The 72089-nt window shown below is 33.1% G+C and overlaps 1 protein-coding gene across 1 annotated transcript; it reads right to left on the bottom strand.

The window, feature by feature from the left end:
- Positions 1-31070: 31070 nt before the first annotated feature.
- Positions 31071-68249, bottom strand: LOC123662134. The gene is made up of 5 exons (XM_045597019.1): positions 67977-68249; positions 41311-41486; positions 38318-38511; positions 32512-32716; positions 31071-31275 (listed from the first exon to the last, which is right to left on the bottom strand). Exons 1-5 carry the CDS (start codon positions 68247-68249, stop codon positions 31071-31073), a joined length of 1053 nt encoding a protein of 350 aa, XP_045452975.1.
- Between the last annotated feature and the right edge of the window lie 3840 nt (positions 68250-72089).

The raw sequence follows: 72089 nt of genomic DNA, 5'->3' as shown, positions 1-72089 counted from the left end.
TGAAAATCTTTGACAGGAGACGACACCATGCTATTTTTAATATGCACGATTTATTCCCGACACGGTCAGTCGGAGACGCGGGTTCGAATCCCGCTGGAGCGGTCAATTTTTGATATGATATTCAAAAATGTATAAAATACATTGCTATTGTACACGCTAATTTTGCGACTGTTCTATAATTTTCCTGTGGCAGGACTACTGGAAGAGATTCCATCATGGAATAAGTAGTGCCTTTGTACCAGCATTGTTCATAAGAGCTATTTCCTATTGTTATCCTAGTGTACATAAATTGTTAAATAAATAAATTAACAAATACATTTTCCTAACGGTTATACGTATATGATATAATACAATACATGTCAATTGTTCCTATTACTACAACTGAGATATATCGCTGTATTGTGTATTGTAATTGTATTACTCGTAACCTAATGGTATTTCAGTATAATTTAGATTTAAAATTGTAAAGGAAACGTTAAAATCTATTTATTATAAAGTTTAACAATCATATACAAATAAATCTTTATTTTTAAGCATAAATCGTTTAATAATTTAAGTGAAATGTAATGAATTCTTCGTTAACTAAGTATAGTTTAAAATGCTGTGAGAATAAAAATATGTCATATCATTAAGCACAACTCAACAAAACAAGATTTTTATAAACAATTTTATAGATTCTGTAAATATTTGTAGAGTGTAGCCACAAGTTTGCGTTGATTCTGGTTTTGCAGGCGTCTATAAGATACGGTAATCGCTTAAAGGTAAGCCATACGCTTGTTTGCCGACCTAGTTATATAAAAGAAAAACCTTCGAAACAATATACTCCGTAAGCACAATCTCTAACAACTGATGTTTCAACATTTCACTGACAACTATCGTCATCGCTATTAGCTGAAGGTCGTCCACTGCTAGGAATTAGCTCTAATCACGAATTTCCAATGAGTTTCCGATTTTTGCGATATTACGTATGCAGAAAGCTGCGACTGTCGCAAATATGTATTACATTTTTTTATTACATTGTCAAAATACACATTTTATAAACAACTGTAACACTTTCTTGTAGATTTTACTTTAGAAACATTTTTCTTACTCCAGGAAGGAAACATTAACCTCGCGAAGTCAGAGTTATAGTGTCGTTAGATTTCCTTCCAGTTTGAGTCAATACAGGATTTGTCGGATACCTTAATAATTCCGTAACTCCTTTTGTCAAACATTGTATTGTAAAAATAATTAAGACACATAAATTTGCTCGTATTTGTATTAATATCAATTGCTTCAGCCTTTAATATCACACTGCTGCGGTCGTTTTAATATCAATAAAATGATGAATTTTTCCCAATATGATATAACCATGATTTTATATGAAATAATACAACCAAACAATATAATATTATAAATATAAGATATATACAAATAATATACAAATATGCAAATATACAAATGAATAAAATTAAAGTGTCTGTTTGTAATATTAAAAAACCGCTTTTTGCTAAATGCATGTATATATATACACGGTATATGTATATACCAAAATAACATTTTTTACAATTTTTGTCTGTCTGTCTGTTTGTTCCGCCTAATCTCTAAAACGACTGGACCGATTTCGATGGAACTTTCACTGGCAGATAGCTGATGTAATAAGGACTAACTTAGGCTACTTTTTATTTTAGAATTTTATTTATTTTATACCTCAGCATACTGAAAAGTAACTTTTTTGTTAAATTCCACGCGGACTTAGTCGCGGGCACATCTGGTTTAATATAAAATCGTTAACATAATTTAAAAATAGAAAAGTAGCTTAAATTTTATGAGTTAGTGTCGAAATAGAAAATATTATAGAGAATATTGACACAAACACATATCACACGTTATTGAATCAGTCTGGTTTATATTTCAGAGTCTCGTAATGTCACAATACCTTATGTGCTGCACTTGAAAAATAGTTAAATATTCTAGTTACAGTCGACGCATTCAATACTAAAAAAATTAAAACGTAATACACAGTAATACGCAACGAAAATTTTTCAAGCATCGAAATAAAAATATTTAATATCTGACTGAAACGAACACATAATTTTCGTTAGAATATAAACATAAGTATTACGCCCATACTTGAGACGGAAAAATCCTGCGATCCTGAAACGGAAAGCATGAACACTATCAACTGCGCCGACTGACCAGACAGTACTTTTGTTTAGTTGCTTTTTCCCAAAAGACAAAAACTTATATTCTAAACCTAGCCCAACTAGACGGTTATATGTGTATAGTACATATAAAATTTATATTACATCTACTGTTCCGCTTGCGATTTCGCCCGCATGGATTACAAATAGATCGCGTAGCATTCACCTGGTGAAAATAATTTTAAAATTGGCTCAGTTGGTTTGAGTTTTTCCATTACAAATATTCAAAAATACAAATCTTTCCCTTCATAAGATTATAGTATTGAAAATTTTATGTAAATAATAAGTAACAAATACATCAACATTAACCCGAGAGCACTCCTATAGCGGGATTATTGGAAGCGCATCGGACTCGAGCGCCACTCTTGACAGTAACGCGGAAACAAACTGGCGTGCTGCCGCGAGCCATGTGGATAACGTTCATTTTAATACTGTCTCTGCTGTTAAATATATCGAAATGTTAAACTTATACATCGGCAAGTTTCTATGCGCTTGGATTTAACTAAACAGAAGTTTATCTCTTAGACCGATTAGTGTTTCTTCAAACGTTTGAATGAAGTAACTCTTACTACTTAACTCTTACTCGTCATTAAATTGCAAACCTGGGGACTTGACTATCGATCTCATGATTCTTATAAATGAGAAAAGTACAATTATAATTATGATTAGGGAGACAAAATATTTGGATTACATTCAAGGATGTCTCGTATCTTAAAGTCGAGACTTCGTCTAAATCTAATTATAATGTATGTCTCGAGATTTTCTGGTCGATATTCAAACAAGTTTGATAAAAATGAATATTAATAATTCTACCTTTAAAAAGCTCTACTCGTTAGGAGCGTTAAAAAGCATTAGTAGGTATAAGTTAGTGTTAGCTCTAGTTATGTGTAATTATTATTTCGTAAATTATCTCTTCAATTTTAATATATACATACAATATATATATATTAACTGAGGTAGGGCACAGCAGGAAATTTCCTGCTCAAAATGTGGAGCAGCTCGACTGGGGTAGTACCTCGACCTTACAGAAGATCACAGCTAAATAATACTGTTTTCAAGCATTGTTGTGTTCCTGTTGGTGAGTAAAGTAAGACTAAGGTACTAGAGCCCCTGGGGGAATTGGGGATAGGGTCGGCACCGCGCTTGCGATGCTTCTGGTACTGCAGACGTCTATAAGCTACGGTAATCACTCACCATCAGGTGAGCCGTACGCTTGTTTGCCGACCTAGTTATATAGAAAAAAATGTCCAAGTTGATTATGCTTGTGTTGATAATTGATCATAATCTGAAAATAGCTATATATAAATAATCTTATTCAAAGTAAACATTATTATTTTGCTTAACAATATTATCATAAATATTATTTACATTGCGGTTTAACAATTATTTTAATCCTAAGACTAAGGATCGTTATCTCGTAATCCTGAAATCCCGGGATCAAAACAATGACCCGGGATTACTATCCTTGATATGATTAATGTATCAATGATGTTTATCGGTCACCAAAATCCCATAACTACTGTTGTTGTCTTTCTATCTATATATGCTACTAGCTGTGCCCGCGACACCTTCCGCATGGAATTTAATAAAAAAGTTATTGTTCAGTTTGCAGAGTTATAAAATAAATAAACTTCGAAAATAAAAGTAGCCTAAGTTAATCCTTATTACATGAACTATCTGCCTGTGAAAGTCCCGTCAAAATCGGCCTAGCCGTTTAAAGGTTAGCCGGAACAAACAGACAGGCAGGCAGACAGACATACAGACAAAAATTTTAAAAAATGTTATTTTGGTATATATACCGTGTATACATCCATATGCATTTAGTAAAAAGCGGTTATTTTAATATTACAAACAGACATTCCAATTTTATTTATTTGTATAGATGTCATGAATTACAACATACATTACGTTCACTGTAACAACTGACACTTGAAATTTTCAAAGAATATAAAAGCTAGAAGAAGTTAATTCATAAAATGAATTGTATACGAATTACATCGCTTATTTTACAGATATTATATCAGTACACTACTATTGCTTTAAAAAATAAAAATAAACGAGACATTTAAAGAGTTTTTCCCAAAAAAACACTTCTATCGTTTTCATCATTCAAAAATACTTTGTTTTAAATCAATAATCACAATCATACATTTTTAATAAGGCCTTTTTAAGACACTATCAAATAAAAATAAAAGATAAAATTTTTAAAATTGAAAAAAAAAAGTGTGTTTTAGACCACTCGACTGAAGTAAAACTTCTTCACAATAGGCCTGCACTGCGTCTTAGATATACGAAACGTAACTGGCTATGAGAGAAAGAGAGAAAGAAAATGTGTGCTCGCACCTCTCTCTCTCTTGTTCCGTTCGGCTCGCCCGATCACACGATTATTAATGTCCAATATTCCAAGTCAATCGTGTGTAAAGAATTTTTACTTCAACAACTAAATTAGCCGAACAAAATTAAAATACATTTGAATATATTCTTAATACACATATAATACCTATAATTTTTTATATAAATCCGAAAAGGCTGTGTTCCTGAATGTTTCTCATGGAACAAGGCTTACCATACATAATACAATATTAAGCTACCGGCTTCGATTGCGTTGTTGTCTCGGTTTAATCCGATAAAAATTGAATTTTTATTAAAATGGATGAGGAGATTTATCGTGGAACTCTTCAAAGGCTTCATGATTAAGGTTTCATAATTAAACATGTAGAACCTTATAATTTTTAAATTATTAATTCACCTGCACTTTTTTGTATACCTCCTAATTACCTTATAACTTTTTACAGGTTGTACTGATTTCGATAATTCATTTTGTAATCAAATAGCGTCACTAGTCACATAGTTCCATTTAAATTTGAGCAAGGTATTATCTCTAGTTTTTGAGTTGTACCTAATAATGTGTATTAAATTACTGTCGCTCTAAATTTAAATTGTTTTTTTTTTTGTCTGTAAACTAAACAAATGCAATCATCAATGTATACTATAATTACTAATAATATTACTAATAATACTTTTTTCCCGATAATTCTTATAGTTGGCATTGAAATTTTCCGCTTTAAGCGTAATTTAGGCTCTAAGCGTAATTAAGGTTCCAGAATCTTATCTGTATTATGTTTAGGTTTAAAGCTATCTATTAATTTCACAGAAAATGCATTACCACGTAGTTTAATACCTTATATATTTTACATATAACATTTTTCATAAATTTTAAAAAATTTATATACTTAAGTTTCTCAAATATACGTTCATATATTTGTATATTCAAGCTGTCCAAGGGTTAAATAGTAAGCGTCTTGTACTTGGCAAGAGACAGAGTACCTTCGTTAGCCAGTTGAAGTTTCGAACGCCGTTTGTCATCTTTTTACGTCAAACTTTGATGGGGTGTAATAATGCAGTCGCTTTAGGTAAATGTTAGTTTTTCGTTACGTTGTCATGTAGAGTAAAACTTGGGTGTGGGTTTTTAAACTTTCCATTATATTATACTTTAGCTGTTTTCTAGATTAATCGCTGAGTATCTTTATAAAAATTTAGCCACCCCCTCTCTTCCCGTGGGTGTCGTAAGAGGCGATAAGGGATAACAAGGTTCCACAACCACCTTGGAACTTAAGAAGCCGACCGGTGGCGGGATATCCATCCAACTGCTGGCTTTGAAATACACAGGCCGAAGACGGGCAGCAGCGTCTTCGGTGCGACAAAGCCAGTACTGCGGTCACCAACCCGCCTGCCCAGCGTGGTGACTATGGGCAAAACACATGAGTTCACGTTATTTTTGGCGTAAACTTGTGGAGGCCTATGTCCAGCAGTGGACTGTTTAGGCTGTAATGATATCTTTATAAAATTTGTTATTGCTCCTAACTAGGTTTAATTATATTTTTGAAGTTATACTTCGTTTGACGCGTTAGGGAATAATGATGAGAGTTAAATTTTTTAAATGCGCGCGCACACCTTCACAAAAAACCGTCACCCTTAAATTAGCTAGCCAATGAAGTATAAATTCTTACGTGCGTACATAAGTACACACACATACACTTATGAACAGCGTGCACATACGAATTATGATTCTGTGCATTAAGATAAGTTTTATTGGGAGGGAACGGTTATATTAACCTATAATTATGTGGAACAATATAATGTGTCCTGTAGCAAGAGTGGTCTAGATGTTTGTGTTTGTTTTGTGTATGTTTCACATCGCACAATACAAGATACAAGCATTTATCCCCAATAATTCCTATATTGATTATAATAATTTGTCGTATTACGTAATTTACTTATTGATATAAATTCAAGTCTGTTTTTCTTGTTTGAGGACATTAATTCATTATTATTATTTATTGACGTTATTTAAGTTTGTATTATATAATAATATATAAATATCTACAAAATACACAGCATTCATCATCATTTAAAATGTACACACTTGACAGACACCTAGAGAGCACATCAGCAAAAGATGATGAATGCTGCAACCTATTGGTTTTCGATGCTACGCCCGCAGTCAATAAAGTACACCCCGGTAACTCTGGCTACATTACTCGTCACAGGAAATAACATTAGTTGAAGCCAGTATTATTGTGTTCTGCAAGGTTGAGTTACTTTCCCTGTGAAACTATTTATTTATTTATTTGCACTTTCGCACACCAATACAAGGCTTTAACAATATGACAAATGATATATAAAAAATAGAAGTTGCAACAAGCAGCCTTATCGCTTATACAGCGATCTCTTCCAGGCAACCTTTGCGCAGAGGACTAACATAGGAAGTGTGTGAACAACTCCAGATTTTGAGCATGAATTTCCTGTCGCGACCTACTTCAAAATGTATTTTATGTTGATAATTTCATTATTTCTTCGTACACCTCTATTAAGAAAAAATATATATAACTTAAAAATTTCCTTATGATTTTATAAATGCATATTTTTTTAAACACTCAGCAGTCAAACCATTTTCAAGGAAATTGAACATCGCACTAAGATGCGACCCGCGCGACACTCGAGATCGTATAACCGTCATATAGGCTTAAATGTAGTAATACAATGGAGAAATTTTCTGCCATATTCCAAATATGAAGAAAAACTGATAAGCTTTACAGCTTCTATGAGGTATTAGCCATTTTTAACCGACTTCTAAAAAAAAAGTTGTTGTCAATTCGAATTTTTGACTGGGTGGAACAATTTCGATGATTTTGTGTTAATCGAAAGGCAGTGCGTGTTATGTGGTCCCATTTAAATTTATTATTATAGCGCATAACTGATTACTAGGTGTACCGATTTTGATGATTCTTTTTTTTTATTGAAAGCTGATGCTTGTCCTATGGTCTCACTTTATTTTTTGCGTCTACCTACCATACCTGCTTTATTACTTGTCGATGTAAGTGAATTAGTTTTTTTTTTTTGTTTGTTGGCAAACAAAATTATTCATTCTACGTTTCACAAAATTTGCTTCTCTCTATATCTATAATTTGGATATAACCTCTAACTATGAGACATGCAAGCTTCCTCTATAAGTTTACAAACTCAATAACCGTCTGATATTGCCGTGTCACCTGCAGTATTACAGTGAACCTGTCTTCAGATTAATAAATTAGTATCTACTAAGTATTAGGTTTACTGTTGCATGGTAAAACAAATAAAAATTACATAAATAATAAATAAACGAACATCTACATTCAAAGGCTACCTCTCAATGAGGGGTAGGTTTTAGAATTCTGAAAGGAAACCCGGAAAACGAATAAAACCAGCTCCTAATATCCAAACTTCGATAAGCATATACCATTTATACTATTTAATAAAGAATTAACTAGCACCCACACTCAACGATTCTATTTTTAAAATTAAAATTTTAACTTTAGAACATGACCCAGGAATGAGAAACGGTAAAAATTTGAATCTTATTTCTATTTGTTTCATGAATCGTTACATACTCGTAAGTCTGTTTTAGTGTTCGATAAAGACCTGTACACACTTGTGAGGGAAATCGAATACATATATATTATAAGTCTCTCTCTCTCTCTTCAGTCTATCGTAGTCCGCTGCTGGACACAGACCTCCACAAGTTCGCGCCACAAATTGCGTGAACTCATGTGTTTTGCCCATAGTCACCACGCTGGGCAGGTGGGTTGTTGACCGTAGGGCTGGTTTTGTCACACCGAAGACGCTGCTGCCTATCTCCGACCAGTGTATTTAAAAGTCAGCAGTTGGGGTGTTATCCCGCCATCGATCGGCTTTTTAAGTTCTAAGGTAGTAGTAGAACTGTGTCATCCCTTAGTCGCCTCTTACGATACCCACGGGAAGAGTGGGGGTGGCTATATTCTTCACTGCCGTAACCACACAGCTAATTTATTATAAGTGCTTAACTGAAATAGAAATCTTAACAAAACTTAACTTATAAATATCAGCAATTTTATTTCTACTATACTACATTTTATGTAATATTTAAAGTTGGTCCAATACTCGCTTTGATCCAATCCTCATTATTTGACCCAACGTTGGGTCACTAACCAAATACTATTTCCAACTCAATACCTCCATGGTACGGTATAAACAATATTCTATTTATACCCCACGTAAGCTGACCGTTAATAATATTACCTCGGGATGCCTGCAAATGTACGCGTTGACTTCGAAACGTTATTTCTTTATAGTGAAATTCTAATCTTCTTTCATTTTCGTCATTTGATATTCATTAAAAATATGCCGTGGTGTAGAAAACTATGGCTATAATTACCGACATTTAAAAAAATGGAAATACGCAATATCTTAAGAAAGTACAATAATGCAAGGTTTTTCAATAATGTTTTGGTATCCTCATTTGATCAAATTTCCTTTGAAAATTCAATATTTTATAATATTATCAAAATCCTGTTTTGATATTATTATATCGTCTTGAAAGACCAATTTTTTTTAATTTTTGATTAAAACAGTTTAGGCGTCCCTTAAACTTACAAGTATGGGTTGTTCAACCTGTACAAGAGCCATTCTCGAACATTTTGTTCTTAAACACGACCATACTGAAATTAAGTAAATTTTTTGCTTTCGCTTTTTAACTGAGAAAAAGTTTCACGCAGTCCAATTGAAAATGTGGCTCAGGTAAGTCTAATTATATTGGAAGTTTGTGCGACTTTTTTCAGTCTCCAGCGGCTTTTGAATATAGAATTTCACTTAAAAGCGGTTTGTAGTAAGCTTGGAATGTTTTTTATTGTTTTTATCACCCATTAGTTTTGCGTACCTGCTTATTATTATAAAATGAAAAATTTTTTTTAATAAAAATAAAAATTCAAGTCACCCCTACAAGTCGGAAACTGTAACAAGTAGATACAAGAAAGTCTTCAGACAACAGAAAATAAACTTAAAAGTAAATAATTAGCTAGTTTAATCAAATATACATAACCCAAAGTATCTCTACCCTTTGTGTAAATTGTCTGAATTATATATGACTTGTATTTTTTTTGGAAAAACACATATAGAAGACCTTATTTGAAATAAACTTATCGGTTCGAGGTTGAAAGCTAAATAGTAAAAATGAAAGTACTATATGAAGAGAGGGGGAGGGATAGTTACAGTTATACCTCTTTTGGCGCTTTAGGGAAAACTGATAAGAGTATTTTTTTACGATGCGCGCGCACACCGTCACAAGAAACCGACACCCTGAAGTTAGCTAGCCAACGAAGAAGAAGTTGTAACGAAAAGTTAGCTAGCCATTGAAATATAACATATACATGCATACATAAGTACATACACACACTTTTTTATTCTTATAAAATTTCATATTAAATGTATTATTATACACAAAGACTTAATGTCATATAGATATAAAGGAGCTCGGTCATTGAACGCCTGAGCAGCGCTGATAGTCGGCACTAGCTGTAATATAATTTGAGACGCCGACGTTACAGCACGTTGTAAAACTAATAACTTCAGCTTTTCTGACACGAAACCTACAAGGCTATAACATAAAATATACATAAAGAAAAGTTCTCTAACAATACGTGTCCTTTGCTAAGCATGTTAAAATGTTTTGTGTTAAGATATAAATGTTATAAAGAAATAAGTTTAATGAAGTACTTAAGATTGTTAAGTATCACGATTCAGCCTGTAATATCCCACTGCATAGGGCTCTTGAAGCTGCTTAACTGCAGGTTGGCCGATATATACTCTCCTATAAATAACGATCGGATATACGGATCGGGATACGGACCGACAGTGCTCTCCGTACGGCGGAAGGACTCACAAGGACAGACATCCAAAGAGTAAAGAAATATTTATAAAAATACAAATATCCATCCCGAGCGGGAATCAAAGCCGCAAACCGCCTTTTAGACGCGTACATGGCACACGCACCACAACATCAGACCGGTTGTTAGCTGATTAAAATAATATTTGATCATATTTGAATTTAGTTTTGATTTGTATTTCGCTCCTTCATCAATCAACGATATATTCAAAATCAATCTTTTTTATAGCCTATATGCCTTTATTTACGGAGACCTGATCTTACATGTCCCCAGAAATGACAAATTGGAAGGTCATCATTGTCATTAAACATGTTTTACCTCTTAAGATAGTAAATGTAAATAATAATTAAAAAAAAAAACAAAAAACCCGCCTGCGTGAAGAACAACTAATAGAAAATCAACTGAAAAAGCTGGAACAAGATAAAAATTCAATATGCACACAAAGTCAGCGAAATAAATAGAAACAATATCAAACATTTTGTGCTGTACATTTAAAATATATTAATACGGTAGTCTTTCGAAACTTTATGCAACGTCGTACATAACATGCAGTCGGAGACATGCACAAAGAGAGAATGATTTGACTTATCCTTCAATTTCGTGCTGTGTGGCTACGGCACTAAAGAATTTAGCCACCCCCTCTCTTCCCGTGGGTGTCGTAAGAGGCGACTAAGGGATAACAAGGTTCCACAACCACCTTGGAACTTAAGAAGCCGACCGGTGGCGGGATATCCATCCAACTGCTGGCTTTGAAATACACAGGCCGAAGACGGGCAGCAGCGTCTTCGGTGCGACAAAGCCAGTACTGCGGTCACCAACCCGCCCGCCCAGCGTGGTGACTATGGGCAAAACACATGAGTTCTCGTTATTTTTAGCGTAAACTTGTGGAGGCCTATGTCCAGCAGTGGACTGTATAGGCTGTAATGATTGATGATGATTGACCTTTTTAAAATCCTTGTATTGTGCCCTTCAATTTGATACCCATATTGTAGTATTCGAGAAAAAAAATTTTTTTTCATTAACTACAATGGCTTCGCGCAGCCGCCATGTTTAATTTTTTTTAATGTCACCTATCTAAGAACACTTGGGCAGCTAAGACGAACCTAACGATACCTCAATTATGTAAATCCGTTCAGTGGTTCTGTAAATATGAGGTAGTAAAGAATATTACATACAAATATACATACATACAAGATACGCGCGAAAAACATAACCCTTCCTTGGCAGTCGGGTAAAAAATACCTCCTTAACATGCGTTACTAAAGTGTATGATTCAATAGCCAAAATAAATAAGTATCAAATCAGATTCATTTAAATGTACGTCAAAAATTTCCAATAAAATAAAGATCTTAAATATAAAAAACGTATAACATATATTTTCACTCACTAAATTTTTATTCACCTATGGGTGGATTTTTACAAAAATACCATGTTCGAGCACTTCATTCATTTCTAATCAAGTGTTTAAAGTTATTATAATTATTGAGACAACTTATTTTGCTATTGCTATTGCTTCAGCCTGTAATATGCCACTGCCGGGCGTAAGCTTCCCCACGTAGAAGAAGGATCAGAGCTTAATCCACCACGCTGCTCCAATGCGGGTTGGGCGGATATTTTCCCTACTATGAGTATCGATCCCTATGCTATACATGATAACAACCGGGACCGACAGGTTAACATGTATGCATGCATTTCAAGGCACGGTGGAGAGGTCTCCCCACCGTGCCTCGGACCGCAAGGACAACAACCAGGCCGGAAAATAAATATTTCTATATCATTTTTATATAACACAAATATCAACTCCGGGCGGGAATCGAACCCACGACCATCGGTGCTAAGGTGCCGCCGACATGGCACACGCACAATTACACCAGAACGGTCCAGAAAGTAATAAATACTTTTTATCATAACATAGATGTACAAAATATTTATACCTATAATAAACAATCGTAGCTTCCTAGCGTCATGTAAATGATAAATGACTTGGCACGGGTGAATCCCCTGAGACACTGCCTTCACTGTTGGGTACTCCTCTTCTGACTAACCAAATGACATACTGAGGATATTAGATCAAGAAACCTCGGCCATAATATTTGTCACTTCGCCTTCCAGAATCCTATTAGCTTGTCATAAATGTTAGATAATGAATAACTGACCCGAAAGGCGTTGATCTATTTTGCCAACTATCAAATGCGCTCAAATGCGCGAAAGTTGAACTAATCGTTTATTTTCTTTAATATTCCAATTTCCTTTTTTCTTATTTTGTGTTGATTAATTTTTATATTAGGGTTGCTTTGTGTGTCCGGTTGTTATGTACAAGTTTAAAAAAATTTAAACGAATTTGTCCAACCGTTGTAGAGTTTTGAGCTTGGCGCGATTATTTGTAGTCATACAAATATTATTTTTATTTTTGATTATTTTTTCTAATAACTCTTCTTATTGTTTGTCGTATATAAAGAAATAGTCCCGGGTTCTATAATAAATACGTAGTAATGACCGTGCCTCTTATAAGGACATTTTCTTCAAACCATATTGGAGTAGATTGGTAGATTGAGGTTCAACCCTTCTACATAGAGATATTAATAAACCCTTGTTTGATATTGAAATTGTGGAAATCAAATATTTGAATTTTGAACATAGATTTATTGTTTGTTGGCGTTAAAATAATTTTAACAAAAAAAAAACCGACTTCAAACAGGAAACTAAAAAGTGAAAAATAAATTTACTTAGTACAAAATAATTCGTATTTTGATTTAGTTAATCAGAAATGATTAAATAAATGTTTTATAATTTTGAAGTCGGTGCCAAGTAAAACAATAACTACTCTTAGTATCTACTCGTAAGTTGTATTCAGTTTTCTTTCATAATTTGTTTCATTGACTATTAGGTTGAATACTGTTATTATTCTGTTATTGTTTTGACATATCTAATAAAAAAAATTGTACTTGTTTGTTGTGTGTGTGTTGTTTGTATTTGTTATTGTAGCCAGGTTGTTGTAGTATTTACTTGGCACCAACTTCAAAATTATAAAATATTTATTTAATCATTTCTGATTAACTAAATCAAAATACGAATTACTTTGTACTAAGTAAATTAATTTTTCACTTTTTATTTTCCTGTTTGAAGTCGGTTTTTTTTTGTTAAAAATTATTTTATTTTACAATTTTTAGTGATGGGTAAACCTAACAAGGATGCTTTTTCTCTTGTATCGGGGGTCCGGAAACATACACAATACACAAGCACAAACACCCAGACAATGACAAACATCTATATGGCCAATACAAATGTCTGTCGTGCGCGGAGATTGAACCCACTAACGCCAGCGCAACAGCCGGTGCTGTGACCGCTGCACTAACGCGTCGACATACTATGAGTAAAGTTCGCTATCAGGTGTACATAATAACAACCGGGACTGACAGCCTAGCGTGTTCTCTGAGGCTAGGTTGGAAGAACCACAAGGATTAACAACTAGACCGAAAATAAATATTTGTATAAACATAAATATCCACTCCGAGCGGGAATAGATCCCGCGACCGTCGGTGTTTAGGCACCGCCGACACGGCACATGCACCATTATATCAAAGCGGCCGTCAAACAGCAAAAGGTAACTGCTGTAAATTGTTGAGAAATTCCCTCGAGTGTTTATGGGCTCCATCATCAAACCTGGTCCTGCGACACAGATGATCACACAGCAGGTAATTGCTATAAATCGTTGAAAAGTTCCTTCGACTATCTTTCGTCTCCATCATCAGACTGTAATGGCACTTGTAACTCATATAGGTGCAAAGTTCTCATCAATAGAAACGAATTAAGTTCAAACAGCAGGTAATTGCTATAAGTCGTTGAAGAGTTCCCTCGACTATCTTTCGTCTCCATCATCAGACTGAAATGGCACTTATAACATATGCAAAGTTCTCATCAATAGAAACGAATTAAGTTCAAACAGCTGGTAATTGCTATAAATCGTTAAAGAGTTCCCTCGACTATCTTTTGTTTCCATCATCAGACTGTAATGGCACTTATGACTCATACAGGTGCAAATTTCTCATCAATAGAAACGAATTAAGTTCAAAAAGAAGGTAATTGCTATAAATTGTTTAAGAGTTCCCTCGACTATCTTTCTTCTCCATCATCAGATCGACTCCAGACCTTTATTAAATAGTAGTGCTTTATAGTACTTAATGAAAACATGATTAAATTTACTAGTCACCCTTACGACTTTTAAAAGTTTCCCTCGATTCCTCTGGGATCCCATCATCAGATCCTGGTTTCCTTATAATGGTACCAAACTATGGATATCTCCTTTCCAACAAAAAAAGAATTATCAAAATCGGTTGATAAACGAAGAAGTTATCTCCGAACATACATAAAAAATATATATATATATACGGTCGAATTGAGTAACCTCCTCTTTTTTTGAAGTCGGTTAAAAAAAGAGATATTGTTAAGAATAACTTGTGGGTAGGTAGAAAGGAAAAGTATAAGTAGACAAACAGATAATAATGGTGCCGTTATTAAAATACTGCGTGCTTCAACAACCTTATTTCATTCATCTTGAAGTTCATTTCTCTTGAAGACATGTTTCCAATATTATAAGATATAATGTTAATTTTTGTTTCAAATAACTAAAAAAATAACTGTAGTACAAGTATCCAAATTGTTCAACAAGTACGATTGCTTAACAAGTAGGTCCGTCCGAACCGTTCACTTTACCGACCAACCGGACGTCCTCCTCAAAGCACGAAACAATTCCCTCTTGTCTAAACATGATTGAACATGTATACAGACGCTACACGAACTATACAACATGTTCAAGGTTACATTCATAAATCAAAGTTGTAGATGTACAGAAACTGAACATACGACCATTATAAACTGTTGGAATATATATTATATAAAACTATTTATAACATATTTAAGCCGTGTTTACTTTTTATCCAACATACTTATGTCTATTTGAAAAATCACAGAGTCGAATAATATGTCATAGGAATGTGTTCTTATTACAAAATATATATAAAACCTTCATAAACACATAGAGAGAGTATAATAGAATTAAAATCAAATGTATTAAATGTTGAAACCTAAGCGAAGTCTGACTTAGACATGTGGTAGTCCACCAGCTTAATTTACCTTTCAACTAACTGTCTAGTCTTTTTACAACAGAACATTCGACATCTGATACAAGCAGCAAAATACAACTGTTGTACCAGCAGTCTTGGATTCATGGGGTTCGAACCCAGTCAAAAGTTATTCTTGGGTTTGATCCCCACTCATGACAAACGTTTGTATAGGCCCTATGGATGTTACTCGTCATCTCGGAGTTAGTAATTATGTTGTGTTTTCAGACCCTTAGAACTAACTCCTGCTGGGCTAAATCGTTGAGTATGAGGCGTTTATTAAATTTTTAACCGACTTCCAAAAAAGGAGGAGGTTCTCAATTCGACTGTTTTTTTTTTGTATGTATGGACCGATTTCGACTATTCATTTTTAATCGAAAGGTGGTGTGTGTCAGTTGGTACAATTTAAATTTATTTGAGATCTAACAACTACTTTTCGAGTTATATCTAATAATGCGTTTTTACTTGACGCTTCTTTCGTCGACCTACGTTGTATTATACCGCATAACTTTCTACTGGATGTACCGGTTTTGATAATTCTTTTTTGTTGGAAAGGGGATATCCCTAGTTTAGTACCGTGATAAGGAAACCAGGATCTGATGATGGAATCCCAGAGAAATCTAGTGAAACTCTTGAAAATCCGCAATAACTTTTTACTGGGTGTACCGATTTTAATAATTTTTAATTTAATCGAAAGCTGATGTTTGTCATGTGGTCACATATAAATTTTATTGAAATCTGATAACTACTTTTCCGAGTAATCTTTGATAACGCGTAGTTACTTGACTACTTTTTCGTCGATCTACGTTGTATTATTCGTCGATGTAATTGAAGTCGGTTTTTTTTCGTTTGCGAGCAAACACAATTATGTAACATGTATATAAGCTACAATTATTGTTACCCTTTTTAAATGGCAGAACAAAAGAAAATTAGTCGTTTACTTATGTAATCTAGCTGTTTCACGAAATGTCTGAAATCATTCAGACTACTCGCTTTAAACAACATACAGTTTAGTAACATGAGTAAGCTTTTAATCAAGTGAGTTATTTGTGGGAAACATAATTAATTTATTATATAAATAGTTATTGTTTTGCTATTTTTAATATTAGAGGTAACATAGTGGTCGAAATTCGGCCATAATTAATTTAAATTATAACTTTGAACATTATTAAATTAATTTTGGTTTTAATGAATTAATTATGGTTATGTTTGACTTTCAGTATAGACAAACAATATTCATCTATAATCTATTCTCAATTTGACATCTGACCTTAACAATAAACAAAAGAGTATATATAGGTGTGTGTGGTCAAATACATGGTATTGTGTGCAATGTATTTTTTTTATTCATTAAATTATATTTTATGTATAATTAAAAAAAATATTAGCATTCTGCACTTTTTCTCTATATAAACTATAAGTGTGCGAAATTTCATACTTCTCCATCTGCATATCATAAGTAATATATAATTTAATTTTATAAAATAAGAATTCGAAAATCACTTGCCTACTTGTAAACAAACATTTTGATTATGTTTTTGACAAGTGTAGTGTTTGTTCGCAACCTCCCGTAACCCGGTGATTCCTAGCATCCCCCGCCCCACTATCACCGAGGCTGCTGCCGTACTATACACGATTTACTAAAAATACCGTGCTAAGCTCGGTCAACCAGATACTAATAATATACATAAGATAAAAACCTAATTATCTAGAAAGTATATAGAACCTATACTAAGAAGATACTCTAGCAAGTTAATATAATAAAATATGGAAGGCAACACAGCGTCGTGATGCACGTGACAAATAGCTTGACTCGAACACATCTCCAGAGATATTGCCTTATCATTCTTTGTACGTAAAAGTACGGTGCGAGTAGTTATTTTTCATATTCTCTGAATCCATAGCAGCGTATTATATGTATTAAACCGTTTTGTTCTCAGCTCTGTGTATTGTTATTCTTTGTCATCTTGGAATGTAAAAGCATGATCTCGAAATGTAAGAGACAGTGGAGTTGTACTGAAAGAAATATTACAATATCAACCGTAATATAAAAGCTATGAAATATGACATAAAAATACAAAATAAAGAGAAATGTGGTAAGCATCAAGTTGCAAAACAGTGCTTAATTAAAAAATCAAATCAAATTAAAAATAACTTTATCAAAATACACACAAAATGGACTTTCGAATCGTTACTCTAAATATAAATTATAATTTACGATTTGTAACGTAAATTCTACAGAGAGCATCAGCAAAAAGCATCGCAGTCTCTTTAAAAAATTAGATCATAAATAGTATAAAACAAAGTCGCTTGTCGCTGTCTGTATGCGATTTCAAAATATTCGATCTTAAAAACTACGCAACGAATTTTTATGCGGTTTTCTTTAGTAAATAGAGTGATTCCAGAGGAAGGTTTATATATATAATACATGCATAATATAGTAGAGAAACACTGATAATTATTGCAACCGTGAGAAACCGGGGCGGGTTGCTAGTTTTAATACAAAATTCGAATTATCTTGTATGAAAAACAACGTCACTAAATTCACACACCTTTCTCATCAATATAATCCTGCACCGAATATAAAAAGCTTAAAATAATAATTTCTTTTTTAAACAAAATTAAAATTAATTGATTAAAATAACAAAATAAGAAGCATAACCTCAAGTAACAGATATAATACAGTAAAAAAACGGTAAAAGCTAGAACATATGATTAGAAAGAAAATGATTAACAATTGAATTGTTTGAGTTCCCCTTATGTCCCCTATATCTTTGCGAGTGTTCGTCAAAATAAATAAAAATTAGAGTGACTCTAATGTAGGTAGAGAGTAAATTTTAACGGAAGCGCTCTAAGTTACTAGAGTAATAAACTTCTGCTTTATAATAGTGAAATTTTTAAATTTAAACTTTATGCAATGAAACATAAATAGAAATATACATTACTAGCATCGCGCTGTGGTTTCACATGCTTAATTTAAGGAAAAAAATACCCTATAACCTACCTCGATAAATGGGGTATATTTTGGTATCAATCGAGCAACAATCAATGGGAGTAAAGTGACAAGTGAACAAATTCGAGTGTTTTCTGAAACTTAGTAAAAAACAAAGTATTTGATTCTTTAAGAGAGTTCTGGTACCGGTAAATTTCCGATTGTTGACGGCTTATAAGCTGAAACTCGTGAATTTTGGTTAGTTTTGTTGTATGTTTTATGTTATAACTTAACTTATTAAGTGCTAATTTTATAATTATATTTTGAAAATAGTTATATTGACGACGACGAAAGAGGCCTATGCCCAGCAGTGGGATATTACGGGCTGTAGCGATGATTGTTAAATGAAAAGATAAAAGTGTACGTGTTGAACACCTTTCCAAGTTTACCTGGGGCATATAAAGATAAATGTAATATAAGCCATAAGTTAACATTCTAAACTTATAATTTTTGGTAGTAGTTTATTGAAACAAAATTAAAATACTCTTCGCTTTTAAAATCCATACCGTCGCAGGTGAAGCCGCGATATAAGCTAGTAATAAAATATAAAATAACAAACCACTATAAATAAAATTAATTTATTATAATATTACATGTTTTACAATATATATACATATATATGTGTGTGTGTGTGTTTTACATAAAATTAATTTTATTATATATTATATAGTAAAAAAAGCGCTCGTTGCGAAAAAATATTAAATATTTTCCATTCGGTGATATTTACGATGTCACGTCGCAAAAAAATATATTTGTATGTAAATAATTCCAGTGCAAAGAAACGTTCCACACTGGGTGTACCACATAGCGCTAAAACAAAGAACACAAACGATTAAACCGAGCAAACGAGCAAAGTTACCGCCTCGTCAGCGCCCGCCGACTGGTGATATACAGCGCGGTCTCCGAGCGACGTACTATTGCACTGTGTGTGAGCGATAGCGATTAGTGATTTTTATTTATTTTATTTTTTCTTAACGTACGAATTTAGTGTGTTGTAGTATTGGAATACGGATGACTCAAAAACCGAGGTATGAACTTTACTTTACATTACTGTGTATGGACAATAGTGTTGAGCAATTGTTCGTTAATTGTATCGCACGATTTTAATTTAATGCACTGTAATAGTTTGAAATATCAAAATTTGAATTGCTCATAATCCAAGGTACGAAATATTGCAATGCATATGAACAATAGCGTCGATTTTGTTTTATTTATGGTACGAATTTAGTTTATTGTATTGTAATTCCTTGTATCATGAAAACGTGTGGCTGATATGCTAACGGGTTCTATTTTCGCTGAGATTAAATATTTATAAAAGTCATAAGGAGGTTTTTCATACTCGCTTTTTCTAACTCTGTTATTACAACATACATATGATCGGAACAATCAACCTTTAGATTAAGACCCACGTACTATGAAAAGGCTCTATCTTCTATATAGGACTAATACAATACGTACACACAAAACACTAGATATTTTTTAGTTAAAAGATAAAACAAAAGAAAAATTAGTGACCTTCTTAAAATCACAATAAAAGAAGTCTTATATTATTTTAGTATCTGGGTGACCGAGCTTAGCTCGGTATTTTTAGGTAAATCGTGTTTTTGGAAATCATATTTAAATATGAATTACATCTCGATAACATTATATTTTTCGATTTTACCGACATAATAAAAAATATGAACTGGCTATTTAAATAAAAAATAACGAGTGCAATCAGAAAAAAAAGGAAACCATAATCATTCTGGAATATTCTTCTTATATAATTATATTATTGAAATTTAATATTATAATCATTCTGCTACGGAAGTAAACGCGTGGTTAAATGAACACGGTATGGCTTTGGCCAAAGCGAAGACTGAGGTGGTAGTACTTACAGCTCAGAGGTGGTTTCCGACTCCCTTTCGCGCACTTGTCGTGGATCAGCACATTGAAAGCAGAGGGTCCCTGAAATACCTCGGAGTTACGATTGACTCGAAACTTACGTTTAGAGATCAGGTTGTTTGTGCTGCCACCAAAGCGGCAAAGGCGGTGGCAAGCCTCTCCCGACTAATGCCAAATATCGGGGGACCAAGAAGTAGCCGTAGAAAATTGCTTATGAGTGTTTCAAGCTCAATAATGCTCTACGGAGCAGAAGTCTGGTCTGAGGCACCCAAAGTTGAGAAAAACCGTAGACAACTTTCATCTGTACAACGTAGAGGAGCGCTAAGGATAGCCTGTGCCTATCGAACGGTTTCTGAGGATGCAGCCCTGGTCATTGCGGGTGTGATTCCAATTGACCTTTTGGTGTTCGAGAGGAGACGCATTTCGGATGCTCGGAGGGATGGCCGCGGACCTTTATTAGATGTTAGGACCCGGGAACGCGAGGAAACGCTGAATTTTTGGCAGGAGCGTTGGGACGCCAGTGAAAAGGGAAGGTGGACGTACCGTATTATTAAACGGGTCCGTGACTGGATGCTGCGTAGGCAGGGGGAACTGAATTACTACTTAACCCAGTTCTTATCAGGACATGGACAGTTTAACGAGTACTTGCATCGTATGGGGATCCGAAGCGATCCATACTGTCAGTACTGTCCGGGACACATAGATTCCGCCGAGCACACCTTCTTTGACTGTCGCCGCTGGTCTGAAATGCGGCTACGTTATCAGAATGTGAAGGAAATGCCTGATAGGGCAGAAGTAGTCATTCCATGGATGATGGCGACGAGTGACAATTGGCAGAGAATGTCGGAGTATGTGAGAGTGGTCCTGCAGGAGAAGAAAAAAGAGGAGAAATAGGAATCGGGGGACATGCCGTTATAAAACCGGCAGGGTGGAGTACCAAACACCTCGAAGTAATGCTAACGCGGTTCCGGGGTGTTGGTTACTAAAGCAAGAGAGTGGGTAAAAATCCTACATTACCTACCAACAATAGCCAAAAGGTGTCTTTTGAAGATTTACCTCCTCTCTTTATAAAAAAAAAAAAAAAAATTACAACTTTACTGACAATTGTGAAATTTACGTATTCTAACGATATTGTAGCCATTTTTTTATTACCTAAACACAGGAATAAAACGAAATTTTCTAACAATGAATCCTCGCTATACCGATTTATCTCCCCCGAAATCCCCTGCATACTAAATTTCATGAAAATCGTTGTAGCCGTTTCCGAGATAAATAAATAATAAATAATAAATAAATAAATATCTACATAATACACACACGGTCGTCTATTTCTAAAGTAAGCAACTCAATGCTTGTGTTATAGGTAAAAACCGACTGGTAGCTACATATATATATATATATATATATATATTTTTTCGATAAACATACTTATAAATAATACATGTCTGAATATATAAATAAATATTTATATTACACCCAGACTCAGGGTAGGAATCGAACCCACAACCCTCGGAGCAGAAAGCACTACAAACTGCGCCAATGGGCTAGTCGATTACATAATATGTAATCGACTCATTACATATAGGTACAAGAATTGCTCGTTTAATAGTATAAGATAAAACTTGTTGTAATAAATAACGTCATGTTTCGTTAAAATAAATGTTTAATAATTAAAAAACATGAGCAGCGTATCAAGATTTATCATATTTCTTGCTAAATTAATTGTTTTTGTATTGAATTAATTGAAATGTAAACAAAAAATAAATATAATAAATGTAACTGTTAATTTTACCGAAACCGCTACCGCTAAAGCATACGCATTTTTATTCAACATGTGGAGTGTCTGAATTTTATGACATGTATGTCACGTCATATGCTGAATCAGAAAACTGTACAGCCTTTGCGTAAATTAATGCAGACTTTCGGGTAAAACACGTTCGATTACTAAAACAAAGTAGGAAGAAATAGTGATGTAAATTAACTCAATAAGAACAATACTTCTAAGATAGAACCAGTATGTTATGTAGTTGACATATGTATGCACATACATGTTGTAAGTATGTTGTGTGAACCACACAACAGGTGCTAGCATGTGTATTGTGATGAAGATAATTAGCTAACGATTAGGCATATTATCTTACGTAGGAATAATAACCGGCCCTAAAGACGCCGCTTGCGACAGATTTAATGAACGTAGTGGAAGCGGAGACAGTTTCCACTCATGGTACGTGTTATAGGTAGAAAAGCTAGTTAGTACTGTTTATCTATGTAAATGAGACTATGCCAGTTGGCCAGTGAGGTTAGTTTATGAGTTGATAATGAACTTACACCGAGGCACTTACATGTTTTTAGATGTTTTGTACTCAAATATTGTGTTATATGTAGGCTTTAAGTGTATAAAAATGATTTAGTATTGTTTATTCTGGATTATGTCATGGTGTTCTTTATAAAGAAAAGGCATTGCTTAGAAACGTAACGTTTACAAGAATGAACTGCATTCATGCATATACTCAAATAGGCTTATTTAAGTCCAGAGCATTATTTTTAATACTACAAATTCAAATTATATAAATGTTGATATGAATGTATGTAAGAGTATACGGAAAATATATATGTGTCAAAGTTAGCTACGCAAGGTAACTCTTAACCAAGTGACATATCAGAACGTCGGAAGTCGTAAAACTAATATATGTGTGCATATTCAGTACATCTCCGAAACGAGAATAGCACCTTTACACGGTGATGTTTAGAGCGGGTTTTGACGTAAAACTCTTACAAGTTTGTCTCTGCGCCAGTGTTAGTTAATGGCGAGTACCACGGGGACTTTAAAATAAAATGGAAATATGAATATAAAGTTATATTATGTACTTTTGGTTATTATTAATATGTAAATCTTGGTTTTTAGTAGAAAGAAAAAATAATAAATAAAACTCATTGGGGTGATAAAAGTATACCATGAAACAAACAGACAATCTCTGTCATTTCAACGTTTAACAAAAATTTATATGTTTAAAAATCTTAAAACTGACTTCAATTATATCGACAAGTACTACAACGTTGGAATACGAAAAAATTGTTAAATAAACACATAGCATTCGAGATAACTCAAAAGACTTTTGTCAAATCTCCATTAAATTTGAATGGGACTTATATTACAACCACCACCGTTAGATCAAAAATACAATCGTCGAAATTAGTCCACACAGTCAAAACTTCTGAGGTAATATATAAAATACATAAAAATATATATGATACATAAAAAAATCTAACCGTGTGGTGTCGTGCGACACCAGATAGGAACGAAGTTCCTTATTATAAAATATTAATTTCGAGTATTATTCGAGCTATACAGAAAATAATTATTCGGGTGTACATTTTTTAGGATTTTTTTTTATCTATGAAAAAAACTACTTTACAAAATTATCTTAACACCTTTATTTTATTTACAATGATTTATAAAAATACATAATTATCGAATGATATAATAATAATAACAAACTGCAATAATAACAGTCATCACGTAGACTATGCATTAGACACTGTATAGCCATCATACATTGACTATACATAAAAAATCTTACGCTTATTTTAACGTTACGGACGTTTATTGCCGGCTAGGTTAACCCTTGGCAACGCCTCATAAGGAACTTCGTTCCAAAAATACAATCAAATTAAGAACCTCTTCCTTTTTTAGAAGTCGGTTAAAAATGTTTTAACATAATAATACAAATTAAGTTCAATAAATATATAATTAATTTATACTAATAAAATCGAAGACGTTTCCTAATATATTAACTGGATTAGACAGCGGTTTACGCTCGAATTATCCGGATAGATCCGGTGATGGAGGACTCATTACACAGCTGGGTATACGTCCTTATTCGAGTTATGTAATCAATTGTAATATTCCGCTTTGAACGCACATAGACTCATCGACTCTAATATACATGTAGTGAGGAAAGATTAGATTTTGATATAGATATTGGTACATTTAGATTTATATCGATATCAGATAATAGTCAGATTATAGAATATCAGAGTATATTTATGTTAAATCGATAGTTCACACACTAAGGACACAAATTTAGTAAGTATGTAGTACTTACTATATTAATGTTTTTCTAAAAATAAAAATCATGTCATCATCAGCATTGTATGGCAACACTACCAACTACTAATGGAAGAAAAGAAAGAAACCACTCTGTATAAATTGTATACACGTTAAAATTATACCGGCAACCTTTTAAAATATTCTCGCGAATCTTCTGTATCGGTAATACTCGTAGTATAAACGAACTTTCATTATGTCATGTGTAATTTCGTTACAAAAAATTTCTTCTTTTCCGTTCCGCGGTGACGTTGAGCCTTACATCCTCGTTCCGACTCGTTAGACATAACCAAGATTTTATGGAGAGTATTCAAAATTAACGTGGTTTTTTTTTCTGTATGGTGGACCGAATTTGATGATTTTTATTATCGAAAGGTGATGCGTGTTATGTGGTTCCATTTAAATTTAACTGAGATCTCGAGTACTTTTTGAGTTATAATGCGTATTTACTTGACTATTTTTTCGTCAACCTACGTTGTGTTGTACCGCATAAATTTCACATACCGATTTAGATGATTCTTGTTTCAATCAAAAGGTGATGCTTTTCTTGTAGTCCCATTAAAATGAGATTGAGATTCAATGACTAGTTTTTGATTGATTTGATAACGCCCATTTCCGTGACTGTTTCTTCGTCTAATTACGTTGTATTACTTGTCGATGAAATTGAAGTCGGTTTTGTTTTCGTTTGTGAGAAAATACAATTATTAGATGATTTTAAGTTACAATAACAACAAAATATGTTTATAACATAACTCTATCTACTACTTTTATTTGAATTTTATTTATTTATATAAAATTAAAATAGGGATGTAGTGCATATGGTGGTTTAATTTAATGCATTTGATTGTATCCATTATTATACATGGTTGCTGGCTAAATTTTCAGATAACATATTAGCTGTATAGGCTGTAATGATGATGATGATATTAGCAATTAGCATATACAAAATGTAAGCACACCACGGCGAATTACAAGGCAAGTCTTCACTCCAGCCTATCGCTGTCCACTGCTGGACATAGGCCTCCTCATAGGTTCGCGCCAAAAATGGCGTGAACTCGTGTGTGTTACCCATAGTCACCACGCTGGGCAGGCGGGTCGGTGACCGTAGGGCTGGCTTTGTCACACCGAAGACGCTAGTCTTGAAGGCAAGTCTTACAACTGAAAAAAAAGTTTAGTTACCTAACCATCTTGAGTGTGATGCTCATCTGTTTGTTGCACCGTTTCAAAGAATTTGTGACGTAATATTTTTAATCTCACAATAAATATTTTTCCTCAACATGTTAATAGAGAATTAGGATAAATAGAAAAAAAAATAACAATCGATGACATCGATATCCTCGTTTCCGTATTGTCAAAACTCATCAAAATATACGAGAGTGACCATTCAATCTACAGACAAAACAAAAAACAAACAGTACAAACATACAGAACAAATTGAACCGAACTCCCACGAACTATCCCAATCATTCACGAATGAACTAATCTAAATTCATTAGCGGTTGGCTCGTCTAAATATTTGAATAATTTGATTTCTCTTTGTTCTATATAACCATGAATTACAGTGCTCGGACTGTAGCCATAATTAGAAGGGACAGTCCAATGACAAGGGTCTAGTGGCGTGGATCCTTCAAAAACGGATATGGTAAAGTGAAATTTTGTGAAACGGAATTTAAACTAGGTAGGTGGAGTTGTGGATTAGACATGTTTGAACGAGTACTGGTGGGACTGTCGGGGAGGTAAAGCCGTTTAATATAAGAAACAAAAATTAATGACCGTGTAACATCAAAGACTCTAAATGTAGTGTATGTGGATATTATACTCGTGCATAAAGCGTGCGCTTGTGTTCTCACACACCTGTAGGTAGTGGGCATATTTGTGTGTGTGTGATTGATTATAAGTTTGTGTGTCGGTATGTTCATTCGTGTGTCCGGCATCAGCTATAGTCATGAACCAAGCGACACGTGCCTCTAACACTTTATTATTCGATTACGCAAAAAAATTAATCATTTTGATACAGAATACTAAATTATTTTATGAATAGACGTATTAATATATATAAAAGCACATGTCTGTACATTTTGACGCGTAAATGCAGTTGCCGTATCTAAAACAAGCTTGTGTGTACATTAACACCCTTACATAACCAAACATAGCGTAGAAATGTTTCAAATAAATCTATATTAAATTGTATGATAATAATATTACATTATAATTTTTATCACTTTACGATAGCGATTTCAAACTAAACGATTTCGTATGAATTACATAACATTATAAAGAGTCATGTTCGAATACCACCTTCAACGAATACCTTTTATTTTTCAGAGCAAAATATTTCAAAAACCAATTTCGTATCTCTCTACGCTATTTTCGTGGAGAACTTATGATACCTATACATCACGAGGTCGAGACGGCGCTATGGTAATAACTATACATAAATCCACAAATATTATGATTATCATTTTACATCGAAAATTTTAGACGGAGTTATTAGCAAAAAGGTTTTATAATTCAATCCTTTGGACCTTGTCGTTTGGAAATTTAATTTCCATACGAAATGACTTTAAACTACATAACTAGTTTTTGGAATAAGAAATAGTGTCTTATATTTATTTGAATTTTTATTATTGTTTTTGTTGAATTTCGTTGTCCTATTTTACCGTCTTCAAAAAAAAGGAGGATATCAATTCGACTGTATTTTTTTTGTATGTATTTTATTTACGCAGTAGAAAATTGAAATGTCCTGTCCATACCTTACGATACCACAAAATATCATACCGTACTATTGAAACAAATTAGTAATTATTGCTTTTACTTCTTTTGTTCTTAGTGTCAAACTGTATTTGACAGATACAACAAATCCGTTCGATAACTTTTAACTAACTTTCAAAAAAGGAGGAGGTTTTCTATTCGATTGTATTTTTTTTTTTGTATGTTACTAATTATCATGCCATAAAGCAAGAGTTCAGCTAACGGAGGAAGAATGCATGGAATGCGAGAACAATGGAATCATTACTTCATCAATTCAAATCAAATTATTATAATACATATTTTATTTAGTCTTGTATCAACCATTGTAGAACAGTTTATTATTTAAATATTGTATTCATTTTATATTTTGGGCAAGCTGTGCCCGCGACTTCGTCCACGTGGAAATAAAAAAATATTGTTCAGTTCGCAGTTACAAAAAAAATTCGAAAATAAAAGTAACCTAAGTTACTCCTTATTACATTAGCTATCTGCCAGTAAAAGTCCAGTCCATCAAAATCGATCCAGCTGTTTCAGAGATTACCCGGAACAAACAGACAGACAGACAAAAATTGATAAAAATGTAAATTTGGTATATGTACCGTGTATATATCCATATACATTTAGTAAAGAGCGGTTATTTTAATATTACAAACAGACACTCCAATTTTATTTATTTGTATAGATAAATAACTATTGTAAATTTAAATAAAATTATTTTTTAAAATACTTCCGCCGATCTCCAAATCATAACTTACCTCATAACTTTTCACTCAGTGTACCGATTCCTTTGATTTTTTTTTTAATCGAAAGGTGGTACTTGTCATATGGTTCAATTTAAATTTAATCGAGACTTGACAAAAGCTTTTTGAGTTATCTCGAATGATGTGTATTTACTTATCAATTTTTCTGTTTTCCGTCGTTTATTAATTACTTGTATATTTATGTGTTGTTGTATGTCGATGTAAAATCAAGTATTTTCGTTTGCGAACAAACACAATTATAGATTATATGTTTAGGAGCAATATAATTATAATTTATTAAATTCTCTATCGCTTTTAGGATATTTTTATAGTTTTCATCGTAGTTTTTTTTTTTTTAAATTTCCTCTTCTTAGATCTATATTATCTGTATTGTATTATACAATATATGATTCTTATTTGAGAAGGGTCGAAGGTGTAAGAAGAAAGAAAAATAATTTACCCTCAATTACATTTCAATACTCACAAATAATTTAAAAAAAAACTTTTTAAGAATGTAAATAGTATATAATCCAGGATAAATAAGTCACTGTTAAAAGGCTGTATCACATAGCAGAATATAGCTCCAAATTTCGAGCAGAGATGGAAAGGAGTGCAATACAAAAAGCTACATACATGGTTCTCTATAGTAAGAAAATCTTATTAAATTTCCATTAGTTTCATTTACTTTAATTTTGTAGCACGATTTATGTACCTATTATACTTTATGATAACGCTATATTAAAATTGTAAAAAAAAAATAATCGTTTGAGGAGTCTTTTATCAATCAGAATATTTTATTGTCCTTTTTCTAATTTTAAGTAAACATTGCGACGTATAAGTGTACAATTCATGTCTCTCGGGAGTTTTCAAACTATTTAAAGGTAAATTCGTCAAGAATCACTTGACTCCCTAACATTTTGTTACTTTAAACGATATTTAAAAAGATGCTTTCATAAAGAAATCATATTTGATTTAATTGTATTCAATTAAGTAAGACCTACACATACTTTTTGTCAATTATTTTTATATAAATCTTTATCATATTTTTAAACAATCCCATCATCGAAATGTTCTTTTTCAGGCGATTCTAAATTAACATTTAGAATAATTCAGACATCGCTCGTCTATTATTTGTATAGATTTTCATGTGAATAAATCTCTAAAGGTTTGTAGACGCTATTAAAATACAAAGAGGTTTTATCATACGAATGAATAATGTAAAGACCGAACCCATTTCAATTTAATCAAAGCGAAAGGTGTGAACAACCTTTTCAAACAATACCTGGAATGAAACTAAATAAATCAAATGAGGTTGTCGGTTTTATGAGAAAATACTATCCGCCGATTCATTTTTGATGATCTCTGTGTGGTAGTTGCGTCGCTGTTTGGTTAAAATTGAAAATGTATTTTTAAAAGGAAATGTTTTTAATCTCTGGATATTGTTTCGAAATTATAATAGTTTCAAAAATAATAGTAGTCATAAAAAGTGCATTGATTGCTTCGTTCGCTTGATTTATATATACATAGTACGTGCATAAATATGTGCCTAGCTTGTTGGCGCAGTTAAGCATAATCCTAATGTCCACTCGAAGAATTTGTATCCATTTCTGGGTTCGATATATAATATTTGTTAAAATATTTGTCTTAACACGCAATTTTTTTAAAAAATAAATTTTACTGGTCGATTGTAACATATAACGCATTAAGTTTAAGCTACGTTAAAAATAACACGATTTGCTTCGAGTAATCAGACTGTAGAAAAAAATATTTTCTAAAAATTTAAATAAATCTCATTTTTAACTGACTTCAAAAAAGGAGGACGTTACTCAGTTTGACCGTTCAAACCAGGCTCTGATGATGGGATCCCAGAGAAATCGAGGGAAACTCGAAAATCCTCATAACTTTTTACTGGGTGTACTGATTTTCATAATTTTTAATTTAATCGAAAACCGATGTTTATCATGTGGTCACATTAAAATTTCATCGAGATCTGATTACAACTTTTGGAGTAATCTTTGATAATGCGTATTTACTTGACTAATTTTTCATCTACCTACGTTGTATTACTTGTCGATATAATTGAAGTAGGTTTTATTTCGTTTGCCTGCAAACACAATTATAAACAAACAATTCTATTCAAAATTCTACCCCCAAGATTTCCAATGGAATTTCGCTCATGTTGTGTTACAAGACGCGTTAGATTGGTTCTATTTGTGACTATTGCAATGCTCTAGTCTAGTATCTATGTGTCTATGATAACAACTGGGACCGATAGGTTTACGCGCTCCTCTAGACATAAATTTCCTTGTTATTCCCAAAACAGGCACACATTTGTATATGAAAATAATTTTACAAATATTATCAATCATCAATTTCACAAATATCCACTCCGAGCGGGAAGCGAAATCGGTGTTTAGGTGCTTACGCTCTACTACGCCACAAGGTTACCAAATCTATCCCCTTCCCTGGTAGAACATCTAATAAGCGATAAGTCCGCCTCATTGTTACATGTTTGTCTATTATTATTGAAATAAAACTTCTTTACGCACGCTTAACTTGAAGAGTAAGCTGGTGAATTCGTGATGAAAGCGTTACGAAACCTGTGATCAGGAGAGGCGAACGGAAGTAGAGAGGGAGATATAAGTTAGGGAAGATAGAAAGAGAGAGAGTTACGTTTCGTATATTACTGTAGGGGCAGCTAAAGAAGTTTTACTTCAGTCGTGTGGTCTAAAGCACACTAATTTTTTTCTATTATTTCTAGCTGTCCTCGCACACGTTGTTTTGCTATATATGTTATTAGCCCCCTTAATCCCACCCCCCTATAACTTAGTGGAATGAAAAATTGATGGTGGCCGATTCTCAGACCTACCATACACACTAAATTTCATAAAAATCGGTCTACCCGTTTCGGAGGAGTATTTTAACTAATATTGTGACACGAGAATTTTATATGTAAGATTAATATTTTATATTTTTGTTGTAATTCAATATGTGGTGTACAATAAAAAAAAAACCTAAATATAATTTCAATCAATGTATTTTTACATACAATTCAAGCATAAACACACTGATACAAACGTTCACGCAAAGCGTTCACAGCCTCCTCTGTACTTCTTTTCGCTTTGTTGCAGCAATTCGTCAACTTCTCACAAGACTGCTCGTTGTGACGCCTCGCGTTTGTCAGACTAAGATCTAGTTCGTATCCCAACGATACAGCTGCTTTGGACAATTCTTTAAGAGAAACTGTTACATTCGACCTTAAAATATTACCTAAATTGATGAAAACAGTATTAAGAATCTTTTATATTCATATTACTAGCTGCCCGGACAGACTTCGTCTTGACAAAAGTTAATAGTATTTTTTTATATTAAAACCTTCCGTGGGCTTTAAGGAACTTAGAAAAAAAAATTACCCAAATTGGTCGAGCCATTATCGAGTTATGTGCTTAGCAACATTAATTTTTATTTACATAAATTTATTTTTGTGTTACCCACATATTAGGATATTCTAAACATTTTTTAATATCACATCAAAAACGACCTGCATCTCTAAGAGTCACCGTGTCGGCGTTCTAGCCGATTATATATATATATATTCTGTATATATATAATTTCTGTATTTGCTTCAATGTCACTCTAAATCTTTACTAAAGATTTCCGTGGAGTGGAAGACACAACCAATCAAGATTTCTGTAATATTAGTAATCTCAATTGAACGCAATTGTACGGTATGATTACAAAGATGTGAAGTGAAATTATTATTAATTTTTTTTTTTTTGTCACATTAGTACCTACCAATGTTGTGTGGTTTTTCAAAACAAAAAATGACAAATATTTTGTAAAATTACAACATCTGATTTGGTAAATTACAAAACTGCTTTGCAAATAAATATACTTCCTACGCTTTTGTTGTAAAATTACCATAGAAATTTTTAACAGTGCAGTATCAGCTTACTTGCAAATTGGATAGCTTTTAAACTATTTTGTTTCTACACTGCAACTTCATCATTATCTAACCCTCATTAGTTTGTCAGGGACATTAACTAATTATTGAAATTAATAGCTATATTAACATATTACAGTTAATAGTCATATTAATTTGTGAAATGCTCAGGCTAATGGTACAGACTAAACCAGTATAGGGTAAATTTAAAATTTTATTCTATTTGTCTAGGGCCTGAAGTAAATTTATTATTCTTTAGACTTTGTTTATTACAATTATGCCAGAATCTTATAACAGTCTCGTAATGAAAGACTTTGCCAGTTTTTGTGCTCTAAATAATCAGTAGAGCCATATTTTCAGACACACAGACTGACTGAGTAGAATTTAAGAGTCGTCAATTAATCCCCTACTTGTCTTCTCCATAATACTTGATACTATCATGCCTTAAACGTAATGAATAAATGAAGAATCTAGAAACATCAGTAAAACACCCCTGAATATTAGTAAAGCTGGATAACATAAAAGCAGAAACGAATCTCCATAAACATACTTAGCTATCATTTGGGACTGTTCCATTTTCTTTCCGACTAGCGCCAGCGCATTCTCCATGTGATTACGTGTGATACCGATCATTTCCTTCGCATACTTGCCCATTTTTGATATCGACGACCTAGCTGCCTCTGTACATTTATATATTAGAGCAACATGCTTACTAGCCTCTGTTCTAGCAGCTCGACGTTCTTCCTTACACGTTTCTGAAATTTTAAACAACAGTATTTTATACTGCCGTACTACTTGCCGTCGGAGTAGACGGGTCCTGGAGTGGAGATCGCGTCTTGGCAAACGCAGTGTGGGACGTCCTCCGGCCCGTTGGACTAACGATCTACATACGTAAGATTGCCGGTGTAGGCTGGATGAGGATTGCGGAAAACACGGGATGTCTGGCGCGAACTTGGGGAGACCTATGTCCAGCAGTGGACTGCCATAGGCTGAAGTGTATTTTATACTGGTACCGGCTATTTCAACAAATCACTATTCTTTGAGCTATTGCCAATAAAATGAGCCATACACGTAGCTCTTCTCACGTATCGTGATCGTTTTATTGCCTTTTTGATCGTTTATACGTGCATCCTAAAACTTAGTCTGCGTTGAAAGTTCAACATCAGACTTGTTGCATTTCGTCAGATATCATTCATAACATGTTGTAGTAATATTTATTGATTTATTTTGATATTATAGGCTGTAGATAAATGGTTTACTTAAATTTTTTTTCGGTTTTAAGGTCAATGCCTAATGAACTGTCATACAAGCTTATCTAGTACATACATACAGATTTACAAAACAATAATACATGAGGATCATACACTACGACATTATAATATTTATAATAAACTTTTACTTATAGCACTAAAGTAAAGCTAGCTACTAGCTAGTTACTAGCTGTGCCCACGACTTCGTCAGTTCACTCTTTCAGTTCGCATTTATTAAATAAAAAATAAAAATAAAAGTAGCCTAAGTTACTCTTTATTACATCAGATATTTGCCAGTGAAAGTCTCGTCAAAATCGGTCGAGCCGTTTCAGAGATTAGCTGGAACAAACAAACAGACAGACAGACAAAAATTATGATAAATGTTATTTTGATATATGTACCGTGTATAACATACATATGAATTTAGTAAAAAGCGGTTATTTTAATATTACAATCAGACACTCCAATTATATTTATCTGTATAGATAAACGTCTTAAAAATGTATAAAACTAGAATCGAAGCAAAAATTTCCTTGTCAACTTCGACAGAAATACAAAATCCACTGATAAAATTACATGTCGTCCTGATCTGATCTCCGTGATCCATTGAGGATGAAACAGTATCACGTTAAGGTGGAACAATCTCATTGGATTAATGACTGTTTGCCTTATGAATAATGAAAAGAATTCTACCTAACAAATGTTGTTAGTTTATGTGGAGAGGGTACGGTGTTTTACACTACCTACCTTACACTATATATCTATAAAGATATTGGTTTAGTGCAGAGAATTAGATAACGCAATGTTGTTTTTCATTAATTTTGGAAGCCCAAAAGTGCATTATTATTGTAGTTGTTTTAATTCAAAAGTAAACAAAACCTAGTCGATAAGCGATTTCGTTATTTACGTTACATAACAATAAAAAATATATTTTTATCAAAACTACTAAGTGAATATGAATAAAAATAAGCATGACAAAAGTTAATACTACAAGCTAAAGAGACCGTTTTTTTTAACACAGTATAGGTTTTTTTGGGAAAGTGCTCGTTTCAGCCTGAAATATCCCACTGCTGCGCATAGGCCTCTATCCCCGTGTAGGAGAAGGATCAGAGCTTAATCCACCACGCTGTTCCAATGTGGGTTGGCGGATATATTTCCTACGATGAGTATATCTATCGCTATCATACATGATAACAACCGGCGCCGACAGCTTAAATTATTCTCCAAGGCACGGTGGGTAGAACCTAAACATACCCCACATCTGTTAGGCCAACACAAATGTTTGTAATGGGAAAGTGCATCAAACTTAAAATGAACTTAAAACAGATGATGTACAGAAACCTTTGTATATATGGCTCATCTTAAGCTGGTGAACATACTTTTTTTTTGACTTAATGAAATCTAGTAAGGTCATATATTTTTCACAATCCTATTCATTCAGTCTTAATTGTTAGTTCAGAAATTATAGGCTATATATCCTTCAGCAATTTGTCCAAAATAGCTTTATACCTAGAATTTACAGAAACTAGAGTAAAGAAAGTAGTTACAACAACACTTTAATAACAACTTTAATAACTTTAATAACAACTTAAGTTGGAGCTGAAGCTTAAATTATAAGCTCAAAGAAAGAGATGGCAGACGAGAAAGACGTCGCAGATACAGCTAGTCTATAATAGAAATATAGGTTACTATTCTACGTAAGATAGCAGGTGTAGGCTCGTGAGGCCCGAAATTGGGGAGGCCTATATCCAGCAGTGGACTGCAATAGGCTAAAATGTGTATTTTTATTATTATGAGTCAACAGTAGCTTAAAAACAAAGTTTAAAAAAATATTAACAATCAATTCCCAAATACTAAACAAAAAAATTTTCTTAATAATTGTTTACAAAATAACAATTCAGCTATTGTTCTATTATTTTTTGTAACTAAGCATTTTATTTAAATACATTTAATCTCCTTATTTTGACGATATCTTAGATAATAAAAGTAATAATGATTTTCCTGCTTCGAACTCATCAATCACCGTTTAAATTATTCACACCGGAACGATTCCGCTTCAGCATAATTAAGTAGTTTGTTTATCCTGTTTAAATACTTTGTTCAATATAAAATTATAATATACAAATTTTGTTTACGCAATATAAAGTCGAAATTTTCTATTTAAAAAACAATCCGGCTCGTAGGACAAGTATCATATACCTTACCTTACCTTACCGTACTATAGCGCAAAATATCATACCGTACTATTGAAACAAATAACTAATTATAGCCGTTACTTGTTTTTTTAAGTGTCAAATTGTATTTGACAGATACAACCAATCTATTTGACTACTTTTTTATTACCTATCGTATTAACAACAGGTAAAGCTAAAGTAACCCGTTTTGATATACCACACCATACACATTCCGTACCATTTTACCGTACCATCTTATTACACACTAATTAATGTTACTTTGTTATTAAAATCACACTTCAATTTACACAACTTGAAAACGTATCATTTAAAATAATTTTGCTTTATTTTAAGCCTAAAAGCTAAAATAAATAATTATGCATTCATTGTTATTTTTGTTAAGATAGATTGGCATTAGTATTACTTTTAACCCGCAGTGCAGTAGAGTGTAGACTTAAGCTTCAATCCTCTTACGAGTACATGGAGAAATAGGCATATGCCCAGCACTGTGATGTTACAAGCTGAATTTAAGTATTCATTTTCTTGTTATCGTGATTAATTTTGTCATCAATCTATCGGGTATAGCTTTTTAATTGATCGATGATTTCAAAACATTAAACTAGCAAAATTGTTAGAAATATTTCCATACAATATTACCTCAATACAAGTGACTATCCTTTAGAAACTATATGTGTCTTCTAAGTACTGATGGCTGTGACGACGTTTTGTGCAGAGAGTGTGAACATTGATTTTTGTCAGATTATGACTATTGTTTTTGAATTATGCGAATGAAGGTAGGTTACGTTTTATGAATTTTAAACAGATATGCTAAATAATACTGCTCCCAAGTATTAATGTATTCTTTGGCGAGTAAGGCTCATTATATCCACATTAGCTAAAGTATTTGAATCGCTTATTTGTCCCCTTATGCAATGTCACTTTAAACAGAGTCTGTGCGTTCAACAGCATGGCTTTATTCCCTCTCGTTCAGCATGTACTAATCTGTAGGTCTTACGGAAAACTTGGCGGAGGCTCTGGGTTCTCATAGGCAGGTAGATGTTGTATATACAGATTTTACTAAGGCTTTTGATCGTTTGCCCCACGATATATTGTTAAGTAAAATTTCTGCTTATGCTGTTTTCGGAGAACTTTTACAGTGGTTAAAATCCTACTTGGAAAATCGTACTTTTTCTGTGGTGGTTAATGGCTTTCATTCTCGCTCGCGGAGAATAACTTCTGGTGTGCCGCAGGGGTCTCACCTGGGTCCAATCTTATTCGGTATGTTTGTCAATGATATACCGACGGTCATTAAATACTCTAAAACTTTCATGTATGCGGATGATCTGAAAATAGCAAGAGTCATAGACACTGTGCAGGATTCCGTGAAGCTTCAAAAGGATCTCGATGAGCTTGTCAATTGGTGTTTGCGTAATGAAATAGATCTTAACCCAAAAAGTGTTTTTTTGTAAGGTATGGTCGAAAGAGAAATTTCATTTCATTCCAGTATCATGTCGCTCAAAATAACATCAAGGAACTAGAGCAAATCCGCGATTTAGGTGTAGTCTTTGACAAAAAGTTGACATTTGTACCTCACATTGAGCAAATTGTGGGTCGAGCCTCAAGAATGCTAGAGTTTGCATTAAGGAATATGAAAGGGTTGCGCGATAACAGGGTTCGAATAATGTTGTACAACTCCCTTGTGCGCAGCATATTGGAATATTGTTCGGTAGTGTGGAGGCCTCACTATGCAACTCATTCTCTACAGATAGAGCGAATACAAAAAAGATTCCTGGGGTATTTATTATTTTCAAACGGAATTTCAAAAAAGGAAATACCTTCTTATCATAAGCAGCTTAAACACTTCCGAATAAGGAAATCTCCTTGGACGAGCGTAGAAAGCGGTTAGACTTACTTTTTGTCTCTAAAATTTTCACCAATGAAATTGATTGCCCTCAGCTATTACATAAATTTAATATACGTGTTCCAATTAGGCCTCCTCGTAACAAAATAGCTCCCCTCTATCCACCACCCGGTGAAACAGTGTTTGGATCAAACTCCCCTGTTCCTAGGCTTTGCAAGCTGGTTAATGGCCATAGTGACCTGTTTGATATTAATGCAGACTCAACTAATAAAGTTCGATCGCTGTTAAATACCGAACTCCAATCATCTTAAAAATGTGTTTATACTTCTTTCTTTTTTGTGCTTTTTTTTTATTTTTTTATTTAGTTTTTACTTCGACTCGCGCTTAGAAGTTTTTAGCTGCCTGCATGGTGTGTCCACTTTGATCCTGGTCAAGCATGAGAATGAAGCAACCGACTGACGCTATTTTGATAGTGACTAAATATTGTGGTAGTTTTTAAAAGGTGTTCTTTATAAATTTTCTCATTAAATAAAAATGGTTAAATTCAAATAATTAAAAATGTATCTACCGATTTTTTTTCTATACCAAAAATCAAGTTTTAATATTTTTTTATATTACAATACATTATTAAACATTACACATATTTATTTACAATTCACAACTTGAGAACTAAATATTTACAGATAGTTTTAATATACATTGTTACATATTTAAATAAAATATCCTGATCAAAAATTTGGAACACCCTGACTACCTCGAAGATCACAGATAATAATATTGCTTTCTAGCAGTGTTGTGTTCCTGTGGTGAGTAAGGTGACCAGAGCTCCTGGGAGGATTGGGGGTAGAGTGAGCAACGCGTTTGCGATGTTTCTTGTGTTGCAAGCGTCTATAGGCTATGGTTATCGCTTAGCATCAGGTGAGCCGTCCGTTTGCTTGCTGATAGTTTTATTTAAAAAAAAAAAAAAAAACTTTAAATAAAATCGTAAAAAATAGAACGAAAATTGAAAGTTTTCCACTTATTATTTCCTAATAAAAAAATATTAGATTTGTTATTAGACAAATTTATTACCTGGAACTTTCAAAGAGTCCGCTAAATCGTTGAGCTCCGTATAGATTTTGTGTTTCTTCTTCAGCGCCACGTTTATTTCGTCCTTGATCCGTTTCAAGATTTTGTTCGTGAGCTGCTGATATGAGTTCTGTATGTTTCCATGGTACGTGTCGAGAAATGGAGCTATAACTGTGTCCACGTATCGGTTTACTTCGCTGGAAAATATATTTTATATTTGAGGAAATACGAGACGGTAAAAGAACAAGAAAATACACCTTCTTTTACCCTTTATTTTAAAGTAAAATTGAGTTTATACTGGTACATACCATCTGGGCTTCGTAGTTTCACTTGCGTTAATTCCAAACCCATGGAAATTAGAGATAAAATTTAGCCTATTTTATTATTCCTGATACCGCTTACGTACTAAGTTTAAGAGTTAAAGACTAACAAGTATACTTTTATCTACCCTCACAATCTTTCACATTTATAATATTAGTAGGGTGAACAAAATATATTGAATTTTTAACAGACTTCAAAAAAAGGAGTAGGTTACTCAATTCGACCGCATATAATTTTTTTTTTTATGTATGTTCGGGGATAACTCCGTCGTTTATAGACCGATTTCAATAATTCTTTTTTTGTTGGAAAGGAGATATCCCTAGTTTAGTACCATGATAAGGAAACCAGGATCTGATGATGGAATCCCAGAGAAATCGAAGGAAACTCTCGAAATTACGCATAACTTTTTACTGGATGTACCGATTTTGATGATTTTTAATTTAATCGAAAGCTGATGTTTATCGTGTGGTCATATTTAAATTTCATCATATTTTTGCTTAAATGGTAATTAAAAATAGGGGTTGTCGTGCAGCAAAATTCGCAAACGTTAATAATTACAGCAACAAAGAGATTTTTTTACACAGTACAAATATATCCCGATAGCCTGTTGATACAGTTTGTAGTGACCCTGCATTCTGCTTCTAGGGTTGTGGGTCAGTTTGTGCTTTCAAATGTATTGTTTATATGTACATTAGTAAATAACAAAAAAATATGATTTTATTAGAAGGCTATTACAAAATGATATTAAGTTGCCAACATTTGGAGCAGACGATCGTGGTCCATCAAATCTAGTCACTTATTTATTATGAAAATAGAAACAAATATCTATTCACTAAAACAGTGCTTATAGAATAAACAATTGTGTTGTCTTAGTAAAATTACCATCTATTAATATTAATAAAAAAGTGAGTACGTTGTTTGTATAGTGATATTTTATTGAGAAATGAACAAGACTCTGTTATTCTGTTTTTATTAAATGTACAAAAATATAATATTCACTCTAAGAACTTATTAAAAATATGGGGACTTATCAAGAACCTAGTTCAGCTGTTGAGTGATTACAATCATACACTTGGTAACTTATTCATTTATCTCATGTCTACTAATTATATTCATTTATCGGTACAATAATAGTAGGAACATGACTGATTTCGACATCGCAAAATATTACGTTAATCTATCGATAAATGAAAATCGGGTGTACCTTCGTAAAATTATTTGATTGATTTATCGATGACTGATTCAGCTTGTAAAGTCCGGCTGGCTACTATTGGAAATAGGTATATATATATATACATTTCACATCATAAAATTGAAGTGTCTGTTTATGATCTCAAAATAACTGCATTTGTTTCAAGTGAATATAGTTATTTACACGACACTAAAACACAAACAAACGATTTTAAAGTTTTTGTCTGCCTGTTTATTTTTCTGTTTGTTCGGGCTAATTTTTGAAATGGCTGAAACGATTTTTCTGAGACTTTGACTGATAGAAAAGGTTGTGGAGTAACATATAGGCTACTTTTTATCCCGGAATTCCCCCGAATTCTGTATATATCCTATAATATTTTATTTGGCTCCATACCTACTTTATGTCAATTTTAATATCACAAAACATTTTACAATGAGCTGGCGAAAAATCATAGAAAAATGACAGATTCCAAATTCAAATGTTATATTTTATTTATTTTTCATTATAATAGTATTTATGGCCAGACTGTGTATATACTAAATTTCTATAATTTTAAATATATATTAAAACAATTATTGGCAAAAACAAAACAGTCAATTGAAATTATTGATTCGAACTAAGCGGAAATTACGCAATCCCAAAAACACTACATAGTTTAAATCTTGTTTTAATCTTGAAATAAACTTAAATTTCAAGTACTGCTTCATTGCTGCCATAATTTATTTTGATATTCGTTACGTTGAAACATTTTTACAGAAACCTAACTTTGTTTCAAAGTTTACACAAAAGCAAACGATATAAAAAAACATTTTGTTATCTTGGCGGTAATCCACTAACATTATTGTTTAGAAATTATAGCTTTTTAAAAAAAATAATCTCGAAATAAAAATAAATATAACGCTTCAGTCTGTAATAGCCCTCTACTGGGCATAGGCCTCTTTCCCCATGTAGGAGAAGGATCAGAGCTTAATCCACCACGCTGCTCCAATGCGGGTTGGCGGATATATTCTCTACTATGAGTAACATTTGCTATCATGTACATGATAACAAAACTAAACTAAATATAACAATCACAAATAATTAAAAAAGTTACAGTAATTAATAAATTTATATTTCACACAGAGGTTTGAGAATAATAAAAAACTTTAGATCCCCAAACAGATGCGGTTCCATTTAGAATTATGTCACTTTCAACTTACAGTACTTTTTTATAATCTGTTTAATGCCCGTATTTAAGCCCTAAATAGAAAACAAACTGGAATAAATTGAATAAAATAGTATTAATGAAGTTGAAACTAGTTCAAAAATCGAGGAAGAGGTGAGAGGAGCAAACTTATACACAATTTTTCCTACTTCCACAAGAAATGTCTTAACATGATCTCGTTAAATGTCAGATTACCTAGGATCATAGTATGTTTGTCTTTGTATGTATGATTTTATGTATGTGTGTTTTTATCGTTATTTGCTAATATTTATTACATACCGATTTACTAACACTATTCGGCTCTGCCCTATATTATTACGTCGCTCAGTAGTACTGTTACCCAAAGTATACTTGATTCGTCCCAAATGTTGCTCGATTTCAACAGATTGAAGCTCCCAAGGCGGAATTTCGAAACAAAGTCCGCCATCTTGCCGTAAGTGACTGTTTCTATCCTGCTACAATGTGAATAATCATTTATTTGAATCAATATTAATCCTTATAAATATAATAACCGTGATAGTTTGTGCAAATGGATGGATGGATTATGTTTGTTACCATTTGATAATAAAACTTGAAACTCGAATTATGCTAACTTAGCCAGGCACAGTAGGAAATTTCCTGCTCAAATATGGAGCAGCCCGACTGGGGTAGTCGATCTTACATCGACCTTACAGAAGATCACAGCTAAATAATACTACCTCAGTATACAAATAAACAAACATACCCTGCAATTAATTGATGTACCCACAACTTTAAAAACTAAAATAGATATGAAAATCACTTTCATTTTTTTCAAAAACATTCTTCGATTTTATCAAATCACAAAGTACATAGTTCCACAGCAAGCATCTAAATTCCGTACAAAATATTAAACGGAATTATAATCCTTAATAGTATCGAAATAGCGATTAATATTAATTAAATGTTTTCATAAGCTACTGAATACGTTTATATGATTGACGTAGTCGAAAGCAATTACAAGCTTCAACGAAATACGAGGATGTATTACAATTTCATTTTCTTAACGTATCCTAGAGGCAGGCGAAAATGGGCGTTATCACGAACCTCATAAATATTAACAATTCTCACACTGAAATGTTCATTGCAAGTTGTACACTAACATTGAGATTAGAAATACAATTATAATTAGAATCGGCTTTTGCGCTATCATATGGAGACATTAGAATAAAAATTTAAGAATTATTTAAACATTTTTGGTACGGAATTGAGTTTGAGTATAAATCACAACAGAGAAAATTTTTAAATCTGATAATATTGTAAAACTAGTCGTTAAGAGTTTTCCTTAAAGAGTTTCAATAAAAAAATAAATATTAGAAGTACACGTGTAAGAGATTAAATATCGAAGCACTCGTACGAAAGTCTCCGTATAAAATATCCCTGAAATCCATCAGGTAAGATTTTAGTTGCCTGAATAAGAAAAGAGAAAAGAAATTCAATAAAAATTTGATTTATTAGAGCAACTCTTACTCCGCTATAATTTCTTAGTAATCATAATGAACAATTCTTTATCACATAGAAACAAAAGCACTTTTTGTAATGTGTATATATATATTTATATATGTTCGGGGATAACTTCGTCGTTTATGAACCGATTTTGATAATTCTTTTTTGTTGGAAAGGAGATATTACACGTATGGTATCATGATAAGGAAACCAGGATCTGATGATGGGATCCCAGAAAAATCAAGGGAAATCCTCGAAAATCGTAGTGACGACTAGTGTGTTTGTTAATTTTTTTCGTCTGCTTACGTTGTAACTTGTATTACTTGTCGATGTAATTAGTCGTTTTTTTTTCGTTTGCGAGTAAACACAATTTAAACTTAAAAAAATGACTAAACGTTAACTTCTTTATTAAAGACATAATTTCATACAAACATATAATCAAAAATTATATAATAATGTAATTATGATGATTATGATCGTGTTCAATGGTTGTCTTCATGAAATCGCTCCTCTAAGAAAGATTTTGTTTTTCTTTTCTTTTTTGTTTCCATAGTTATTTTTGTTTCCTTTTATACAACTAGTTCGGCAAACAAGCGTACGGCTCACCTGATGGTAAGCGATTACCGTAGCTTATGGACGCCTGCACCACCAGATTGCAAACGAGTTGCCAACCTTACAGATACAAACTGAATGGAATATATCGATTTTATTTATTTTTTATATCGATTTTTTTTCACATTTATTTTTAAGAAAAATTTTATTTTTACAGTTTTATTTATTTGTTTATTTCATCAATATTAGAATGCGGATTTTTTACGAACTATAAAAAAATTAAGTTTTAGAATTTCCTAAAAATACTAAAGCGAGTTAATAAAACAGTTCGTAAAACTAAAACTATCAGAGACCAAATTACCTGTACAAGACCGAGATCAATTTTTCAAGCGGAAAAATTTAATTAACCTCATAATTAATTCAGGTAACGTCCAAGCGAGCCTGAGACAGCACTTAGCGGAAAAAATACATAACACTGCGGTCCGTTGGAAAATTTAAGATAATATTTTCGATGGAGACTTCAGAGGTGCTTTGCTCTTTATTTTAAAAATTGTCTTAAAATAAAAATGTATTTACACGATTTTAGTTCTGTAGTTAATTTTATTTTGACTGCACCTTTGCAATCCACAGTGAAGTGAAATGTGAGTTTTGTCTTAAAATAGAAATATATTTACAGGATTTTAATTCTGTAGTTAATTTCATTTTGATTGCACCCGAATGCACAGTAAAGTAAAATATGAGTTTTATAAAAAAGTTTTTATTAATTTTTGTTAATATGTTAGTCAGAGTTATTGCGTTGTTAAATGTTTGATTAAGAATACAATAATACATATATATAAATCTTAATACGTGAAGCAAAAACTTTGTATCCCTTTTTACGAAAATTGCGCGGACCAAGAAGTATGAAATTTCATATACTTATAGTTTATTTAGAGAAGGATCGCAGAATACTAACATTTTTTTTAACTATGCATAAAAAAATCAATAAAAAAAAACATTACACACACTACCATGTATTTGACACACACACGCATATATACTTATTTGTTTATTATTATAGAAGTATAAGTATTTGACAATAGAACCTCAATAATGTTGAAATCTATAATTTAAATTAATTATGGTCGAATTTCGACCACTGGGCGACAACTAATAAGTGTAAAGTTTTTATTGTTTTACATTTATTACTTACCTCTTGACGTAGAATAAGAAATACTTACGTAGTAAGGTACAAAAAAAATCCTACATTACCTACATAATCCTACATAAATATAAATCGTAAAATGGATTTTTATCTTTGAAAAAGTTTTATACATCTTAAAAAAACATTTTCACTAAACATTAATTCTCGTTTTTCTTAAATGCAAATCTTTTTCATCATCATGCAGATCCTATGTTGGTACAAAAACATGTAAAGAATTTCATTAACAAAAATGAACACCCTTACATAGTATTTAAAACTTCGAATTTCAGCATTCAGTTATGAAATAAAAACTTAATATAAAGTGCAATACAGCTTACACATAATCTACAGATGTTACTGGTTTCCGCGGGAATGCATCTCGTACGTTACATTTTAGCAAATACACGTTAAATACGAATGAAACGATTATGTTCTGAAGCCTTACTTAAGAGTATTTTGAAGATATCGGATTCCTATCTAGTTACGGAAGACTTGAGATTAGAACATGGAACATTGCGAAAACTATTTAAGAAGATTCCTCTTATCATATAAAGGATAATTATCGGCCTTTAAATTGAAAAAAATATAATGTGGAGAGACATCGTATCAAATTTTTGTTCGTGTTAATAACATACAAAAAACAACTGACAGTTGTTACCTAATATAAAAATTGTATATATATATACATATATATATATTACTTTTAGAGTGTAACTTTTAACTACATTAATAAACAAGCTATCGAAATCAAAAAAAAATACTCATTTCTAAATATATTATTATTAATTTTACCACGGATCCCTAGTTGCCTCAGATGGTGAGTGAGGCTAACCGGAATCAAACCGTTGGCAGATATTACGACATCAATGGTTTCAGCGGACCTCACATCCTACATGTCGACACTATCGTGCGTCAAATCCAGATTTTTTTCCCAGTTTCGGCTTTCACGAGGGTTTCGTCTTCCGGGATGGTGATGGAGATTATTATCCTTTATTGCACACACAAAACTATAACACAGCCAAACATTTTACAGAAGACATTGCTCTTAAAGTTTCCTGTACTAAACTTATTTCTGACTCTTAGATTACTTGAATAAGTATAGAACGTTGCAGTTTTTGAAAATTCGTAACAAACTTTAACTACATTTAAGGTAGCCTAAGTAGTTTAGGAATTGTGTATATTCTAAAATGCTACCAGTACCGGTCAATCAATTTTTATGAAAGACAGTCTGACTCGTTGAACATCACGCCACCTTTTTTGCTTTATAAATATGTCGTTTTTGGTTTTAAAAAATTATTCAAATCTTTTAAAAATAATGAACATAAAAAATATCGTATACTCATTTTTATTTATATTGATATCAACGTATACAGATTATTATCAACTTATTTTCAAGATCGTAATGTTTAGCGTCTGCTAATAATTTAAATGAAAATTTCACACACATACCTATTACTTTATTATATATTTCGAGATTATTCATACACTTGTCAGGTGTGAAGCGTACACATTCTCGAACATGCAGCGTTATGAGACCACGTGACGTGAATACTTCTTATATATTATACAAAATGAATCCGTCGGTTATGTTTTTACCTTTAATCCAACTGAGCTTTAAAAAATATAGAGAAAAAAATGAGTTATATAAAACAAAAAATAGTTAATAGATGCATTAAATGTAGAGTATTGCTGTAGTATATATTATTTTTCATTTAAGAAAGATCAATAATAATCAGATCCTGTAATACTCGAAGTCTAACCGCGTCTAGTATGAAATCTTTAAGAGAATTATTCCTTTATCTATTCTTAATTTTTATTTTGAAGAAGCCTTAGGATGAATCACAAATAACAAAGAGCACAGAAAATGCCCGTTACTCTATTGTTCGCTAATGACATTATTTGTATAGGACATACAGAGATTTGCCAAGTTCTAGACTTAGTGTTGGCGTAGTATTTGTTTCTAAATATTCAATATAAGATTTAAATAGTACTGAGGGTTATTGAATGCAATTCTTAATTTATTTAAATCAATTAAAATTTTAAGTGCTCATATTTTAATAAAAATATAGGTTCAAAGCCGTGAATCAAAGCCTAGTCGACTTTATTCAGCAAACTACTTGTAAATGGATAGCGAGTCGAAATTTATATTACCATAAGCTTTCAACCGCTGGAGAAAGCGACCAAATCTACGTGGAATGTTTTAAAGCAACCATACGCTTAAGAGATTAAGATTTTTTTAAAGCTTAACATTGTGTGTGGTCTTAAATGTGTATCAAAATGTTCTTACACGACAGCAGTTTGTGAAAAGATTTTAAAGTAATAAGATTTTAAGATAAATCCAGTCGTACGAATGTTGAAATTGGAACCTTCCATAATTACGCTGGAAGGTTTTTAGTTTCAACGATGAAAGGACAAATCTTCCTAAAGCATCTTATCTGATAGGTATTTTTTAGTTATTTTTTTTTTAATTTTTAAAGACCTTACTTTATGAAAGTTATATACTCTATAAGATAAATATATGTTATGAACGTTTTCTAGTATAGACTGGAGTGAGGACTAGGATTTGCCAAGCGTCAGTGAAACAGCGTCCTGAAAAAGAGGCGTCCAGCAGCGTTACCAACTGATCAAGTAATTAATAATCGTGATCGTTAAAAAACAAAAGAAAATCGAACTTCAATTCACGTCGACATGTAACAAAATAATAATAAATAAATAAATATCTACACAATACACGGTCGTCTGTTCCCAGAAAGACAGATTTTACAATTATACCGCAACATAAACAGTCATATTTGGAAACTGCGTAAAACAAAACAATATTATTTAATTCTTTAGTATCATTACACTAACTGAATAAATTTTTCACAAAATTAATCGGGAAATTAATAAAAAACAAATTAAAACTAAAAACTGTGACAATTTTTTCGTTGTAACTTTTTTTTGCCTTTAGTCCTAGGATTTTAAGGAAAAAATTAATTAAAAGAATTATCTTACGTTTTACTCATTTGCAATTATACATATATTTACTGAGTCATATAATTATAATAAACATATATACAAACCTTGATTAAAATTAATATTATATTAATATTTCTATTGTTAAAATAATCACTGAATTATCTTCTTTGTATTAATTGTAATAAAAATAAAACAAAAAATATATATTCGAATTTAAAACTTTCTTCTTATTAAATTAGTTTAAAAAGTAGTAATAATGCACAAAAGAAGTTAACTTCCTGACTCAAATACTCTCAAACAATATATCTTAGAAAGGACACAACTTTACTTGTTACAGTAACGCCATCATTAAATTCTTTAACTTTTAAAACGCAAGTAATACGTAACGATAGAGTGAAAGCATCAATGCATTAATACAAGAGATATGCCAATTCTTAAATTTGAATCAGGCAATAAATTGAATGGAGGCAAGAAAAAGGGCAGAAAGCAATTTTCCCGGAACGTTATCACATAAATTGCTTTCTTCGTATGGAAAAATCTTGTTGAAGGACTTTTCCAATAAAACAGGAATTATTATTATTTTTTCCCAATCGTGGTTTCGCTTTTATGTTATACGGAAGGAAATTATAAAAGGATAAAAACGATCACTCACGCATGTTAAAATGAACGCACGTGAACGAGTTACTTCTTTTTTGTTCCAACAAATTCGAAGAAAGTCGCAAATTCAAGAGCTTTACTGTTGTGTTATTATTTGTATCATGTTTTAGTAGCTCTGTGGAAAGTTCATCATATGATTATGACAAACGTTTGTGGCTTAATTCAAAAGTTACATAATTGTAACTGTAATGTAACTATTTTGACATTTATCTACGTGTTTTTGTTTTATTTTAAACTAGCTGTGCCCGCGACTTCCTCCGCGTGGAATTTAACAAAATAGTTATTGTTCAGTTTGCAGAGTTATAAAATAAATTTCTAAAATAAAAGTAACCTAAGTTACTCCTTTCTACACCAGCTATCTGCCAATGAATGTCCGGTAAAAATTGGTCAGCCGTTTCAGAAATTAGCTAGAACAAACAGACAGACCGACAGACAAAAATTGTAAAAAATGTTCTTTTGGTATATGTACCTACCATTCATATGCATTTAGTAAAAAGCGGTTATTTTAATATTACAAACAGAGACTTCAATTTTATTTATTTGTATAAACATTTTTCAAATAGTCGGCTTTTAACTAAACTAGTAGGAATAAGTTATTTATCTGATATAACTTTTAAATATTGATATTTGATATAACTTTTATATAATGGGATACATACTGCTCAAATCTTGATCAGCCCTTGCAGAAGATCGCAGATAAATATTACTGCTCTCAAGCTAGACCTCTGGGTAGAGTCAGGGGTAGTGTCTTCAGATGTTACACGTTTCCATGAGCTACGGTATTCTCTTACCATAAAGGTCGTATAAAAAAATGAAACACAATTGGAACCATATCATCAGCAAATTATAAGTAATATGTATAATTAAAAGTAATAACGTAATACATATAAATGTATTAAAAATAAACTGTTTATAAACTTTATTTACTCATTGCTAAATTATTTTGGAATTTAGGGATCGTCCATTAACCACGTGATGTTTTAGCAACTTTTTAACCCCACACCTTGGTGATATTTGGTGACACTTAAAAAACTACATATGTTTTTAGTGCAAAGCAAATTGAAATTTTCAGAATATCATCTTCAGATCTTTGATATATCGATAGATTGATAGATATTATCTTTAATATCTCTACAAGTATATTCTGACAATGCATTGGCGCAACACTGGTTTATGGCTGTTGTGCTGGCGGTTGCGGGTTTGATCCCCGCACATGACAAACATTTGTATTGGCCATACAGATGTTTGCTGTGGTTTGCGTGTTTGTGTAGTCCTTGTGGGTCTTCACACCGTGCCTCGGAGAGCACGTTAAAACGTCGGTCCCGATTGTTATCACATGATCAGGTGTACATAAATCAGATAGCGATCGTTACTTGGATTAAGCTGTGATCCTTCTCCAAAATGGGGAAAGAGGCCTATGCCCAACAGTGGGATATTACAGGCTATAGCGTAAGTATATTTTGATTTAATTTTGCAAATAAAATTGCTTAAATGAATGAGATATAAATTTCTAGACAAGCGTCAGGGTTGCAAGGTGTTTGTTGGTTATTTTTTGATTAAGAATTCGTTTGTTCAACAAAAAAATCATGATATCTCACTATAGCTGTTCTTTTGATACTTCGTAATGATTTTAACGGACAACCGAAAATCTGTTTTTTTTTATATTTACACTTTGCATGCATATATTTATGACAAATTTAAAACGTCTAATACAGAATCCGTCAAGTAGTTTAGTTTAAAAAGCGCGCCAAAAGAAATTATTTATATATAGATACTCGCCTTGTCCCTGCTTCAGAAGTTAGGAAAAAATAAATTAAAAAAGATAGTAAAAAAAAAGACATTTAAATATAATTTAATTATGGGATCATTCCCGAACTCGGAATTAGACTCGCTAAGTTACACAAAGAAATTCAATTATGAATCCAAATATCAATTCCCGTGAACCGTTACAGCTACAAAGGAAATATTTGAAATGGTGCGAAATGTACCGCCATTTTGTGAACAAAACAAAACAACTTATTACACGAACAACAGATACGGCTCGAGTTAAACTTTTCATTCGTAAATGGAAATTAAACTTCGATTTTATATTCACTGTTTATTGTATTTAAGAACTATGTACCTAATAGACTATTTATTGTGGAAGTATAAAATAATTTCTTACAATTAAATTTTATATAAGTATGTATGTGTATATAATAATGTCATCAGAGAAAATCGAATTTTTGTATATTTCATGGATAAATTTAGAAAGTACTTTGGATCGACTCAAGTGTGTATGTCAGCTCCGACGCACGACTAGAGTCAACTTCTTCTGATCGACGTCTAAATAACGGCATAAAAAATTCTTACTAGCCTATGAAAAAGATTAATACCATCAATCAATCAATCAATCATTGGCCTTAATCCGTCTATTGCAGACGATTCAGACAATGTCAGAAAGACACCGTGTTGCCCAGGATACTCTTCAGGAAAACGCAGAGTTGCCTAAGCTCTGCGCCACCCTCTCGACCTCACTGGCTAGGCCCACAGGAACGACGAGTTGATACGTGTGGAGCCAGTTCGGCTGCCGGAATCTTTCGCATTTTAGAGCTATGCCACGAATGCTTGACGGAGACCCCATTCCGGGTTTCAAATGAAGTTTTCGTTCTCTAGGACCCAGATGATTTTGAGCCAGGTTTATCTCTCGGTCGCCTTTTACGACCCCCACGGGAAGAAAGGGGGTGGTGCTATTCTACTCGGCTGACACTACACGGCATTTAATACCGTATCAAATGGTAAATAAACAAATCAAATAACTAAAAAATAAATTAGTTATCAGAAAACGTCATCGTCGTGGCGTCACGAGAAACGTAATGAGGTCAACCGTTCCATAGATTTTAATCTTCATATTTTTTTCATACCGAGGGCCATATGTGTATTTAACTGAGGTAGGACACAGCAGGAATTTCCTGCTCAAAATATGGAGCAGCCCGACTGGGGTAGTACCTCGACATTACAGAAGACCACAGCTAAATAATACTGTTTTCAAGCAGTATTGTGTTCCTGTTGGTGAGTAAAGTGACCAGAGCTCCTGGGGGGATTGGGGATTGGGTCGGCAACGCGCTTGCGATGCTTCTGGTGTTGCAGGCGTCTATAGGCTACGGTTATCTCTTACCATCAGGTGAGACGTACGCTTGTTTGCCGACCTAGTGAAAAAAAATATTTGTGAAAATCGATTCTTAAGGAGCATACTCCAAAAAATTTCACTGGGAGAATGTTACATAATCACTGTCTGACATAGGGTACAAATATTTTAGCAGGCAAATACGAAACTAATCAAATCATCCTCAACCAGGCGAGCGTTTAAGCAACTACACGGCGTAATACGAATCATCATTTCATCATTTCAGCCTATTGCAGTCCACTGCTGGACATAGGCCTCCACAAGTTCGCGTCAAAAATGCGTAAACTCATGTGTGTTGCCCATAGTCACCACGCTGGGCAGGCGGGTTGGTGACCGCAGGGCTGGCTTTGTCGCACCTAAGACGCTGCTGCCCCTCTTCGGCCTGTGTATTTCAAAGCCAGTGGTTAGACGGCTATCCCACCATCAGTCGGCTTCTTAAGTTCCAAGGTGGAAGTGGAACCTTGTTATCCCTTAGTCGCGTTTATTTATTAATTTATTTATTGGTATACAATCAGCAGCGCTTACAAATACACAGTACAGTTTTTTAGTTTAAAATCACAAACCCATACCATAAAACATAATATAATACTGTAGTAAAATTGACTTTCAACGTTACTATGGTCATTGGCTGTTTGCAAACGAAGGTGTCTTTAGGATATCACTTCCATTCCCTGCGTACTTTGTGTCTTCCTAGTACAAGCAGTTTAATGTGAACAATAACAACAATGACTTGTCCAGTGTAATTTAAAAGTATACAACACATTATACTATAAAACAAAACAGTAAAATCCACGAAGCTAAAAGTAAAATAATAAATATATAACAACTAAAACCACAATAATTACACCACTAACTATCGAATACCGAAATTTTTTAATCTTACCCGCTTTGTAAACGCATGCACCGGCCAGCGAACAAAGCAATACATTGACATAGCGCAATCTGCAAGAAGAGACACAGATCGCTTTAGTTCTTTGTTTTTATCGATTCGTTTTCATTATTATTTACATTTATTCTTTATCCATATTTTTATTTCTATTTTCTATTTATTTGTTAATTTTTTTTTCAGTGCTCAATCTATTTCATGACAATAAATTTTCTGTTTGATCATAAAATGGAATATCATAATAATATTGTTAAAATAAAACCAAACGTGTACATAGCTTTCCGAAATCACTAAAGAATTCATATACTAACGCCGAGTTGCACGAAAAGAAATTAAAATTTAAGTAGTGATTAAACTAATTTAATCGCAAGAATTGTATGAAGTTCTTGTGATTAAATTAGTTTAATCTCTACTTAAATTTTAATTTTGTTTCGTGCAACTCGGCGTAAATGTGTCAAAACCTAGGCTACAAGTTTCAAGAATAAACTTCAGCCCTGTTTAAGCGCTAACACACCCATTACTTTACGTTTCTTAAACGCTATAAAAAAATAGATTCTAGAAGAATACTTAACTCAATAATACTACGGTCTTGTATAAACATAATAAACAAAAAAAAAATTTTCACCAATAAACTTAAAATTACACCTTTCTTATAAAAAGTTTCCAAAAAATTCGTCCAAAATACACATAATTACTTATTTCTTCTTAAAAATCCACACTTCATTTAAAAAATTAACAAATAACACAAACTTAACGCCAATAACGTAAAAATAATTATGCATAAAAAAATAAAAAACTGCACTAAAAACAAGCAATTAATTACACGTACGTAATTTCTTTAAAAAATAACTGACGAATAAAACTATACAGTATACAAATGAGAAAAATATTTCTGTAAAAATCTCAAAAAATCAACTCCTAAACCCATCTAATACTTTCTTTAAAACAGGAGTAATGAAAAAAAAACACACTGTGCACCTTAATTAATGCTTAAAAAATGTATTATATAATACATGGCTAATAAAAAACAAACTAGGCATCAAAAACACATATAACTTTCCTTTAAAAATGTCTAACAACGAAGCAAAGACCGCGCAACATTCTGCCTATATATCATTCGAGACCGCTTCGCCGCCGCCGCAAGCCCGATAAATCTACTAGATTCCTATTACAGATACCGCCTTGATTCCTTCTGATATTTAATATTATGTCCGCTCGGTTACTTTTAATTCTCGTCTTGTATTTTTTTAATTTCCAACATCGAGACCGAAGCGGGAAAAAATTGAATTTTTAATCTATGAAAAAAATAATTTTGCCTATTACTTACAAGTTTTTGTTAGTCATAGGCAAGTTTTTTTTTTCTCTCATTCGAGTAGAATAAAGTCAGCTTGTTATATAATTGTCTTCGATGGAAAATGTAAAAGAACCGACTACAATTTATATCGACAAGTAAAAGTCGAAAAATTAAATTACCAACTAAATACGCATTATTAAAAATAACTCAAAAAGTACTCGTCACATTTTAATCATATTTAAAAGGGGGCTACATCACAGGCACCAACTTTTGATTAAATAAAGAATCGTTAAAATCGATGTTTTCAATAAATACGATATGAGTTAACATACATTCAAAAATACGGTCGAATTTTGAACCTTCTTCTTTTAAAACATATTTTCTGTTATGACCTACCTCAGTAAATAAGACAAGTAACTAATTTTTACATTTGTACGATTTTTATTTTTGTGTTACCCACAATTAGGAATTCTAAACATTTTTTTTTTTTTTTTTTTTTTTTTTTTTTTTTTTTTTTTTTTTTTTTTTTTTTTTTTTTTAAATAATTTTTACATTTTTAAGTAAAAAACCACAACCAAACTATCGCAGTTTATACATTCCATATTAAATATTTTATTTCGAAATATTTATTAAATTTATTATTTTGATAACAATAAAGAAATAGCTAGCAATATTGTATGCTTATGAAACTCATTGAACCGAGGAATCTTATAATACAGATAATATCACAAGAAAATTGCTTTGTTCCTTATTGTCATACCGCGAGTACATGGAATAACAGCGGAAAATATGAAACTAACGAAAACTGGATTTACTATTGCAGAGTTTAAACATAAATAATATTTTCTATTTATAATTTTATTTTATTTTTCTATGTTGTATCATGTTACATTTATAAGTAGATTTAATTTAAAACCTCCTTTTTGTAATGAACAGTAACTATTTTTAATCTGTCACATGATATATATAAAATAATGAGTTATTTTCCACAAAAGCTTAAAATTATGTAACCATACAAGACTTTTGTTAACAAGTCAACATTTAAAGTTGATAATTGTTTGATTATATATTGCTCATTCTATCAAGTGGTTCCAACAATAATGAATCTACATATATCCGATTTTTACTACTAGATATATAATTTCGACTTTAACTCTATATGATATATCAACTATGGCTAGTAAACATATAGGTAATGGTTTGTGCAAACCATAGCTTGGTGAATCCTTATTTAAACACAGTAATTAATTAATACAGTTTAAATACAGTAACGAGAGAAAGAGAGAGTAGATACATGATCAGTTGCTTTAGTTACGTTGTAAATCTTATGCCTTAACTGTTGCTTCTATTTGACTGTTTTTTTTTTTGTACATAGCTTAGAAATGATTGTACTATACCAAGTTTGCTTTAATACCTCTCGCTTTTGTCCACACACACACGCACACACATCAGCCTATCGCAGTCCACTGTTAGACATAGATCTCCACAAGTTCGCGCCAAAAATGAATTGGCGTGAAATTGGTGTGGCTCGCTTTTGTCCACTTGTATATAATATAAAATTTAACTCCGGATCAGTGTTTTTAAGCTTTAACTTTAAATATTATTTTAAAAAAAATAATATTAAGGTATAAATTACTACATCTTAGAATGTACAAAAAAAAAATGACATATAAAAATTAATTTTACAAAAAACAATCTATACATTTCAAAAATATTGTAAACCCACATTTTTTGTGAGTTAAATGACCTTTCTCCTAAAATTTTCGATACTTCAGCGTACTTTGTAGCTATGCATCTAGACTAGAGGCTTTTAACCTAGCCTACATTTGACGGATAAGTCTATATCGAGTATAAGATACAAATGGTACTTGAGGCTTTGTCGCCAACCTACAAACAGAGAAGTTTACCATATACTAGCACAGAAACATGTTTTTAAAATAACGTACTTGTGTTTCTTTGAGCTTTTATTGTCCGATGGTAAACGATTACCGTAGCTTGTAGACAACTGCAAAACTAAAGCATCGCGTGCACGTTGCGAACCCTATCCCAAATCCTCCCCAGGAGCTCTGGTCACCTTACTCACCAACAGGAAATCAACACTGCTTGAAAGCAGTATTATTTAGCTGTGATCTTCTGTAAGGTCAAGGCTAAAAGGTTGTTAAATTAACCCCAGTTGGGTTGCTCCAGATTTTGAGCAACAAATTTCTTGCTGTGCTCTACCTAAATTGTAGTAGAAAATTAATTATTTATTATGAATTCTGCTGACCTGGCGAACTTTTTAGAGCCTTATTTTTTTATGGATAGAATAATTATATATATCGAAATAAAATTTAGCCTATATCTTAAGTTCGACAAAGTAACATTTCTGTGACACGTAAAACATCGTGGCACGAACTTACTACTTAGATATGTATTGCCAATCACTTGTAACATTGTATGTGTTTTTAAGCATCAAACATTTGCGAATAGTAATATACAATAAAGTCCACTTAATAGTAAAATATTACAACTGAACCCGCTAAAATATAACTGTTCGTAATCTAAGTTACAAACAAAACGCGCATATTTTAAGCATAACAAACAAATTGTGATAAATCACAAACAAAACGTGAATTTAATTTCACGAACGAAATATGAGGGTCCACTTTTGAATCTCGGTGCAGGAGTAGCCAACCGGATACATCCATTTAGGTACATTAGACTAGCCAGAAACCAAATGCCGCTGCACCTGCACTGAGGCGTACTGCTGAGCTGCATAACACTGGTGGCGACATAAATAATGGCTTAAAAATATTTGCATTCCTCGACATTTCTCAAAAAAATATGTCTACTAATATCCACGGTTATTTTTTTTAAAGGTGCTTGTAACTTAATCGAATAAAGATTCAGATGACAACGACACGAAGTGATGATAAAATTCTTTAGATATCATCTAGCTGGAATCATCTTTGAGTACACAAATATTCGTTACAATTATTACTGATTTTTTCTTTCTTTTTAGATCACACAGAAATTTTGTGCTATAACTCTCTTGATTAATCACGTGAAGAACTCATTGCATAATCAACATTTTTACTCTATTTGTGCCTGGCAGAAATAGTTATGATGACGTCTGGGCTTTATTAAAACACTCGACCAAAATTATACCAGTGACACAACTAAATATTCCTCACTAATCCTAAATTCTACCTTTACGCTTTTTATAGTCAAAATACTTAAACTTCTTAAAAGTTTAACTACACGTGATATTCATAAACATTAATGGTCTCCTGAAAAAAACATTAACTTGAATTAGCCAATGAAAAACTATTCAAAAAGTATTACTTGCATAACTAACAAATACTTTTTGGATCCTCGATATATATGATGTTAGAGTTTATAGAGAGAATACTTATATACATATTGAATTGATTTCAGTATAAAAAATTACAAAAATTTAAATCAAATATCCAACAAATAAAATCAACGTAAATTAACTCTTCTTTTTCATTCCCGACACTAACTAGGAAGATAATAAAAATACCCATTTAAAATAATGAAGTTCTTGAACCCGTCAAGAAATTCCAATGTAGAATAATTAAAAACTCAAGAAAAATCGAAAATTTCTAAGCAATTAACTTTTGTAAGAGAGTGAGCTACTGGACGCCTTCCAATTTTTCTCATCAACAATTTTTAAGATGCCGTGAAATTAATTGGGGACCGAATGACTCGTTACCTTAATGGAAAGAAACGGGACTACTTTAAAATAATTAAAATTACTACCTACAGGCGTTTTACACAGAGTATCTGAAAACAGAGACAGGTACAGCTAAACTTTTACCAATTTTTCTATCATTGTATATGACATAATGCATAGCCGTTGACTATTTACACAAATAAAAGAAATTAAATTCTATGAAATACAAAGAAACGCGTATTTGCGTATTGTGTTTTACACATACAAGGACAATATTGAAGCAGCAAAATGATGTAATTATGTACCGAAAATTATTTCGACTTTCTCCTCACACATACATACGAACATTTTATATTTTAAAAAGTCAGGAGGATTTATAACTTTACAAAAAAAAAAATATTGCACTGCCAATGTAAAATTAAACCTAAGTTCCTTATTAGCCTTATATCTACAATCAATTTAAATGTATCTCACGCTAACCTGGACCTTTTAGATACGGTTTAAACTATAAAAATTACTGTAAATAATATATAACTACACGATGATTGTAATAATATAAATTTATTTGAACATAATGAAGGAAATGTCTATGTATCAACTACTCTGTCGCATTTGAAAAGCCCAACTCTCACCCAACAAGTACGAATGAAGTGTTTCGGACTTGCCCTTTTGAACTAAAGGCATTTGGTCTTGTTCCGGATTCTTAGGTCTCCTTCGGAACGTTTGAATATAATTAATTACGATGAATATTCTTAGGATCTAGCATACAGTATTATGAATATTTTCTACGCATATTTTTTTAAACCTAACAAAAACAGGACCCTATTACCCGAATAAATATTGTTGATAATATTTATTATGTATTATCATGATGTGATATGGTAACTAATTAGTCACCTTCTAATAAATCACGTTTCTATCTAAATATGTGCAACGATAAATTATGACTTCGACAATAAATCGGCTAAACCAGAGTTCCAATTATATAATATTTATTGCAACGATCAGTTATGCTACGCAAGTTTATTCGCCTAAATGCAGATCTATATGTACATATAATAAAATGATAGGAAAGTCAAAACTGTACATCGAATATTTTTTTTAAAGAATAATTGGGGTGTGATCTACTATCGTTACCGAAGCCAAAAATATAGTTTTTAGAATTTTTGTCTGTTCGTCTGTTTTCCTGTTTGTCTGTATGTATGTCCGGGATAAACTCAAAAAGTACTGCATGGATTTACTTTAAATTTGGCACGAATATTTTTAAGAAGTCAGGTCAACATATAGGCTACATATTATCACGCTATCACCTAAGGGGAACGAGCAGTGAACCTTTATTTCTTTAACGCATTCCTTAAGAACGTGTAATCTAACGACGCATATTTGAATGTTGTTGTAATTATGGTAATAACCATGCTATAAGCTTACTTCAAACTATAAAAATCACACTTTAAAAAGCTGTACGTCGCTTGTTGCCACGTCACCAGTCCTGACTCTCTTTACATTTTGGCTACGGAGAGCTAAACCACTAATGTTGTTTATCGAGAAGTCTATAAGTATGTATTTTTACCCTATTCTGTATTTCTTATTCATTATTTTCTCCATCTGCTTCAGTCACAACTTATGACTTAATTCAGCAGAATCATCATAAAGTCATTTATTCAAAGTAGGCTGAAAATAAGCACTTTTTGAAGGTCAATTTTACAGAAGACGTCTCTCTCTGTTCGTGCACTTTCTGTGGATATGAAATGTAAAGAAGAAACGAGTAAATGGATGTTATTTTAAAAGGTATAATCGTAGGTATTTTTCGTGATGTATAGCGTTCACGCAGACGACGTCGCAGGCAGCAGTTAGTAATACAATAAGTTACAAATGAAAAATAAAAATGCCTGATTGTGGATTTCCAAGTACTCACGTAGATAATAAATAAGTTATAAAGAAAGAACTTAAATATAGAATTAGGTTACGTTATCAAAAAATAAACTATAGCATGAGCTTAGATTGATATACAGATGTATAAAAACTTTATGGCTATATCCTACTTTATACTATTACTACCTGTTTAAACGCATAGCATCTAATCCTAGTTATAATTATATATAAGTATACAGTCCACTGCATCTCCAAATTTTTGAACTTCATCAGTTACAAATAAACAGTCAAAGAGTCCACACTTCGTTTTACTTACTGCTTAAACCTAACAAGCAATAAACATCTCTTATCGCCGTCAACACTTCCTATAACTTACATAAACAGTTAGAATCGCTGTAAAATGTTACTCTCAGCGTTACTGTTACTCTATTACGCGTCAGTTTCACTGCTCAGAGTTGGTTTTAACAATTTCACTCCTTATATTTTCTTCGTACCATGCGCCTGATATCGTTTCTTAAAATGAAAGCTAAGAAAAAAACATACACGAATTAGGTGCACGAAGGAGCTCCTATTGTTCAACTTTTTTTTGCTTATATAGAATAAAAGTTTTATGAGCCTTATGATCTGGCATAGTTTTTAATTATTTGAAACACTGGACATATAGACATTCGTAGTGATGTTATGGCACAACGCTACTGCAGATCTTTTAGGCGAAATACGAGGGACGGAAAGCACTCAATTAAACTCTATTGAAATTGTACTCACGCTTTGTTACCAGTGTCTATTTTGTGCTTATTGTTAAATTTAACGCTAAATGAACATCCAAAGATGAATCATCAAACACCGATTTTGGTACTGTATTTATTATACGTTTTGTATTTCTAATTTTGTTTTATATTTTTTCTGGAAACATGTAGTTTCTAACGGAAAATAGAAGTAGCATAGGGTACTTTTTACTACAAAAAATTGCAATACGAGAAAAGCCGCGGGTAAAAGCTAGTATGTTGATAAATTAATAATTAATCCGTTTTTTTGTTTTTGTATTTCATACAATTTTAGCAAATTCTAAATACTTAACAATGGAAAAACACATTGACATATTTTCATTCTTTCACAGATCACCTGTTAATAACAATAACGAAATGTCAATGTTTATTATATACGAAAAATATATTATAATGACTGAAAATTTCTTTTCAATCCGCCCTTTATAATTTACGGTTCAATGACTCCTTTATATTTATTAAATGGCATCTGCCCTCTCGAAGCTCTCGCTAAAGTTTCGTCTATAAATATCACAGTGAAGTGGCATTGTACACGCCAGAGAAGGCATGTTGAATCGTACACCAAAAATGCCTTAAAGGGTTAGCTGTTTCCTTGTGAAATTACTCTTTTCCTTTATTCAAAACCTGCTGACCTGGCTGACTTTGTACTGTCACACATTTTTGTGAATATATTTTATTTTGTGTTCTTTAATCTTCGTATCAATCAAATGAAATAAAAATACTAGTCATAACTACATCATTTCGACCGTTCATTTTTGTGTATAGATATTAGGTGAAGAGAGACAAGACTGAAGGGAAAATTTTTTTTTCGCCAAATCAAATACACATACCCTCTCTTTTTATTCCGTTTGACCTCACTAACTCAAATAATAAATATTATTGTGATTGGACAATGATAACCCGTGCCGACTTGATGCCAAACTTTTGACATGAAAATTTGTACTGACTTACTATATAGGAGGAATTAAGAATTTACGGTAATTATGTACAATCCTGGCGAAAAATTTATGGGGTTGGGGAAAAGGGGGGGTGGGGGTGTGAGGGAGTGGTGGGTTTTCCCCCCCCCCCCCCCCGACAACTATTTGCGTGTAAACCCCGTTGTTACAGAGATATCGTGGTTGAAGTTTTGAGGTTCAATTTTTAAATCGGAAAAAATTAACCTACCACCTTTAAGGTTAGAGTAACGCTTGGCTCCGACGCTGGGGGCTGACCTCCCTCCGCGCCTCCGGCTTAAAAAAAACACTCTAGGAGTAGGGCAGACCAAGACCACGTGGACAGTGGGATGCTCCGATTCGGTTTTGGGTATTTTTCGAATTTCTATACCTGTATTCTAACACGCAATGTTACTAATTTTATTAGAATATTATGTCTGACGTGTTATTTTATTTAAAAGTGTTTATTTGTCAGTCGTTAAAGGTCAGTTCGTATCGTATTTTGATCTTGCAGTAAAGATCGTTTTTACGGAAATCTGTTACAAAATAACGCGTGATAGTCGCAGTACGGAGCAGCATGAGTATACTTACCGCAGCACCGGAATTAAGGTAGAGTCAGAAATAACAAAAATTTAAACTCCCAAAAAAAAAACTACCTGTAATGTACACCAGCCACAGACCAATGCTTTGACCTTTGAGCCAACGCATAGTCAAATAATATAAACAGTACTAAATATATTTTAATATTATATATATTATTATTTTTATACGTTTACAAATATAAGACATAATTCAATACATATCATATTTAATATGTAATAAAAAATAATAAGCACTTCAAAGACTAAAACAAGATTATAATAATTATAGTTCTTGGTGTAATTACACGATGGTATTACAAGCTCATTAAGCTATTCCTAAACTAAACACAAATATTGCTAATTTGCTAATTACCATATACATTTATCATAATCATATCAACATACAGGACAAATATCCGCAGAATTTCGAAAGTGTGTCTCAAGCTTGCTGTACATCTCGATAGAATTTATTTATGGGTCGCACTCGGGGAGAAAGATTGTGAGATAACAAAGGTTTTAATTAAAATGGCAATGAACGTTGTCGGAGCGGAGCAAAGACGCGTCGCGCCGTATCGGGAGTCTATGTTAGCGGCGTTTTCCTGGAAAACTTTCTTTATTATTTGTTTTATATGATTTTATTTACGATACCATCCGTCATTTACAGCATTACTGGTGTTGGATATTGTTTGTTTTAATTTTTTTTTAACTGAGCATAGCAGAAAATATTCTGCTCAATCTGAAGCAAGCCAACCGGGGAAGTACCTCAACCTTACAGAATATCACAACTAAATAATACTGTTTTCAAGCAGTGTAGTGTTCTTATACATATAGCTCCTGGGGATAGGGTCAGGAAGGTGCTCGCGATGCTTCTGGTGTTGAAGGCGTCTATAGGCTACAGTAATCGCTTACCATCAGGTAAGTCGTGCACTTGTTAGTCGACGTAGTCGTATAAAAAAGACAGGTAACTCGTATGATATTTAATCATGAAAGTTCACAACACGAAACATTGTTTTACTCATTTACACTATTTTTGTGTGCTCTTACTGTAAGACTAAACCAAAGCGGAGCACAGAACTAACAATCTAAGAAACGCAAAATTTAAAACCTAATGCGGGTAGTTCTCTATGTCAGCGCTCTTCAAAACTCGTTCAAATCGACCCTGTTGAGTCTCTGTTTAACGCCTTCAAAAAAAACAAACAGACTGTACAAACAAACAACATGCGTGATTAATTGACTCATTCAGCTTGTGACATCCCACTGCTGGGCCTCTTCCTCCATGAAAGATTGTTGCTTGATCCGAAACATAATGTGTACGAAAATTTATTTTTCTATAAAAATAAAAGATAAAGAAATAAACTTTCGAACTATTAGTTTTGTTTATATGTAGTAAAAATTTTATTATAATAACAAATACTAGAAAATGGCCAAAGAAAAGTAGTTTTTACATTTATAGCAATAAATACGAAAACCGTGTAGTAAACCAGTACATAATATGAACACAATAAATCTGCCTCACTGGAAAAGAGTGTAAAAGTAGTAGTGCGCACCTGCTAACTTGGTGATGTTAAATTGGATTATTAATTTTTACTGCTGGTATCCTTTTGAAGAATTTATATACACTGTAAAGTTTTCCGAACTAAGGGTTTTTATGTAAAAAAAATCTTAATTTATTTTAGTTTCGCTGCAGTCGTAGGTCGCAGACGTTGCTACCCTCTTAGGCTAAAGTGCGTTCTTCTTGAGGATGCAAATCCATCAAATCACCAAAAAGAAATTAATATAAACGACAAACATGTGTAATATAAATTGCGCTTAAAAATACAAGATAAAACTATCAAAACATATTTTCAATAGAAGTCAATGCGCGTGCAAACTATATGATAGGTAAAATAAGAATAAATTCAAAAAAGAGAGTTAAAAAAGTTATAAATATTTATGACCACGACGTAAGTACAGTTATGCTCTCATTACCTGTAATAATATACCTTACAGTAAATAAGGAACCAGTGACTATGCATCTGCAATGCAACGCGGTAAGTCCCATAACAGAAACTATCAAAAAAAAACGAAATATTGAAACTATACCAGCTAATCAGCGCTCTCAAAGTACTTCACGTCATCTCGATTCAACCTGTAACATCCCACTGCTGGGCATAGGCTTCTTTCTGCATCGTAGTAGAAGGATCACTAAGTACTAATGCCGCGTTGGCGCAAGGGTTACAGCTATGGATTGTACCTGTTGCGTTGGTGATTACGGGTTCGATCCCCGCACATGACATACATTTGTATTGGCCATACAGGTATTTGCCGTGATCTGGGTGTTTGTGCAGTCCTTGTGGGTCTCCCCACTGTGCCTCGGAGAGCACGTTAAGCCGTCGGTCCCGGTTGTTATCATGTACACCTGATAGCGATCGTTACTCGTAGTAGGGAATATATCCGCCAACCCGCATTGGAGCAGCGTGGTGGATTAAGCTCTGATCCTTCTCCTACATGGGGAAAGAAGCCTATGCCCAGTAGTGGGATATTACAGGCTGAAGCGTAAGTACTAATGCACAATAAATAGGAACTTCACAATGTTGAGTTGATTCCACTATACCAACGATCATCATATTCGTCAAATTTCATAGTAGTAAAAAATTTCACAACTATATGTCCTGCAAAGTGATACAGAATTGCAGCTGGGTGTTATTTGCGGCGAGCGAACCGCAAATCATTAATTGTGGCAAATGCTGCGAATGCCTTCACATTTAAACACCGTATTTGTCTGGCTAATTGCTATGGGAGCTAACCGACTTTCAAGCGGGGAGGTCTTTAACTAGCTCGTTAATTAATTCGTGCAGGCCACGAACTAATCCGACTGTAGATACATGAAATCTCTGAAGATTTAACCAAATTATCAAAGGAAAGTCATGTTTATTGATTGTACAAAATTGGTTACGTATATCATTTCCAAATCTTATGTAATTTTTAGTGATATTCCGGCGGTGACACTATTGTTATATATTCGTATCATAATTTTTTATAACCTATAATCATACGTTAGTTAAGCACTTTATGGAAATGAAGCGTGTTTTTTTTTTTTTTTTAAATACCGTTAATGTTGTTTATGCTTATTAGTTAATACATCCTTGCTAGGGCTCTACGATATTGCTACGCGCTAGGTAGACTACGTAAGTGTATGTAAAATTAACTTTATTAGTTGTCTTTTATGTTTCAAAAATAATATAAGCGAGTATTTATATTTAATAAGTTAAATGTTGCCTATTACTTATTTAAGTTTTTAAAATCTAACCTCATTTTGTTTTGTTTAATACTTACTATGTGCTTTTGTAGTTTTATTTGAAATATTATTTGGCTGTGATTATCTTCGGTGCGACAAAGCCAGTACTGCGGTCACCAACCCGCCTGCCCAGCGTGGTGACTATGGGCAAAACACATGAGTTCACGTTATTTTTGGCGTAAACTTGTGGAGGCCTATGTCCAGCAGTGGACTGTATAGGCTGTAATGATGATCTTTAAAGCTAACAATTTTTTGTAGTTTTAATAAAACACTGGACTTCGAATGACAAACACACATTGCGCAAAATGAATTTACACTGAAGCTGTACATTATATGTACAATCCATAAATAAAGTCGTTTCTCGATATTATTTTTATTCCTATGCGATTGAGCTTAAGTTACGTAATAGCCCTGTACACGAAAGAGAAGTGAGTGAAGTGACTTCTAACCTAAGCTATTTCCATAACCAAACGGAAATTACGGAGATCGATCTTTAGATAAACTTTAATATGTAAATTAAAACAGAAACCAATGAAGTAATTACATTATTTACCTATGTTTAGTTAATCGTATAGATCTATTTCAAAATAACACTATTTGTAATGTTCTTTAATGAAGCAAACTCTTCGATTACACAAGAGAAATTACAAGTTAAGTATTAGTTTACCGAAGCGTTTAGGATGAGTAATAACTTAGAACCGCAGACTACAAACTTTGTATCGGGAAATAGTTCACGTTCTTAATTAGTGTTATGATGCAAACCGACACTTTATTAAGATTCGTTACAAGCAGATAACTTTGATGGACCGCAACATTACCTCAGAGCTAAATATTATTGAGTTAATGCACAACAGGACATATTTTGCTCAAAGTCTGAAATAACATGCTTGGGGAATTGTCTTAGTTTTAAAGATGATCACAGCCAAATAATACTTACTCTCAATTAGTGGTCACGTGAAGCTGTCTGTCCCGGTTGTTATTACGAGTATACACACCTGATCGTTACTCATAGTAGGAAATATATCCACCAACCCGCAGTGGGGCAGCGTGGTGGATTAAGCTTCGATCCTTCACCTATAAGAAGAAAGGGGCCTATGCCCAGCAGCGGGATGTTAAAGGCTGAAACGATGAAGCTAAGATAGTCATTTATATTCAATAAAAACATTACACAAAATTACCTATGAGACCTATAGGAACAATTGTCATGAACGGTAATCGAGCCCTTTATCCCTGCGCAATAGCCAATTACTGTGACCTCTACGCTATTCCTCTACGCCTTCATACATTTTGCAAGATTCCAAAAAAATAGTTGTATAACAAGTAACATAAAAGGAAAAAGTTGAGATTAATGACTTGTAAATAAACGTACGAACGCCTTTTAGAACTTTTCCAGAGGTTTTTTACGAGAAAAAAATCTTGCTGTAACACGTTCATTGACCCAACATAAATTACCCAAGGTAATTCTGAACTTGTGATAAATTAACTCTTTGGTGACATTGGTATTTAGGGTCCCAGTTATTTGGCATGGTGCTTTATTTCTAGAAATTCTATTAAAACAGAGGAGATGAAGATTAAAAGTTTTTAAGCTTTCACGGTTCATCTCAATACTTTTATTTATAAGGAACTTAATGTAATTGTCTAAGTCACTTGTGATCACGACGTCTACACCATAACTAAATATTGGGAGCTTCCCAATCACATTCGCAGTAAGTTCCATATAAGCAAAAGATCGATGAAGATTATTATTTAAGTTTAGGGGCGAATAGAATAACGTTAAACGATAAGAGGCAATTTCTTGAGACAATATTGTTCCATCATATTACCTAATCATGAATACCTAAAATTGGTATTATAATTAAATTTACTTAGACAATTTAGCACATGTTCAGCCAAATTCTAGCATCCAACTAACATCTAAGGAATTTATGTAAAGCGTGCAAAAACATTTTTGACGTGGTAATACGGGAAGTTGTCTTTAGGTCGACGGTTGCAGGTTCGACCCTCGCAATAATGATGTACAACAGTGCAATACATTTACAACAAAACGTAAACGCCGTTATTAGATTACTATTTGGTAATATAACCCGCCTGCCCAGCGCACAGTAGGACAGAACCGTGCGTACCGTCTCAAAAATCTGTAACTTTTTTGTTGATTGAAGTAAATCGCTGAAATTTGGTATGTAGTGTCTCCAGAGTACATACAATCCAATAATGAATGTATCATTATCAAATGTTTAATAAATAATATAACATAAAATAAAACAAAATAAAAATGTATTATTTTAATATTAAACCATGGTTTGGTTAACTTATTGAATTATAATTTTACAGTTTTATGATATTAATAAACCTATTTTATGTTATTTTATATTACATATTAATCTTACATTTAAATAAATAACAAGTATATAATAACCCACTCCAAAAATATGTTTTACAAATAATGTACGAAATTATTTCGATTTAGATAGCTAAGGGGGTTCTTAGCTTCCTCTAACAATTTCTTGGATATAGTGACTGATGGTTTTCTGATACTTGATATATAAGGATCTGACGTAAATAGAAGATCATGAAATACGTCTTCGTTAGTTGCGGACCTAGAGCATTTTTTAGCATGATGCAATCTGAATTTTTTGTAATCTTTATTACGCGATTCTTGGGCATCCTCATATAAATGACCAATGGGCAGAACAGCAAAATGTCTTATTATATTTTCCCCGTGTATTAAGATTTTATGTACTGAAGAAGGCACATTATACCACATATATTTTGTTACGTACAGTTGTGCGCTTGCACAAGTATATTAACCAAATTTTTCTGGATTTACAGCAATACCGGATGCCATGGTTTGCAGAATAACATAGAACCTTTTAATAAGTTCCTCGTCAACCCCTGTAACTTCTGAAGCGCAGTAGTAGTTCTCAAAAAAACGCCGAGCTGTATCTTCCGAAGTTCTCGCAGCCCATTTTTGAAATGAAAGGTTATAAGAAATATGTAAAATTAGCTCCATGCACCTGATCCACGCGTGTAACGTAGACAAACCGTATTTGTAAGCATTTATATTATGTGGCTTTGATGCAATCTTCTCCAAATTATTAATTTCACTTGGCTTAGCTCCACACACTGTACATACAGCTCCAGAACTTGTGTCAGTAAGAACTTGTGTAACTTTTCCATCCACCATAGTTAGAAATAGATCGTGACTTATTTCAATTACCTGCGTCTCCTTGTGTATCTTTGATGTTTGCAAATTATTAATTTGACCCCGAATATCACCAACCACACGTTACATCACCACCGTTTGTATCTGAGACTAAGTCACTCTCATCTGTTAAAACTTGTTTATATTCGCTTTGCCCCGATGAACCATCACATCCCCACTTGGTAAACAATTTAAGAGATTTTCTTCTTGGGTTGTAAACATTTTAAATCTTTAAGATGCGAGCACAAATGTAATCCAGCAAATCTTGTAGATTTACTTTAGCACTTATATCGGTTAATTGAATGCTGGATAGTGGAGGATAACACAGTTTTTTGGCGTTCGTCAGTATATTATATGATGGCAATATGTCGAAGTTTTTGTTAATCAAACTTGCTCGAAGAAATCCGTATTGTGATTTCGAAAGATCTAAATCTGCAAACATATTTAAAAGTTCATCTACCGAAAAATCTCTTCCATTGCAACTTTCATGCAATAATTTTTCCTTCATGATCCTTTTTTCATTTCTTTCATAATTCCGCATCATTGAAACAACAGTAGCTTCTTCGATTTCTCCTTCAGCCCACAATCCTTGAACGTATGCATTATGTATATACTCGAGTCCATATTCTTGTACCAATTCCATATTCTTTCTTTTTTTCGATTTCTCTGGTAGATCTTCATAAGACTTTGGTGAACGTCCACGTTCTTCAGATGTTGTAGGTGTAATATCCATCGGTGCTTCTTCGAATTGTACCTTAAATTCACCGTCTAACCACGATATATTATTACTAAAGAAACGTTCTTTAGTTCGGTTAGATTTGGTCTACCGATCGTTAAACGCTGTTATAAGCGTTTTTTGAATACGTTTCACAATTAATTCACTTTTTTCAGACGACAAATGGTGGTGTTGTTCTAAGTATTTTTGAATATCGTCTGATTTTGTTCCATGGCCAATAAAAAATTCGCATAATACTCGTCGAGGCACAACAAATTCACTCATTTTGTTTTTATTTTTAACTACTTTTTTTACCGAGGTTGGTGAAGACTATATTATGTTAAAGTACACTAAAGTACTGGTAAATGACAACGTAAATCAATAACTTTTATACTGAAATTTCGTGTGAAAAAATATTATTATCTAGTGTCATTATCAAGTTCCTAACCACTATCTATGAAGGTGGTTAGTAGTAGGTAGGTACTGATAATCTACACTAACAACTATAACTAGATACCACTTGCTCCCTTTTCCTTCACCGCGATTGAGAAATACATAAACTATATGAGAAATATGTAATTCACCCAGTGATAACAAAACATTAACCACATCTGACCGCACGATAAAAAAAAATATACTACATACTAATACATTACCCAAAACTTCCACTTTACCTAAAGATTGAGTAAATAGATAATATTGTTTAAGAAAAAAAGGTCAAAAGTGATCTAAATATCCAAAAATCTCATTAATGAGAACTAAAATAATTTTTGGAATATTTTGTATTTTCTCCTCATTAGCCATTTTTCGTTTCATTTCAAGGGGGCAGATTCGGGCACTCAATTTTATTTTGCCCTGACTTTTACATTAGCTGCTCTATACGATGCTATCAAAATTACGACATGGGCAGACACCGCTAACTGTCAAAAGTCTATGCAAAGTTTCTAATAAGGATAGAATATTAGGTCCTGAAATAAAAATTCTTTACCTCCCCAGGTTTCACATAATGGTTCACTTAAATTATTTTTAAATAGAGTACTTCATCACCATTCTAACCATATATAACACTTACAAATTTGCTGATAAAGTAATGCAAATATGACCATGTAAACTGGTGGACTTGTGTTCTACATAATTGACATAATTTTGAGCGTCAACTTGCAAGCCTTATTCTAATCCAAGAAATGAAAAATAGTGTATTTTAACTGCTATATAATATGCATTGAACATGCAGTTAGACATATGCATTATCAAAATATTCAATATAGAACATTACGAAAAGCTATTTTTGAGACGGTACGCACGGTTCTGTCCCACTGTGCAGCGTGGTGACTATGGGCAACACACATGAGTTCACGCATTTTTGGCGAAGAAAAGGGAAAAAAAACAAGTGTGCCTTTAAAACACATGACTGAAGTAAAACTTCTACACTGGCTATGTGACAAAGAGAATATGTGCTCGCACCTCTCTACCTTCCTCCGTTCGCTCACCTTGCTCCGTTCGCCTCGCTCGATCACTCTTTTTGTAACGCTCTCGTCACGTATTCACCAGCTTACGCCCCAAGTCAAGCGTGCGTAAAGAAACTTTATTCCAAAAAACAATCCTATTTGGAACCACTGTTCGACGCTTTGGTAAACACTAAAGGAGAATTCTCAAAAGTCCTATCCAAATATTTGGAGCGTACCTCGCAACAATTAAGGGCGTGGTGACATTCTTCATAGAAATATTTTGGCTTAAACATGTATATTTACGTCTATTACACTGGAAAAAATTGTGATATATCAAATACTCCTTTTACTTAATAATAATAAATTTAAATTCATTAGTTTTGACGAAGTTCCTTTAGAAAAGTCAAGGAAAGAATTCTAGGACGAGGAAATTTAATGCCTAAAAAACTCGATCGCATTTGTTTGGTTAAAATTTAAATCAACTTGTTGACGTATTTAAAGGTTTTTTTTTTCAGGTATGAATAAAAATCTTCAAATTTGTGATTTTAAATTCACTATGTAACGAAAGCTCTCGAATTCTAAATAACATCTGAAAAATGATTTTTAAAGAATTCTAAACTTAGATACAGGTACAGCAAAGTTGTACTTTTTTTTTTTTTTTTTTTATACACAGATAGGCTTGGCGTTTGACCGCTATTTCACCTGATGATAAGTGAAAATGCGGTCTAAGATGGAGCACGCTTACCTAGAAGTAACCTATTCACTCGCGACTTAAAGACCCCCAGGTCATAGCTTTCAGGAAACACAGACGCTGGTAGAGAGTTCCATTCTTTGGCCGTACGGATCAAGAATGTACTAGCGAATCGCTTAGTGCGTATAGGGGGAATGTCAACCATATAAGGGTGACGAAACGCAGAGCGTCTGGTTGTACGATGATGGAAGGGGGAGGGAGGAATCAGGTCATGGAGTTCTTGCGCACACTCTCCGAAGTGTATCCGATAAAAAACCGACAGGCCGGCCACCCTACGCCGATGATGTAAGCTTTGCAGCTTTTTGGCGACCAGTGCATCGTCACCGATGAGCCTCCTGGCTCGTCTCTCAATTGATTCAAGAAGCTCCAGCTGGTACTTGGCTGAACCATCCCAAAGATGAGAGCAGTACTCCATGCATGATCGAACTTGTGCTTGATATAAATTCAGAAGCTGTTCCGGAGTGAAGTACCGTCTCACCTTCGCGAGGACGCCCAGTTTTTTGGCAGCTGTTTGAGCTTTTGCCTCTATGTACGAGCCAAAATTGAGGGTGGATGTTAGAGTAACGCCAAGAAGCTCCAGGTGGTCGGATATGGGCACGGGCACACCTCGGAAAGAGGGAGTCAGTTGGAAAGGACTCCGTTTTGCCGAGAAGAGACACGCCTGGGTCTTAGAGGCGTTGAACTTGACCAGATTTGCATCACCCCAATCAGAGACGGCTTTAAGGGACAAGTTCAGACGCTGAATCATGGCTTCCCTCAGCGACTGGATCTCAGACCCACTCGCTCGTGCGTCAGATATGTAACGCTCGACAACGGTGCTGTCATCTGCATACCCAAAGGTCCCGGGTTTGAGCAGGTCGTTGATGTGCAGCAAGAATAGCGTTGCCGAGAGTACAGACCCCTGAGGGACCCCGGCATTGATGACCAAACGATCGGACTCGCAACCGTCTATAACCACGCGAATTGATCGATCCCTCAGGAAGTCAGATATCCAAACACAGAGAGAAGCGGGTAGGCCGTATGAGGGAAGTTTGCTAATAAGGCCATCGTGCCAGACCCTGTCAAATGCCTTCGAGATGTCGAGCGAGACCGCTATGGCTTCCCCGTGTTTCTCGATAGCCTCACTCCAAATGTGTGTGGCATACGCGAGAAGATCACCCGTGGACCGCTTGCGGCGAAAACCGAACTGTCGGTCGCTAAGAAGATCGTTCTCCTCAAGGTGTGCCAGGAGCCGATTATTCAGTATACGTTCCATACTCTTACAGAGTATGGACGTTATGGAAATAGGTCTGTAGTTGACAGGGTCAGCTCGACTGCCCTTTTTGGGCACAGGCTGCACGTTAGCTTGCTTCCAGGCTTTCGGCACTTGTCCTGTCGCTAGAGAGAGACGAAACAGACGTGTCAGGATTGGAGACAACTCAGCTTAAGCTTACAAGTGAAATTAAGAAAAAAAATTAACCTAAACTTAATATAACTATTGCTAGAATGAGTATGACCGAAATTTATTCATCTGATAAAATCCAAAACGGTGAATCTTACTATAACAAGAACGAGCTTTTAAATATGATAGGAAAGTAATTTATTTATTAACATTTTAAGTAATTTTTATTAATGTGTTTTTATTGAGTAGAAAAACTCCACCAGAAATAAAGTAATATT

Source organism: Melitaea cinxia, chromosome 18 (genome assembly GCF_905220565.1).
Source record: "Melitaea cinxia chromosome 18, ilMelCinx1.1, whole genome shotgun sequence".
NCBI lineage: Eukaryota > Metazoa > Arthropoda > Insecta > Lepidoptera > Nymphalidae > Melitaea > Melitaea cinxia.
This window is presented reverse-complemented; position numbering and strand designations above follow the sequence as displayed.

Bases quoted from the DNA above. Each gene is read 5' to 3' on its own strand.
- LOC123662134 (XM_045597019.1), bottom strand. From the start codon at position 68,249: ATGGATATTACACCTACAACATCTGAAGAACGTGGACGTTCACCAAAG. The intron at 38,512-41,310 runs GTATGTAATAAA...TATATTTTCCAG, and splicing joins CGAATAGTGTTAGTAAATCG to CGAAGTAAACCGATACGTGG. The intron at 32,717-38,317 runs GTAATAAATTTG...TTAAAATTTCAG, and splicing joins GGACTCTTTGAAAGTTCCAG to AAACGTGTAAGGAAGAACGT.